Source organism: Odocoileus virginianus, chromosome 6 (genome assembly GCF_023699985.2).
Source record: "Odocoileus virginianus isolate 20LAN1187 ecotype Illinois chromosome 6, Ovbor_1.2, whole genome shotgun sequence".
Lineage (NCBI taxonomy): Eukaryota > Metazoa > Chordata > Mammalia > Artiodactyla > Cervidae > Odocoileus > Odocoileus virginianus.
The window spans coordinates 15,485,531-15,557,619 of record NC_069679.1 but is presented as its reverse complement, the minus strand read 5'-3'; the positions used below and the strand labels follow the sequence as shown (position 1 = coordinate 15,557,619).

Genomic DNA, 72,089 nt, shown 5'->3' with positions numbered 1-72,089 from the left:
ATGATCTGGAAATACTCTTGCTGTTATGAGAAATAAATAAATAAATAAAACTGAATATACCATGTTGTTACAATTTTGTAAACATACATATATAAAGCTAAAATGCTAAGCTGTTAACAAAGCTTCTCTGCATAATTGATTTAAAAGGTGATCTTTATTTTCTTCTTCATATTTTCTGTTTTCCCATTATATGTGATTAACGTCCATCCTTTTGAGATTAGAATTTTTCAAAATAGACTATTTTCCTATAAATATTGTAAAGAAATCCCGGGAGAGGGAGAGAGGCACATAGCAGAGAAATCAGTGGGCAAATACAAGAAAACCCACATTTCCCTACCTCCCCGTGATGCTGAATTTAAAACTGCCAGGCGAGGGATATTTTATCAGGGGCATGAGACAGCATACAGGATAGTATATAATATTTATACATACTGACTGAAATGATCCAGCGAAGAGATAGAAACTGATAATGCAGAGAACGGAAGCAAGCATTACGAAGTCCTTGAGTTGGCAGAGGTGACAGGGTCCAAGTACAAATAGAGGAATTGGCCTTAACATAAGCAGGGAGGGCTCATCCATTAAACAGAAGGAAAGGAACAGGGCACAGCTTCAGAGGCATATGACTGCAGACTCGGAGTGAGAAGATGAAGAAGTCATGCTCTGATTGTTCCTATTTTCTTAGTGATGAAGAGACTGGAGCTTAGAGAAGGGATCTTATTAATTAAGTACTAAGGGGGTGTGAAATAGTCTAATACTGCCTGATTTTCCTTACTCTCACCTCCATCTGCAATGCCATGAAAAATTCCATATTCAGGAAACATTTTCTAGACACTCATAATGGTTCTCTAACCCTTTTTTAAAAAATGAAGAAATGAGGGGGTGGTTAGAACTAGGGCTCCTGGCCATAATGAACTTACATTTTTTGTTGATAAAATGAAAAACAAGTAAGATGATAAGGAAATAATTCAGCCAACCAGAAAATGGTTTTCAATTGAGACTTACTAAATGAAACAGGTGCACAATTTATGATACCAATAATAGTACCCCATGGCACGGGTGTGCTTATGATCTCTATAGTCTTCCTTCTGAGAGCCTTCATGGCCTGAAAGAAGGAAAGTTTATGTAGGTCAAGAATTAAGTCAGAGTGGGTGCAAACTCAAACCAAGGGGCTGAAGTTAAAAGAAGAATGAGGACCACATTTGAAAAAGAAAAATGTGTCCCTAAGTCAGTCTGTGAGGAAAGAGCCAGGTCACATCCCAAGGGCCTCCTCCAGGAACACCCCTTTTGGGAAGGAGTTGTATCCAGAGTGTTAGCAGAATCTGTGCTTGGGTAGCTCAATAATGAAGCCCAGGGACCCCCAGATGACCCCCCAACTCTTCTCACTTTTTTTTCTATTTATTTTTATTAGTTGGAGGCTAATTACTTTACAATATTGTAGTGGTTTTTGCCATACATTGACATGAATCAGCCATGGATTTACATGTGTTCCCCATCCCGATCCCCCCTCCCACCTCCCTCCCCACCCCATCCCTCTGGGTCTTCCCAGTGCACCAGCCCTGAGCACTTGTCTCATGCATCCAACCTGGGCTGGTGATCTGTTTCACCCTTCATAGTATACTTGATAGTATACTTGTTTCAATGCTATTCTCTCAGAGCATCCCACCCTTGTCTTCTCCCACAAAGTCCAAAAGTCTGTTCTGTACATCTGTGTCTCTTTTTCTGTTTTGCATAAAGGGTTATCATTACCATCTTTTTAAATTCCATATATATGTGTTAGTATACTGTATTGGTCTTTATCTTTCTGGCTTACTTCACTCTGTATAAGGGGCTCCAGTTTCATCCATCTCATTAGAATTGATTCAAATGAATTCTTTTTAATGGCTGAGTCATATTCCACGGTGTATATGTACCACAGCTTCCTTATCCATTCGTCTGCTGATGGGCATCTGGGTTGCTTCCATGTCCTGGCTATTATAAACAGTGCTGTGATGAACATTGGGGTGCACGTGTCTCTTTCAGATCTGGTTTCCTCAGTGTGTATGCCCAGAAGTGGGATTGCTGGGTCATATGGCAGTTCTATTTCCAGTTTTTTAAGGAATCTCCACACTGTTCTCCATAGTGGCTGTACTAGTTTGCATTCCCACCAACAGTGTAAGAGGGTTCCCTTTTCTCCACACCCTCTCCAGCATTTATTGTTTGTAGACTTTTGGATAGCAGCCATTTTCTCACTTTTGTTTCCTCTGTCTGGTAGCTTCTCTCTCTAAGCAACATCCTACTGTCTCCCTTCCCCCACCAAACACACACACACACACACACACACACACACACACACACCAGTTTTTATGATCATTGGCAGCTCCTGACTTAGATAACACTTCTTCTGAGAAGGCTTCTGTGGAAGAGATCTTCTCATGTGACTATCTACTTAACCATACCAGATTTAAGCTATGTGAGCTATTTAAGCCTCTCATTTATGTGTTACCAAACCAAACTTGGGTGGGCTCACCCAATGCATAATGAAGCCAATCTACTGACACCAGGTTGCAGTGAAGGAAAGTACAGTGTTTGTTGTAAGGCACCAAGCCAGGAGAAAGTGCAGCTGATGCTCAAAACACCCGAATTTCCCAAAGGCTTTTAGAAGGGTTTTAAAGACAACGTGAGGGACAGGGTCACAGGGTGGGTGATCAGCTCATACACAGTTCTTCTGATTGGTTCATGATGAGGTAACAAGGTGATGTTTTTGGAATCTTTATCATCAGCTTTCTGGTTCCAATCCATCTGGGTTCTACTTGCCTATAGTTAGCACATGGTTAACTTTTTCTACCTTATTATTCTGTGTAACTAGAAATCAACAAATGGATGCTATTTAGTGAACTTCCAAGAAGAGGTTAAATTAATCGGTCTCAGCAGCTCACAATGACAGTCAGAAATCTGTGTCATTGTGTTCTCAGAACACAGAGCAAAGATGGCAGAAAAAGAAAGAAAGAAAAACAAAAACCCAGGAGTCTGCCAAAAACACCCCAGGCTGCAGAAGCCTGGGTACACACACACACACACACACACTCAGAAAGACACTGAGAAACAGGAATTGTGAGTGATCCTCTGGGGTCCTAGGAGGAAACTGCTGATTGTTTCTGGAAAAACATTCCCACCCACCCCTGGGCTCAGAGAATAGAGAAATGGTATCCAGACCTCCTTCTCAGAAGCATCTCCTCCCTGAATCTAGTGCCTGAGGTATTTGAGCAGCAGATAAAAATAGCATTTGCTCAAAACAAAACAAATAATTTTTAATTAGCTTGTTGCCTGACTTTGTCTCCCCACAGATCTCAGACACCAGGGCAACTCCTCTAGTGTGCACACTGGTACCTGTCTCAGATGGGACGTTTCTGACTTCATCCCCCCTCCTCCCACTTCAGGCAGTAAGGAGGCCGGAGGCGGGCCAGGACCAGGATCAAAGACAGCTGTTCCCACAGCTGGTTTTACCACAATGCCCCAGGCCCCTAACACCCACCCACAGGCTCCGACCACCTATGCTGATCCACCCTGCCCAGTGCAGCCAGATGAGCTTTCCACTGTCTCTCTCCCACAGAGAACCTTCTCAGATTCCTCCTGAGACAATGCTTTCCACGAAAACACAGCATGCTTCACCACTTCACAGTCTTGTTCAGGCCATTCCACTTGCCTCGAAGACTCTCTAATCCTCATTTTCAGTACTGAAATCCTACCCTTGATTCACACTTAGCTGTAGCAATCGCCCTCACCCTTGGCAACTATAAAACTTTATAGCAGTAAAAGACAAATATTATATGCTATCATTTGAATGTGGACTCTAAAAAAGTAATACAAATGAACAAATGAATCTAATTATAAAACAGAAACAGACACACAGACACAAAAAACAAATTTATGGCTACTGAAGGGGAACAGGAGGGAGAGAGAAACTAGGAGTTGGGATTAACAGATACACACTACTATATATAAACTAGATCAGCAATAAGGAGTTCCTGTATAACACAGGGAACAAAATTCAATATCTTGTGATAACCTACAGTGGAAAATAATCTGGAAAATATATATATATATATATATAAAACTGAATCACTTGGCTGTATACCTGGAACTAACACAACAGTATAATTCAACTATACTCCCATCAATCAATAATAAAATCTTATACTATATGGGAAAAGAACCTGAAAAAGAATGGATATATGTACATGCATAACTGAATCACTTTGCAATACATCTGAGACTAGCATAAAATTGTAAATCAACTATACTCAATATAAAATAAAAATTAAATTAAAAAAATTTTAAGAACCTTTATAGCAGTCATGTTGCTTTAGATCGCATTTATTTGTGGGTAGGTCACAAACACTGTGTTTGATGCCAAAGATACGATGGTGAAGAAAAATATGTCCAACAACAGATTCCCTAATATCTAATGAGAAAGATAAGATAAATAGATATTTAAACAATATACAAGCAAATTAGGATATATGTTATAGAAGCAATAAACAAGAGACTGAGAAATTGAAGGGTACAATTTAACGGGGTGATCAAAAAATACTTTTCCCTCCTCTGAGAGAAGTGACTGAGGGGGCAGAGAGAGTCAAAATTGTTACACTACATTCAACTCCTTGGAAACAAGAAGAGTCTACCCAACAGAGATGCATAAACACGTTGATCGCATAGCCCAGAAAAGGTGACCATGCACACTTCGCTGATGCTGCTCCACAGGGACTTTAATTGGGATTTGCATGAATATGGGTCTCCCATGGATTCAATGAAGTTTGTGTCTTCACCCACAAATCTTTTCCACATAACATCTATTTCGGCCCTTGCTCAGTTGGCTGACAGACCATATTCTCAAGCTTCCTAGGGGTCCTTTGGTTTGATTGAAAGGATCTATGAGGCTCATCTTAATCTCTAGAAAGAACCGTTCGTGTGACCGAATACTCCCACCATTAATTTTTTCTGATGTTTTAATGAAAAGTTGTACATTCTCACTCAGATTTTTCTCTATGCTGCACTGTCTTAGTATCTTTTCAAATTGAGAATTTTCAGATTTATACAGTACTGGTTCTTTTTTGTTAAACAATTCTTTCCTAAGTTTACCTCTCTCCTCTTGCATTTCATTATAAGCAGCAAGAAGAAACCCAGTGGTATGTTCATGCTTTGCTTAAAAATCTCCTTAACTGTACAAGCAAGTTCAGCCTTCCGCATGACCACAGGAAACAGTTGCACAGTTTCTGCCACTACCTAACAAGGGCTCCCGTTCCTTCAGCTCACAGTAACAGTTCCTTAATTCCTGCTTCAGCTTCCCTAGTAGTGTCCTTAAAGTCCAAACTTCTATTAAAACTAACAATCTGTTCAAAGGAATTTAGATTTTTTTTTCTATCATACTTCTCAAAATTCCTTCAGCCTTTTTACATATTTGTTACAAAAGCACCCACTAGCAGGTGTATTCATTTCCTATGGCTACAAGACAACTCACCACAAAATCGTGGCTTAGCACAGCACACATTTGTATCTCACAGCTTCTGCAGGAAAGTATGCTCTAGAGACTCTCTTTGAAGAAGTAAGCAGTCATGTTAGAGAAATCCATATGTAAAGGAAGATCAAGTGGCAATTCTCTCCCTCCTTATCGACACAGAAAATAGAAAAGTCATGAAGACTGACAAAATTGCTGAGAAGTAACACTGACAATCTAATACCAGAATCTGAGAGCCGTCTCCCCTTAACAGAAAGCAGATAGAGCTGTATTTAGAAACACATTGCCAGGTTTCCCTTCCAACCCGCCAGGTTTTACCTCAGGAAGCCAGAACCATCCAGAAAGTCACTTTATAAACTTAGAGACTGGCTGATGGGAATTCTTCCTCCACATGCACCATGTTTCTACACCCAGAAATGAAAACTAGAGAAAGTCACCTGCAGAAAAGTTGGTAGAAACCACCTAGAGAAAGTCGGTAGGACCACTAGCAGTACTTTGCCTCTTTTAGGTAGATACAGTGCAAGGAAAAGTTTAGATATGTACATGGCTTCTTTGTGCCCTATCAGGTACCCTATGAGGTACCTGGGATAGAGAAGAAGATATTGAAATGGTAACTATCTCTTATGTTTGTTTGATTGTCAAAATTAACATGAATTTTTCATATTTTTATAAGAAGGAAGTTAGTCTGGGGAGCCTCAAAAAGCCCTTCAGTTTGAATTTTTTTGTGATTCTATGATTCCAGATGAAAATTTTAATTAATGTTTGTTTAGAAGTTTAAATCTCAAAATGCTAGTCTTGATCCTGATGCCAAGTCTTGGATGAGGTTCTAGAGTTGCTGACCCCTGGTAATACCGCAGCCAGCCAGAACCCAGTGAAAGCTGAGTGAAGAGCAAAGGTTTGAGAACTAGGAGTGCAAACTTAGATAATCAGCAATCAAGTTATGTTGACTCACAAAAATGAGAACTCACAAAAATGAGTCTCACAAAAATGAGAACCTTCATGGGAACATCACAGATATACATCCCAAAACTGGCCCATTCAAAATTTCAAGTCTTAATGTTCTGTAAAACTGGCTCCTTCCCAAAGTGGGAAACCTGCAGACAAAGTGTCTCCTTTTTTCTCTCTCTCAATATCTTCTTTAGTTCATCTTCCTGCTATTAGTAATTCTGATTCTGTTCATGTTTAGATTTATTGCAGAGCAGTAGCTTTCATTTCTATCTTATTTTTTCACTTAAGTATAAATTTTAATAGGTGATGCTGGAGTGTGTCACCACATTGGTCTAGGGCTCTGGAATCCACATTTTTTAAGCCCCTCTGTTTATTCTAATGTGCAGCCAGACTTGAGAACTATGAGGCTGGAAAGTGAAAATGTTAGTCGCTCAGTGGTGTCCAACTCTTTAAAACCCAATGGATCTGCCCATGCTTCTCTGTCCAGGGGATGCTCCAGACAAGAATACACTCCAAGCAGTGGGTAGCTATTTCCTTCTCCAGGGGATCTTCCCAAACCAGGAATGGAACCTGGGTCTCCTGCATTGCAGGCAGATGCTTTACCAGCTGAGCCACCAGGGGAGCCCTAGAACTATGAGGCTAGAATGTTTTAAAAAGGCTGCTTCTCTGTGTGGCCTCCAGGGGACAGTCTTGCCCATTAACACGATTCTGAAAACAGGGCGACCTTGCTAACACTACATGGGGACTGATGGAGGCCTGAACTTGGAAGAGTAAAGGACACCATTGATAATTAGACACTCGAATACTGTTGAGGTCATTGACAGCAGATTTTCTTTAAAATTCTTTTGAACTTCAGGAAACTTTGTTACCACCTGTTTCCTTCTATATGTGCAATTTTCCCAAGCCCTGTCTTATACCCAATCCAGGCTTGTAAGGAAGTCTGAGGACTTCTCCATTCCATAATCATTTCTATGGATAAGATTTCCTTTATAACAGATTTACCCTTTATAACAAACCACTCTCAAAAAATTGATTTGGCCAGAAGCTATTCCTTTTTCTAAACAGGTCTCTCTATCCTTTATGTGTACCTTTCATTACTCATGTCATTATCACTTCTGGAATGACAATTTCAGCAGCCAGGATCTCAATGGTGAGTTCTGGGGTGGAAATTAACCAGAAATGTGGCTAGTTTAAGGAGCTCAGTATAATAAATATTGCATAATATTTATATACTACAAATATATAATATATATTCAGCTGCATATCTATCTGGTTAAGAAACAGTAGTGAACTCCAGGACAATGATCTTTTGTAAACAAGCCTGTTTAATGGCCTTAAAAATAAAATATCATTACAAAGAAGTTAGAGAAAAATTATACCAATTTAAAAAAATAGATATGAACAAATAATTTTCAACTAAGAAACCAACAGCAAAAATATGAAAAGAATTCAACCTCAGTGATGAGCAAAAGCACATTAAATAATAAAACATTTTTTCTCTATGAATTGTTAATTTTTTTAATATTAGACTCTCTGGTGCTTCTAAGGATGTCACAAAACAAAACCTTGTAGTAATGGTGCCGAAATTTCCATTTGCAAATTCATTCTAAGGGTAATTTGTTAACATATATATAACTAATCCACTCAACAATTCTATATCCAGCAATTTGCCCTTAAAAAGTATTCAGAAAAGTTGAGCACAAATTGACCAAAGCAAGTAGTAAAGAATCAAAATCACACAGGTTATATTCTTTTGCTACCATAAACAAAGTTAGATCCGTCAATTAAAAGTCAATGTTAAAGGCAAAAAGAAATGCACTTCTGAATTAAGTCAGAGAGAGATAGACAAATATCATATGATACTGCTTTTATGTAGAATCTTTAAAAAATTATACAAATGAAATTATTTATAAAACAGAAATAGACTCACAGACCACAAAAACAAACATAGGGTTACCAAAGGGGAAGGAGAGGGGATAAATGAAACGTTTGGTATTAACATGTGCACACTGCTACATATAAAATAGATAAGCAAAAGGACCCACTGCACTGCACAGGGAACTCTATTCTGTAGTCATTTCAATGGGAGAATTTGAAAAACTTATATATAAATGTATAACTGAATCACATCGCTGTGTACCTGAAACTAATACAACATGCTAAATCAACTATATTCCAATATAAAATAAAAATTAAAAAAAGAAAAAAAATGCACTTCTAAATAATTTGTAAACCAGAGACATAGTGGAATTGTTAAAATATTTACAACTGAACTATAATGAAAGGTTTATATTTTAACACTTCAGAGATAAGCCTAAAGCAATACAGAATAATTTTACAGGCTTAAAAATATATTAAAAACAGAAAACTGAACATGATGAGCTACACATTCAATCAAAAAGTCTTAAGAGACAATAGTAAACAACAAAAATAGGATAAATAAAGGTAAGAATGAGAGCTAAAATTAATGAAATACAGAGAAAGAAACAATGAAAAGGATCAATTTAAAATGGTCCTTTGAAAAGAATTACAAAATGGACAAATCCCTAATAAGTTTTCTCAAGGAAATTAAAACAAGACACAAAAATATTGTGTAAAATAAGATTATAGCTACAGGCACAGTAAAAATTTAAATAATTACAAGAAAATGCAAGATGTAGATTCATACAAATAAATTTATAAACTTGGACAAAATATAAAATTTTCTAAAAATTATAATATAGCAAAACTGATAAGAAAATTATAAAGTTTGAATTTACATATAAATTAAAGAAATTTAAAACATTATACATACATATGGTTTTATAGGCAAGTTATATCAAACCCAAGACCAATAATTTCCATATTATACAAACCATATCCAAATACTGAGAATAATAAAAAACAGGAAGCTAGTCAATGCATTATTCTGAGCCTAAGAGAGAACCATAATGACCAAAACAAGAATAGATGACAATCAAAAATTATAGACCAACATTATTTATAAAAAGCAATGACAACTTCTAAATATATTATCCATCTAGTACTGAATATTTAAAATAATACCGATACACCCAAAAATATGTGTATGTGTGTTAGTCACTCAGTCATGTCCAACTCTTTGAGACTCCATGGACCCGACCAGGTTCCTCTGTCCATGGAATTCTCCAGGCAAGAATACTGAAGTGGGCTGCCATTCCCATCTCCAGGAGATCGTCCCAATTCAGGGACTGAACCCAGGTCTCCCGCACTGCAAACAGATTCTTTATTGTCTGGCCACCAGGAAGCCCCAGAAATATAAGGAAGGCTTCATATTTGAACAACACACCATCTAAATATATTAAATATAAAATTCTCTCACTAAATGCTGAAAAGTAACTTGGTCAAATTTAATATTGGTACATATTTTTAATTAATCTCTTAGCTATAAAATCTCTTAGTAAACTAGGAAGTAAAGGGAACTTCCTTAACCTGACAAATGGAGTTTTGTTTGTTTTTAAAGTGAAATGTTAAAAACATTCCCTTAAAAACTTGAAAACACAGGAGTTCCAGTATTATCCTTTTACTCTACATTAAGGGTCTTGGGGATCTTCCCAATCCAGGGATCGAACCCAGGTCTCCCACATTGCAAGTGGATTCTTTACATCTGAGCCACCAGGGAAACCCAAGAACAGTGGAGTGGGTACTGTACACGTTCTCCAGGGGAACTTCCCAGCCCAGTATTTGAACCAGCATCTCCTGCATTGCAGGCAGATTCTTTACCAGTTGAGCTACCAGGGCAGCCTATCTTAACCAGTGCATTAAAATAATAAAAACATCAGGACTAAAAAGGAAAAAACACAATTATCATTAATCATAGATGGTTGATTCCATTTTGCAGGGAGGAAATGTACAAAATAAGCTTAGAATACCTTGTCATCCCAGAAAACTAGGAAGTTATCCATGACTACAGAGTCCATGTTAAAAGACTTGAGAGCAAACCTGAAAAGATTTTCACTGGCTAAAGGTGGAATGATTCTTGAATCAATAATAAAATGAATCCAATGGATTGCAGCACATCAAGTATATTTAAATTCATGGGGTCACAAAAACATCCTCCTCAGTTCCTTTTGGGGATTTGTCCTGATTTGCACAGGGTTTGCCTGGGACTGTTCAGGTTTGACACAAAAAGCCTCATGTCCTGAGAAACATGTTCATCTCAGGCAAAGAGGGATGACTGGTCACATTACAGGGAATCAACTCATTATCCTGAAGACTGATAAATAACCATACACTTGATCTCAGAGAGTAATTGAAATATTGACAAGGAAAATATCTTTATAGAAATATTATAAAGATATATAGCAATAACAATAAACATATATAGAAATATCATAAAGTTAATAAGTGAAGTAGAAATTATATAATTAGAATATCATTTTGCCAACCAAGTCCCAACCAAACAATGCTGTGCTTAGTCATTTAGTCATGTCTGACTCTTTGCAACCCCATGGACTGTAGCCTGCCAGGATCCTCTGTCCATAGGGATTCTCCGGGCAAGAATACTGGAATGGGTTACCATGCCATCCTCCAGGGAATCTTGCCAACCCAGGGATCAAACCCAGGTCTCCCACATTGCAAGGGGATTCTTTATGATCTGAGCTACCAGGGTAGCCCAAGAATACTGGAGTAGGTTGTTGTTTTTCAACAGCCCAGTCATGTCCAATTCTTTGCAACCCCATGGACTGCAGCACACCAGTCCTCTCTGTCCCTCACCCGTCTCCCAGAGTTTCCCCAAGTTCCTGTTCATTGCATCAGTGATGCTGTCCAGCCATTTCATCTTCTGAAGCCCTCTTCTCCTTCTGCCCTCAGTCTTTCCCAGCATCACAGACTTTTCCAGTGAGTCATCTGCTCACATCAGATGACCAAACTACTGGAGCTTCGGCTTCAGCATCAATCCTTCCAGTGAATATTCAGGGTTGATCTCCCTTAAGATTGACTGCTTTGAAGTGGGTAGCCTATCCCTTCTCCGGGGGATAGCTGAAGAACAGATCTTTTCATTGCTTATTAAAGTCACTGACAACACACACACAGTCAAGCTGACATTATCTATCTGCCCAGGAAAGTACACTATACCATGTTTGGCATTTACTTTAAATCAGTCAGAATTGGGGGAGGTACATAGATATGTAGGACGATTGGCAAGCAGATTAGTTAACTGGCCATAAGTCTATAATTGTGGAAACAAGGTAATGAATATATGCTGTTTTATCACACTATTCTCTCTTCTTTTGTAGATGTTTGAATTCTCCATAATAAAATACTTTAAAAAAAAACCTGGTTAACATAAAAACAAGTCATCAGAAATGCATAGACTCATATTTACAATGTTCACTAAATTGTATTTAAATTAGGCAAAACAAATATAATGATACAATGTCAACCAATGATATTTCAACAAATTAAGGTACACTTACACAACAGAGTAGTCCAAAGCTGTAAAAATAGCATTTTAACATATAATTGAATGACATGATGGTATATTCATAAACACAGTGATAAACAAGTGAGAGTTTCCTTTAAAGTAAGCACATTTGCTTACTTTAAGATGCTAAAAGAAATATAATGAAATGTTAACAGTGTACATCTCTGGGGAATGAGATTATAGTTGAATTTTATATCTCTGTTACACTTTTATACTTGTTGGTTCTATGTTGATTGTTTTCCTTATAACAAAAAATATACTATATGTTATATATTTATTAAAGAAAAGTAGCAAGCCTGGAGGAAGACAGGTGGGAGGGTAAGCACAGACAGCAGGTGACACGACTAAGCATGCACAGGCAGAAACCCCATTTCCGGCTCTGCAGCAGGGAGGCCACGGGACCGCCCAGCTCCAGTGACGCTGCCAGGGCCTGGCAGGTGGCAGGCAGAATAAGAGCCACATCACTAGTGGGAAGAACCTCAAGGATGCAGTCTGGACCACCTGCTCTCCTGTGCGCAGTCGTGGCCCTCATCTGCCTCGGTAGGGAGCTCCCCAACCCTGCAGCTGGGGCTTGAGGAAGGAGATTTGGGAAAGAAGTTAGAATAGAATCCTACAATGCTTTTCTCCACTTTATTTCCTGGGTCAAAACTTGGCTACTGTGGCAGGTTTCTTGTGAGCATCACCAACAAATAAGTCATTTTTCCCTTCTTTTCTACAGGTTCCAACAATGTTGAGAGCGCCGATGTACCTACAGTGTATAAAAAAGAGGGGGAATCTGTGACCGTGGAATGCAAGTTCTCAGTCAGCTATACTTACTATATGATGTACTGGTATCGACAGCCTTCCAGCGGAGAGATGATTTACATGGTTAATATTTATTCTCAAAGCAAGCACGCAAGGGAAGGACGATATTCCGTGGAATTTTACAAACCCAACCAAATGCTGAAACTCACCATCTCAGCCTTGACACTGAGTGACTCGGCCACCTATTTCTGTGCTGTCAGAGAGTTCCACGGTGAGGGTAGTGACAGGAAGCGCCTTACAAAAACCCCCAGGGCTCGGCACGAGACAGCCACCTGCTCCAGGAGAAGACAACCCACAGAACAGGAAGAGGGAAGACACAGGCATGATGGGTGGTTCTGCTGGATCTAGAGAGAAGCTAATGAATGTTCTCAAACCAATCTTCCCACATTTGGTATAAAAGAAAGAGTCGTGGTTACAAGACCCCAGCCTCCAGAGCATTTTCATCTCTGTGTCTGGTGTCTAAGTACAGCCCATCAAGGTATGCCGCTGTCATTTCTGCTTGCCCAACATCCACACCCCTTTTCTGGTGACAGCACCTTGATCTTCTCTGGATAAACAAGCTTCCTCTCCTCCTAGGCCTCCCAGGTGGTGTAGTGGTTAAGAATCCGCCTGCCAACGCAGGAGTCACAAGAGATGTGGGTTGGATCCCTGGGCCGGGAAGATCTTCTGGAGCAGCAAGTGGCAACCCACGCCAGTATTCTTGCCTGGAAAATCCCATGGACAGAGGAGCCCTGTGAGCTACAGTCCATGGGGCCACAAAGAGTCAGGCCTGACTGAGCACAAGCAAACACACATGCCTCCTTCTACCCCATGTGTGGGTTTGGATAAAGCTGACCCCATCCTTGGATGCCCTGACCAGTTAGCATAGTTCATCTCGTTGACCACAATGATTGGTTCAAGGATGCACACATGATCCAAGCCCACATCCCAAATTTAAGACGGAACTTTTGGGAATGCTGCTGAAGATTAAGAGGTTAGGATGTTGTTAAAAAGCAATAACAAGCCCCAAGTGGAATCATTTGCCCCATCTCCCACAAAAGCAAATCAAGACTCAATTGTAGTTTCAACCTATTCCAGAAACATGACCTTTAAAACAGTCAGTCTGAAATTTCCTGATTAATACCAGTGAGGCTATCTGTGATAAAAACCCTGCTGTTCCCTTTCCCCATGAGAAAATGGTCCTGGACTGAAACCATCTTTTTTTTTTCCTTTTGCTAATACCTCTTGTCCCTCCTTCCTTCTGCCTATAAAAACCTTTTACTTTGTACAACCCCATGTTTTGCTACATGGGATGCTGCCTGATTCATGAATCATTGAAAAAAACCAATTAGATCTTCAGATTTACCCAGGTAAAATTTTTTTTAAACAATGTAAACCTAGAGCTTCCAGAAACTCTCTTGCCATCAAAAGAGAAGAGCATGATCTTGAAAGAAGTGAAACTGAGCTACTGAAACATTGTTTGAGGCCCTGGACTCTGCTGTGATTAGAGAAGATCTATCTGGAATTTTCAATTGAACAATTCAGCTACCTGAGCTTGTGTTCCACCAGAAGCGGACAAGGATTCAAGTGCAAGTGGTTTAGTTAGGAAGTGATCCCAGGATGCATGGTGTGAGCTCTAGGGAGAGTGACAGGAAGGGAGTGAGCCAGTAAAGAGTGTGTGTTGTCAGGCCATCTGCCATTGGGCACCAGTTGTTTAATCTTGCCAGGGAATCTTCTGGGAACCAGCGCAAAGCACCTATCTCTGCTTATCTCAACTGGGGACAAAGGAGCTAGGATACTGATACCCCAATCCTGTGTGTCTTTGACAGAGAACAGCTCCAGCGGATGAGGGTGTTAACTCCCCAGCACTGAAATCTGCCAAACTCAAGTGTTGGCAGAAGGAAGTGGGCAGTGTGCACTTTGAAATGATAAACATAAGGGAGTGAAGGTGGGATGCCAACAATGTGACACAATTAATCTCTTTTTGATGTAAGCTATTATGAGTTGAGTTTTCCATTGTTAATATTTTCAACCAAAAGAGATAACAAAAAACACTAATAAAGACAGTCATGAGGTAAAATGAACTAAGGAAGCAAAATACTTCAAAATAACTTTTTAGAACTGTTGATGTGCTACAGTTCAGAAAGGATCCTGTCAAGGAGAGGAAATTCCCCCTCTACCCTCCTTGAGTTCCTGTGGTTGGACTTGTAATAAAATTGACACAAGAAAGACTAACAGGGAAAAAAAGAAATATATTTTAATTTGTGCACACAGAGTTCTCTTGGAAAGGGTACCTAAGAAGTGGCCAAAGCAGGCATCTTTTATACTTTTCATTAGTAATTGTCAAATGCTCAATTAGTGAAAAATCTAAACAGAGTCTGGGCTTGGGGTAGTGAGGTAAAGTAGTAACAAAGTTTGTTTATACAGATTTTTCTTCCAGATTCCCTATCTCTGGTGATAAGATGCAGGAAGGACACTTTTCACATAGAGGTTTATTTCCTACTTTCAGGGGGACAGAGGAGGGTCAGAATTTCCTTATTGCCTCAGCTATTTCTCAAACAGCTTCAATTCAAAAGAATCCGGATGCTACTACAGCATACTTTAGGGCAGCAGCCCTGAGCCCCAGCTCTTCAGTTCTTCAAACTGTTCCAATTAGATGGGTTGAACATCAACTCACATCACCCAGGGTGCTAAGGAAGAGGGACAGACACACAACACCTGTACCTGCATCACTACACTGTACACTTAACTGTTCTCTCACCTCCAGACCTTTCTAGCGCAGGGTCACCTTGCTGAGTGCTGTTCCACTCATCTCCCCACAGTGTCCCTCCCAAGAATCTTGCCGGCTCAAAAAGTTTGGATCCCCTGAAAGACTGTGTTATCCCCAGCTCCCAAATTCTGCTCCTGCTGTTTGCTTTTCCAGCAATACATTTCCTCCCCATTTCTACCTTTTGAGAGTCACCATCTTTCAAAACCGACTTCACATCTCTTCTTTGACATTCTTGAAAATGCTCCAGAAGGAGCAGGCCTGGATCCCATATTTTAGTTTCAAATACCATTTCTAATAAAAGGAACCAGAGATCCTTGGGAAAATGTCTGATTCTGAGGCTGGAACAGGGAATATGCGGGATAATCCTGGAGTATGTCATCATGCTTAACATATACACAAATCACAAAAACCAGTGCTAAGGCGATGTCAAAGGGACATAGGAACCAACTGAAGAATCTCCCTGTGGCCAAAGCTGGAACACTTCGAGCAATAAAATAAATTAAGCAGTATTAAGTAGCAACCTAAAGTAGAAAATAAATATCTAGAGTCATTGATATGCATAAACTATTTCAAAAGTAAATGAGGGAAAATAGACAAATATCCCAAGCTGAAGAATTTCAAATGGTTTATGTAGACACTCCATACTCCATAAAGTGGAGCATAACTCCCCACTCCCTAAGTGTGAGATGCACGTAGTGACTTCCTTCAAGAGGACAGTTAGAAAAGGCAGGAAAAGAGTAACTGGGTAGAAGAGAAAACTTAACAAACACTATCTCAGCCACGTAGTCATGTTCAACATCAACAGAAATAAGTCGTGATGATAACAGGTCCCCTTGATATGAAATGATAAGAAGTGGCACTTTACCTCTGTGGTCTTCCTTCCCAAAACCCATAACCCCAGTCTAATCATGAGGAAATTATCAAAGAACTCCTAAGTGAGGTAATTCTATGAAATACCTGGTTAATACTCCTCAAAACTCCTGTTGTTGCTGTTCAGTCCCTAAGTCATGTCCGCTCTTTGTAACCCCATGGACTGCAGCACGCCAGGCTTCCTTGTCCTCCACTAAAAACTCAAAACTACCCAGGTCATCAAAAATGAGAAAAGTCTGAGAAATTGTCACAACCAAGAGGAACCTGAGGAGACATGATGACTAAATGTAATGTGGCAGCCTCAATGGCATTTTGCAAACAGAAAAAAGACATGAGGTAAAATCTAAGTGAATCCAATAAAGTATGAACTTAACAACAATGTCTGTATTGGTTTATTATTTCCAGTACAGTTACCATTGGAAGATGTTAGTGAGAAGGGAAACTGGGGGTGGACTGTGTGGAAACTATGTGTACTATCTCTACAACTTTTCTGTAAATCTAAACTACTCTAAAATTTAAAGTTCACTTTAAAAACCTATAAAATTGTAGGTTTCATTTGACCTGATCTTTGTGGAGGGAAAATTATAATTTTATGTATAGCTGCATCATTATACATACATCAAAAAGTGTTGAACTGTCCTGTTGAGTACATATCCACCACCTACTTGTGGCTGTTGAACACTTGGATTGTAGCTAGTTCAAACTGAGATGTGCTCTAAATGTGAACTATACACCAGGCTTCAAAGATTTAGTATGAAAAGAAAAATCAGTGATTTTTTTTACATTGACTCCCTATTGAAATGATATTTTGGATTTACTGGGTTAAATAAAATATATTATCAAAATTAATTTTATTTCTTTATGCTCTCTTTTAATATGGCTACTAAAACATTTTAAGTTATGCATGGCTCACATTGTATTTCTGCTGATAGTAGTGGTCTAAAAGGATAGACATGAAATGTTAACAACAGTTACTCCTGGTAATAGGATTAAAAATAACTTTCTTAGCTTTCCTTTTTTCTAAATTTTTCTTCAATAAATATGCATTCTTTGTATAATAAAAAAATAGTGATAAAATGAAAAGATATGAAGAACTACTACACTGAAATGTCACACTAAATGATGAAAGCACCAACTAGAAATGTCAAACCAGAGTCCTTCCATTAATTAATTATTCATTCATTCATTTAAATGTACATATATTAAGTATATATGTGCAAGGCACTGGGACAATTGGTATAGAAGCACAGAAAAGATGAGCTATAATTATTTCCTTCAAGGAGTTCACAGTCTACTTGGGAAGTTAGGCTCATAAATATTTAAAATATTAGAACATAATGTGGTCAGTGATACACCTATGATGATTCTTGTAGAGTTAACTCTCCTCTCCTTCCTGCTTTAAATGCCGCTATTTTTTCTGGTTCCAACCTTAGTCTACTTCTCTGCCCACCCCATGATTTTAACTAATACTTATATACTCATGACTAATATACCTCTGACCTTGATGAGGCCATAGGTATAAGCTGGAAAAAAAAAAAATGACTAGTGTAGCAGAATTGGGATCCATAAAAATCTGAGCCACTTGCTAAGGCCATTTACCTGTACCTTCAAGAAATGCTCAAGCCCAATCTGTGTACACCACTCTCACTCTTATGCATGCCCAACTTTATAGTTTTATAGGTCAAACTCTATAGTTTTGTGTGTCTTGTGGAATAAAGAGGCAATCAATTCTCTGTGGAATAGAGTCAGGGTTGGAAAGTTGATATATTTCTAAGGTGAAACATTGAAAATATATTGCTGGTCCTCCCATATTTAAAAACTTATAAGATAAAATTAAATTAAATTACATTTGAAAGCATCAGGTAGTCTTTGCCAATAGGTATAGAGAGAGAAAAAATAATTTTTCAGTGTTGTTGTTCAGTTGCTAAGTCATGTCCTACTCATTGCAAACCCATGGACTGCAGCATGCCTGGCTTCCCTGTCCTTCACTATCTCCTGGAGTTTGCTCAAACTCATGTCCATTGAGTCAGTGATGCTATCTAACCATCTCATCTTCTGCCGTGCCCTTCTCTTCCTGCCCTCAATCTTTCCCAGCATTGGTATTTTCCAATGAGTCGACTCTTTGCATCAGGTGGCCAAACTATTGGAGCTTCAGCTTCAGAATCAGTCTTTCCAATGAACATTCAGGATTTATTTCCTTTAGGATTGACTGGCTGAATCTCCTTGCTGTCCAAATCAGATACCAAGGGATTTGCTGATTTATTCCACCAATGAAACCTTATTTGGAACAGCAGCTGCAATTGTATTCACTATCTGATAAAGTTTACAGTAATCCTTTGTCATTCTTCAAGAGCCATCTATCTTCTGCTCAGGCCAATTAGTTGAGTTGAGTGGAAATTGTCAACTCTGTATCTTTTAAGTCCTTTATGGAAGCACTAATTTTTGTAGTTTCTCCAGGAAAGCAGGATTACTTTGGATTTACTAGCTGGGAATTCAGAGGCAGTTCTAATATCTTCTAGTTGTCCTCACTTATCAGGTAACCAAAATAGTGACTCTAACATTTGCTGAGTGTGTCTTTTTCAATCAGACATTCTAGAACTTGGGAAATAACCATGGGGTGAGTTCCAAGCCCAGCTGCCTAGACAGTGAGATGGACCTGAACCAAAACACCATAACCATTCAGCCTCAATAAAATCCTACTCTGACAAGCAGACAAGAGTGGCAGATTGGGTTTTCAAGATTTAGTGTCATTTCAGAGCCAGTGTTTAGATATCCCCCAAAGTCTGGTTATTTCGCTGCTCCAAAGCACTATAACCTTGGCAAATGGTTGCAAGTCTTTGATGGGAAAGGAAAGAGAAAAAACTTGCAGTATAAACTTCTGGTCATGTAAATATAAATTAGAAAAACTGTAATTCTTTCTACATGTATGATATCTCATTATTTTTTACCTGTCAAATCTTGAATCTAGTTACAGGTATAGAAGCAATGAAAGGTGCTGAAGGTGGATCTTCAGGAGTTTCAGCATTTCCCCACAGGAGAGGAAGATCATCATAGGTTCTCCAAGCAAAAGGGTACCTTACTCCTCGCACAGGGGAGTAAAGTCTGCTTCCTCTAGCAAAGGAGACTGAGGGCCTCCCAGGGCCTTGGATTGATCAGAATCTGCCCACATGTTTCCATCTCAATACTCGGGGTCCTATCTCTACACCAATCAAGGCCCTAATTTTAACTACAGTAAGTACCCTACATTCGAACCTTCAAGTTGTAAACTTTCAAAGATACGAACATGCCTTCGCATATCCAGTCGTATAAGTTAGTTCCTGCCTGGCATACATTGTCATGTGCCTACATTCTCTGCAAGTGCTTTTGCGTACTTTAAGGGTAAAGCATCCGCCTGCAATGCGGGAGACCCAGGTTCAGTCCTTGAGATGGCAAGATCCCCTGGAGAAAGAAATGGCAACCCACTGAGAGACTTCACTTTCCTTTCCTTTTCACTGTATAGCGTACTGTATTTCAAGCCCAGGATATAGGAAGCAAGCGTAAAAGCAGAGGTGAGGTAACTGGTACTACTGTACTTTTCAAAGTCCCCTACTGTTAGATTAAAAATGTTATTTTTGTGATTTTTATGTATTATTTGTGTGCAAGGTGTTATAAACCTGTAACAATACAGTGTTACAGTCAATTATGACAGTTGAGTACCTAGGCTAACTTTGCTGGACTTATGAGTTAATTAGACTTACGAACATACTCTCAGAATGGAGCATGTTCGTACGTAGGGGGGTTACTGTATAATAGACTTTGAGTTAACTTGGTATTGTAATCCACCTGCTCATGACATTAGTCTTTGAGTTTGGTTTTCAGAAATGTCAGATACTGCAACAACAAGAAATAAGGATTTTTTTCACAGCTGTCACAGAAACTTTCTAGTTCTTTGCCTAAACCTTATGCTGAAATGTGTTGATATTACCCCAAATTCATTGTTTTCTTTCTCAAATTTCTCTATGTCACCCAGAAGCAATTCACATTCCTTACACTCTTTATTTCCGCTAAATTGTTCAATGATAAAAGCTACCTGGTAATTCAGCACTTCCTTCTGTAAGCACTTGATGGCAGGGACTATTAGCATCCCACTTACCAGTGGCAGTGGGATCACTACACCTAGCAAAATCAGGGAATTGATACCATCTCCCCATCCAGAAGGTTCTGTTTAACTGAATCAGTTCCAGACCAATAACTGTACTATTTAGGGTCAGCCAGGTTAGCAGAACCACTGTGAATGATACAGAATATAGGAGTAAGAATTCATTATAGTAATTAGACCTTACAAACACAGGAGGAGCTGGAGAAGGGAAGGTCTGGAAAAAGGGAGTCAGAGGATCGAAAGGGGGTCATTAAGTTACCTGCATGAAGCAGTAGCACAAAGGCACGGGCTGGGGCTTGAAGGAAAATCTAAGTACCTAAGCACTTTCAAAAGAAATCAGTCCTGAATATTCATTGGGAGGACTGATGCTGACACCGAAACTCCAACACTTTGGCCACCTAATGCGAAGAACCGACTTGTTGGAAAAGACCCCGATGCTGGGAAAGACTGAAGACAGGAGGAGAAGGAGACAACCGAGGATGAGATGGTTGGATGGCATCACTGACACTATGGACATGAGTTTGAGCAAACTCCGGGAGTTGGTGATGGACAGGGAGGCCTGGCATGCTGCAGTTCATGGGGTCACAAAGAGTCGGACACGACTGAGCAACTGAACTGACTGAGGCACTTTCAGCCACCAAAATGGGACTGTGAAGAGGAACTCATTGAGAAGTGTACAGCAAGCTGCTATCTCTTGGGTGGATCCACAGCCAGGCATCTGGTGATGTGCCTGGGGTAACTGTTGGTAGGCAGAGCCAAGAGCCAGAAAGATTAGCTGGCATAGAATGGAGGAGAAGAAGGACAAAGTGGGACTCCGCCTAGCACCCTGGCATCTATCACTGCACCTGACCACAGTGACCTTCTAAGAGTGTAATAGAAAAGAACAAACCTGACTCCATACTGGATCTGTTTTTCACTTGATCTTTGGTATTCTATTGTTTTTGCCACAAGTTAAAAATGTTGCCTATAACTTAAAATATACAGGATGGCCCATTCTCAAGGCTCTGACTTTAAAGTGTAACACTTTTCCACTCAAAGAAGATAAAAATCTGTAGAACTCAGAATAACTTCTGTCTTGTTGAAGGCTTATAGGAACATTGTGATTAGACATCTGTGGACAGTTAAAAGAACAAAGGACTCTACCACGAAGAAGCTTGCAGCAACCAACCACACCACCACCACTACCACCCCTCTTAGTATAAATGAAGCCCAAACTCTAACATGGGGAAGATGTTTCTTTGGAACACAAGTCCACCATCTTTGCAGTCTGCTGGCTTTCTGAATCAAGTCACTATTACTTGCCCCAACAGCTTATCTCTTGATTTACTGGCCTGTCATGTGATAAGCAGTATGAGCTTGGACTCAGTAACAGGAGGAGTTGTCACCGCTTCCCTTCTGCCTTCCAAACCTCATGCAACTTCGTCACACGCCCATTTCTAGTACAGAACTTCACACAGAAGAGGATTCTGGAAACACAGTTGTCAGAGTAGCTGTCCAGTACAAACCTGCACTCCTTATCTCAGATATCAGAAGACAGTCAGTATGGGCAGAAAGAAACGTAGAGAAGCCCCTGGGAGCTCTTTGGTGACCTTGTGACTGTGGATCACCTGTGATTTGGGGAATTCCTGAAGATGGCAGTCCAGGCCCACAGAGAACTTTCCTCTCAGAGATGCAAATGTCAGTGTGGATATACTGGGAGTCCTTCTGGAGACAGTGAGACTGAAAGAAACACTATAGGGTATGATGAACAAAAGGCTCGTTTCCTGTATGTGGCCTGGTCTTCCCGAAAGGGGGTGAACAGAAAAGGAGAGTGAACACAATTCCAGGGCCGTACAAATTCTAAAGTGCAGAGAACTTTATTCTGAACTATTTACACAAACAGTTCTTGCCTTTTATCAATTCGGGCAGGATCTCTGCAAATGAGAGAGAGACAGAGATGGAGTAGAAGATTCCTAATGCAGCTCAGTGAAAATGCTGTCCTCCTTTTGCACATCCTGGTTGCCCTGCTCAAAGTTCCAGCTGCCCCCATTTACAGAACAGTCACACTGCGATCCCCCCCATCACCTGCCTCCTGTGCCTACATTCTGTCCCAGGACCCCACCTCGTTACCTGCTGTGGACACTGGCCACAGTGGTAGAATCAGAGAACAGACACACACAAAATATGCAAAAGGAAACAGAGTTTCCAACATCAGGGCAATGTCCCCCAACTAGAGTACATAATGTTCTTTAAACATGTAGAAAAATAAACTCCATGTGCTTATTATTGCTCTTATACTAACTACAAAAATGCAAGTTAAACATGCAGAAAACTTTAAAACCAGTAAAACTTTAATGATTTTAATTTATGATGTTTTGCTAAACTAAATCATCAATTAGGAGCTGTATATATATATATATATAAATACCTGGACGAGAGCATGGCACCCCACTCCAGTACTCTTGCCTGGAGAATCCCATGGACAGAGGAGCCTGGCGGGTTACAGTCCATGGGGTCGCACAGAGTCAGACATGACTGCAGCGACATATAAATTCCTGGAGGAGGGCATGGCAACCCGATGCAATAGCCTTTCTTAGAAAACCCCAAGGACAGAGGAGCCTGTCAGGTTACAGTCCATAGGGTCTCAAAGAGTCGGACACGACAAGTGACTTAGCATGCGCGCTCGCACACACACACACACACACACACACACACACACACATATGCATGTTGGATTTTACTTATCAGTTTGATTCTTCTGATTTTCATCACTGTTAGTTTTCCTTTGTTCAAAAATAAATTCATGGACTCCCTGGTGGTCCAGTGGTTAAGAATCTGCCTTGCAATCCAGGGGATATCAATTCTATCTCTGGTCTGGGCAGATGCCACATGCCATGGGGCAACTAAGCCCATGTGCCACAACTACTGAGGCCACGCACTGAAACTACTGAAGCCCACAGGCCCAAAAGTCTGGGCTCTGCAACAAGAGAAGCTATCACAGCAAGCAGCCCACACACCACAACTAGAGAGTAGCCCTCATGCAGCAACACGACCCAGAGCAGCCTAAATAAATACATCAATATACATTATTCACTTGATGGGTTGATGAATTACTATGCACCAACAGTACAATTCATGGCAAATAGATGGGGAAAGACTGGAAACAGTGGCTGACTTTATTTTGGGGGGCTCTAAAATCACTGCAGATGGTGACTACACCCATGAAATTAAAAGACACTTACTCTTTGGAAGGAAGGTTATGATCAACCTAGACAGCATATTAAAAAGCAGAGACATTACTTTGCCAACAAAGGTCCGTCTAGTCAAGGCTATGATTTTTCCAGTGGTCATGTATGGATATGAGAGTTGGACTATAAAGAAAGCTGAGCGCTGAAGATTGATGCTTTTGAACTGTGGTGTTGGAGAAGACTCTTGAGAGTTCCTTGGATGCAAGGAGATGCAACTAGTCCATCCTAAAGAAAGTCAGTCCTGGGTGTTCACTGGAAGGACTGATGCTGAAGCTGAAACTCCAATACTTTGGCCACCTCATGCGAAGAGCTGACTCATCTGAAAAGACCCTGATGCTGGGAAAGCTTGAGGGCAGGAGAAGAGGATGACAGAGGATGAGATGGTTGGATGGCATCACCGACTCAATGGACATGAGTTTGGGTAAACTCCAGGAGTTGGTGATGGACAGGGAGGCCTGGTGTGCTGCAGTTCATGGGGTTGCAAAGAGTTGAACATGACTGAGAGACTTCACTTTCACTTTTCACTTTCATGCATTGGAGAAGGAAATGGCAACCCACTCCAGGGTTCTTGCCTGGAGAATCCCAGGGACGGCGGAGCCTGGTGGGCTGCCGTCTATGGGGTTGCACAGTCGGACACTGTTGACTGAAGCAACTCAGCAGCAGCAGCAGCAGCATACCTATTACTAAGCAACTGTAGCTAAATTGTTCATACAAAAGATGAACTGTGGGAGGGGGGATCGTGATGGGGAATACATGTAAAACCATGGCTGATTCTTGTCAATGTATGACAAAAACCACTACAATATTGTAAAGTAATTAGCCTCCAACTAATAAAAAAAAAAAGATGAACTGTATACAATATAGTCATGCAAATGGTGAATATGGAACCTGAGTTTTACATGCTTATAGCATTCAACTTGTGATAATTCCATTTACATAATTGTTTTCTATTCAAATTACCTGATCTCACTTGCCCTTCATTTAGTGCTAACATTACTGAAAAAGCAAAAGAGGGCATTGGAGTCTTGCAGTAGTATTGCTTATACGATCACCATAAGATAAGGCCCAATATGATTCAGTTACATTTTATAAGAAATATGTATTTTTTACAATCTTGCATATAATTCAAGGTTGATTTTCCCACAAGAAAAAAAATGGGGAATTAATTTATAAAACTAATATATCTACAACTCTGTAACATACTTCTGTTTTGATGATGCTCTTTATTTCCTTAGTACTATCTATAATATTTAGTAATTGCTCTTCTTTAAATTAATGATAAAGTGTATTAAGGCATTGTTGGGCTTTCTTCATGGCACCAAATTACAGCTAACATCTGTCTAAAACATACAAATTTTCAACATGAGTTTTCATACCAACACGAGTTTTTGTACCAACTCTTAGTAAATGCTAATATAAAAAGACATAAAACAATTTAAAAACTTTAGTGACTGTTAAAAATAGTAACATTAAAGAAACCAATATCTCTTCCAGCTATTTTAATAAAGCAAAAAGAACATAACATACTATTAATAACAGTGAATGTCTGGTTACTTCCTTCATGAGCTAAAGTGGCGCCACCATGTGGCAGGAGTGAAAAAAAGCCTAATTGTTTTAGTTCAACTGAAAGTTACGCAAATCTTAATTTATGTTTAGTAAGAACTACAATATTACAAGTTTTGCTCATAATATATATGGTTAATTAATTTTTATATCACGCCACTTAAATTTCACATAGTTTATGAAGCCCAGCTGAATGTTTTAGACTATCATTCTGTTGAAACACATTTTTAATTCTCATAAAAACATGAAGACCCATAAAAATTCCAGAGATATATATATTTCAAATGTGATAAATACAAAACATAAATAAATGTTTAAAAGCAATTTTTAAATAATCCCTATTACTGTTACAATTTCCATAGAGATCTTGGAAATGTCTTAAAATCAATGAAAATTTTGTCTCTGTAAAAAGAACATTATTCAAAAACAGGACAATAACTTAATCAAATGTGGAATACTATTTTTGTCACTACCATTTAAAATTGATAGGTTCTTTTCTTCCTAAATTTTTCAATCAGAAATTTAATTAGTCTAAATTTTTGCTATATTTAAGATATAATTTATTGCTTTGTTCACTTCTTTGTTAAACCAGCATAATGTAACCTGATTGTTAAAATTAGTTGCTCCTGGTTAGTCACTCAGTCATGTCCGACTCTTTGTGACCCCATGGACTGTAGCCCACCAGGCCCCTCTGTCTATGAGATTTTTCAGGTGATAATACTAGAGCGGGTTGCCATTTCCTTCTCCAGGGGATCTTTCTGACTCAGGAATCGAACTGGGGTGTCCTGGATTGCAGGCAGATTCTTTACCAGCTGAGCTACCAGGGAAGCTCTCCCAAAATTAGTTGTTAACCATATTATAACTTTTTAAATTCCCTAGGAAATTATCTAGTACTCAATATCACAGCTCATGGGAATAGGGTGACTACTGTTTTCCTTCAGCTATTTTGTATTTTACAAATTTTCCATATAAGAAATATACTAATTTTATGATAAAAATTGAAACTTCTGCAAGAATAAATGTTCATGTTAGAAAAGAAATAACAAAATTAGTTATTTAGAGTATAACATACAATAAACAAAAATTGACATACTATTTTACCCTGGTAGTGAGAAGAATAGGAGAGGCTGAGGTATCTTTCCTACCACAACACAAAAGACTGTGTTTATAAATATTAATATTGGAAATGAACATATTCTGTGATTCAGCAACTACTGGGTCCCAGCTTAGTATTACCCTTATTGTAAAAGAAAGCATGTACAAGACTGCAGCAATGTAGGGTCATAAGAAGCTGCAAATAACATAATCATATGACAACAAAGATATAATAAATTATGTTGTCTAATTTATTGTGTTGTCTAATTTACTCCATACAGTTAAAAATAATAAAGTGAATCTGTACAAAATAGCAGCTTCATTACCACTGAGTGGGAACAGCAAGTTGTAGAACAACGTATAGAGATTGATGCCATTTATGTTAGTAAAAATACTTGTACAATATAAACCCTGAATATCTCACAGTAAAAGGACAAAGTGCAAAGACAAAGTAAAAGTACAAAGACAAATTCCCTATTAATAGCAAAATTGGGAATGGAAATTACACTTGAGGGAGGGAGACAGTCAATGACAATTTGGACTTTCATTGCAATGCTTTAATTTTTATAACAAGAATGTTTGAGGAGATTCCCTGATGGTCCAATGGTGAAGACTCTGTGCTCCCAATGTAGGGGCCTGGATTAGATTCCTAATTGGGGAACAGATATCACATGCTGGGGGCTTCCCTCGTAGCTTAGTCGGTAAAGAATCTGCCTGCAATGCAGGAGACATGGGTTCAATTCCTGGATCAGGAAGATCCCCTGGAGAAGGAAATGGCAACCCACTCCAGTATTCTTGCCTGGAGAATCCCATGAACAGAGGAACCTTGCTGGCTACAGTCTATGGGGTCGCAAGAGTCGGACACGACTGAGTGACTTTCACTACTTCATTATTACTCACTATTACATGCTGCAACTAAAACCTGGCACAGTCAAATAAATAAAATAATTTTAAAAAAAGAATATTTGAGTATATTACTTGAATCATCAAATTTAAATTTTTAGAGTTTTCTTCTCTATCCCCATAGATGTACATTTCTATACATAGCAAATGACAAAATCTGCCTTTATTAGTGATTTTTAATGTCACTGACACTCTGCTAAACATTTTACATGCTTTACATTTAAACTTATCATTAACCTTATGATGCCAATTTTATTAATCCCCATTAAACATGATAAATATGATAAAACCAAGCCTCAAAGGGAATAGGTAAATTGTCCAAATTCACCAAATCCATAAGTGTTATAATCAGAATTTGAACTCAGGTAGCTGGCTCAGAGCTATAGTCTTAATGAAATTACTGTTTTGCACATTTCCTTGTAGAAGTGAATATACACAAATACATGTGCGCATGCACACACACACCTCTGCTATCCAGCCTCTTCTATATCTTCTATAATTATCTCTCTCTTGAAATGCACAGGTCGTTAGTATTTTCTTTCTATAACTTTCCACAGAAATGTCCTTGCTCAAGTGCTGAGTTGAGGTGATACCTTACAATATTGGTTGTTTCATATTTTGTGTTCCCGGTTACACTTCTCCCGTTAAAGTTCACAAGGTGACACCTGAATTTATTTCTTCCCTATCTGTTCCATTTGCTGTCTTCATTAGGATGAGCATATTCTACTCAGTCTTTTCCCAGTTTATTAAAATATTTTCCCTTCGCTTAAAAAGCTACAGAAAACATGTGTTCTCCAAGTGTCTTTGGGTAGCAGTAGGGTTTGCTGATGGCTAGAGGAAGCTCAAAGTTGAGTCACTGGTCATCTATCTATAGAGCCGAGGAAGCGCATGTTCTTCATGCGCTTCATGAACCAGAGGTGATCAGCACATCAGTGGCAAACTTAAAATATCTAAACTGGGATGAGATTCAGACTTAAAACCAAATGCCAGTGTATTTGCTCTTTTAGTCCCTGTCCAAGGCACTTCTTCCCTTGCTTATTATGATACTTTGGAAGCCAAATTATTGATAATAAACTTGTTTGCTGTGAATATGGGAAGCTAAACAGCTTGGGAGGGGGTTATTATATTTCTCCTTGTTGTTGTTGTTGTTTAGTCATTAAGTGGTGTCTGACTCTTAGCAACCCCGTGGGCTGTAGCCTGCCAGGTTCCTCTGTACGCGGGATTTCCCAGAGAAGAATACTGGAGTGGGTTGTCATTTCCCTCTTCAAAGGATCTTCCCAACCCAGGTATCAAACCCATGTGTCCGGCATTGGCAGGTGGATCCTTTACTGCGGAACCACCAGGGAAGCCCTGTATTTCCCTTAAGCTCTAACAAAACACCAGGAAGAATGTACCTCCCAACAAAAACACCTGGTAACTGGATTTTATATGCATTCATAGTTTTAACATCTCTTCCTCTGGATAGTGCCAGCTACTGTCCTCCTGCAGATTATTATTTCCTTAGGGACATAATGCTAGAGTCAGTTTGGAACCTAAATCATTTTTTCTGTGGCACTGGGAAGCATTGTGTCTCCTCCCTTTATACAGTAATTTAATTAGACAAATTTTCACAGTCTCTCACTATCAGCCTACAGTCCATCTACCTTCTCAAGCCTGTGAGAAGTCTTATCACACTAAGAAAAATGGTACCATATGTTATATCCAGAGTTCCTGCAGCACGTTAGCAGTGAGGATACACCTGTCAAAGCTGCTAGTAAAACCAACCCTAATCCAAGCCCCAAGTCAAGTCTTCTTCCCAATGTAGAAATATTCCTCCTATACCCAAATTGTGCCCACTCACTCTGAAACAGGAGAGAAAAGAAATCTCTTATGTAAAGGCAGTAAGCAAAACTATCAGGGATACATACAAATTCATAAACTTGAGTATATAAAGTGAAGAGATTTCTAAATATCCAAAATGCTTTTAAGGATTGATAACACATTCATAAAAAAGATCAATAATAAATATATTCATATGAGTTATATACATCAAATTTTAATGCACTTAATGTATAAAGAGTTCATATAAATGACTAAGAAGAACACTGGTTTGATGGATATATAAGCAAAAATGAGATAAAAAATAATACATAAATTGCTAATGAATATTTGAAAAACCCTAACATACTTAAAATTTTTAAATGCAGATGAAAACAACTATTACTCATATAAAAGCTTATCGATTTTAAAAAAGCAATCACAACTCAATGCTGATGAAATTCAGCACATTAAGAGCACTTACATTTATTGCTGCTATGACTACAAACTGAATCAATGTAACAGTAGCTTATTACAGTATTAGGTATTAAGACCTTTTAAAATGGTCATCCCTCTTATCTGAATAATTGGTAATCTATCTTTAAAAGAGTTATCTGAGCAGACTTTTTATAAGCTACAATATCCATTTAATGTTACTCGTGGTCCAAATAATTGGACATAATCTAAAAATCCAACATCAGATGAATGTTTAAGCAAATTAAGAAACATCTGCCAATAAAATACTATGCCTCCATCAAAAATTAGATTTTTAAGAGTTTTCAATCACACAGGGAAAAACGTATCACTCTAATATAAATGAAAAGCAGAAAATTGAAAATATAATGTGGTTTCAACAATGTAAGAAAATAAACTGACGAATAAAGACTAAAGGGAAAGATAACAAAATTAGAGTTACTGTCTCTGGTAGTGAGATTATGGATGATGTCCCTTTTCTTCTTCCTTATAATTATATATAATTCACAATTTTCCCTTCAGTGAACACATATAGTGATAAAAATCATCTAATAAAAGCATCTTCTAAATACTAGGTTATATGTCTTTAAAATATTTGTCGTTTCCCTTAAAGTGAGTTGCCTAACCTCTAGATCTAGATGTCTCTAGAACTCACATTCCTATATTCCAACCCAAATTTCTAAAATTTACTCCCTCTATGTAAATTAGAATGATCTTTTTTTTTCCTGAATTTAACTATTTCAAACTTCAAGTAAAGCTCTCTATGGTTTTTGTACAACAATACAAGCAATAAACATACTCTGATGAACCATTTTTATTCACAACTAAAAATAAGGCTTTCTTTCTAAACAAAGGGCAAGGGGAAAAGGATGTCTAACAGTGGCAGTCAGTGAGCAATCTAATCTGACCAAAGAATCACTATTTGGCCACTGTTCTCAAAGTACTGAGCTAAATGCATCATTCTGAATGCTTCTCTATACCAAGCACTCTACTAGGTCGTGAGGATTTGGGGAGTTCAAAATGAGCCAGACTTAGAGTCATAAACACTCATCCTGGGTTCCTGACTCTGAAAAGAAAAGACCAATAAAAAAGGGTTGCTTTACCAATAATTTCAGAACAAAATGGAATAATTGCAGACATTTCTAGAAGCAAACATCCACTGGAAAAAATTTACTGGTAGTAAACACTGTATACACCTTAAAAGCAGGGGGGAAAAAAAACAAATCATCCTAAAAACTGTAAAAAAAAAAAAAAAAAGAAAAAAAAAAAACCTCCTGCTCTGATAGTCCAGGAACCACTGTCCTTTCCCTAAGCAAGAGGGAGAAAGAGATGAAGACCAGACTGGCGAGCAGCAAACTTGGGTTCTGATCATGGCCCGGCGAGCTAATGATGAGATCTCAATACTTCTGGTCTCAGTTTCCCACACATGAAATGGGGGGTTGGACTAAAAGACTAAGTTTGCCCAGCTCTAACATCCTCTGCGCCTGGGAGGAGTTCCCTCCTGGCAGGCCCCTGGAGATACTCGGAAATGTTTGTTTTAGGAAACCCAGGGATCTCAGCAATGAACGAGAATATAGCTCCTCCAAGTACCATTTCAGAAAATCTGCAAGCATTTGGGGTCTTTAACATAATTAGTTGGCCCCTGAGCTCTTTTAACTTTAATATTTACACTAGGACAATCGGAAAGTGCTCATTAGTGTTTGAGCCAAAGCAATTCTAGTCTCTTTATTCATTCCAATGAGCTTCTTCTCCATTATCAAGAGAGGTAAAGGCCCAGAGGTTATCTGCCTAGCCAAAGCGGTTCTCATGTGGAAATAAATTTGAAAAGCATTTATGTGGACACTGTGAGAAATTTGTTCTTACAGCTAATGTCCAGAGGGCAAGGTCCAAATAAATAACTTCCGACAAGCCCTGCCCTGGCTCAGCCCAGAGCTGCCCACAGCTCCCAGAGGCGCCCAGTCAACTCATTCTCCAAATGCCAGAAAAAGAGAATGGGGAGTGATGGGAGGAGAGCTGGGGTGAACAACAGCAGCAAAGATCTCTCTCAAATTCTACCTCCTCAAAAGTTCGTATCAGGACCTCCCTGACTGTCCAGTGGTTACAGCTTCACCTTCCAACGTGGAGGGTGTAGGTTTGATCCCTGATTGGGAAGCTAAAATCCCACATGCCACGCAGCCAAAAAAATCAGAAAGTAAAACAGAAGCATTATTGTAACCAATTCAATAAAGGCTTTAAAAACAGTCCACATTAAAAAAAAAAAAATCTTAGAAAAGTCCAAGTCTTCCTTAAGACTGCACTTTCTTAGCTACTTTCTCTCTAATTGTGATGAGAGTCCCCAAAAGGAACACTCTCTCATGCAAGCTTGTGATATTTTCTAGTTCATTCCCAGTAAAGTTTGTCAAGGTTCCACATAGAATTCACCCAGGCTCGTGTGAGCTCTCACCTCCCTGCATCTGCTGTGATCTTAAGGAGGGCTGGGGGCACGCTGAGCTGCTGAGCTTGACATAAGTGCTGTCACCAAAAGGGGCATCTTCATGTATTGGGGGGAGGGAGGTTTCATCTCTCCTGCACGCTCTATCTGAGGCCTCGGGCACCTTCTGAAATATATGCCAGGGAACAAGCTGGTAAAGTCCAGCAAAGGTTTCTGAGGGTTCATTCATTCTTACACAGAAGGGAATTCTGCTGTGTGCTCTGAGCTCGCCACCGAGCTGTCCCCAGAGCCCGCAGTGGAGTGCTCACCAGCACCCTGAGATGAGGGGGGTGTTGCTCCTCTGAAATCCCAGGAAACAGCCAGACAGACAGCATGGCTGATCCACTTTGACATTTTCACTAACATCAAAAACCTAGCATGAGTTGCATTTGCAATTTTCCAGAATTCCTCATTTTAGGTCAAGACTGGCCTTACCTATAGATTAGTCACTTACATGGTAGGATTTGACACACACAGAAAACTTCTCCACTAAAAGGATAATATCCCCACCAACCTTCTGTGATTCTGCAATCTATCCATTAGTCACTCTCTGGAGTTCAGCTACTGACAGTGCAGGTTAAAATACAAATTTGTCACTTGGAGAAAAAGCATATGAAGGCATCCTCGACTATTAATGCCCCAGCACTGCTGGAATGCCAGACTAAGACATGTGTGTTAAAATCAACATACCAATAAATTAAGACTGACTTTATGTCACGTATGTTTAATTTATGAAAATGGTAGCACTATTTTTGGATCAATAAACGCATGACAGATCCTTGATATTCTATTAATAAAAACTAGTCTGAGGCTATAGTTTAACCTTTGAGATTAGTGTCAGGAGAGAGGGTTATCTCCCCTGCTGCCCTTGTTAGAAGCAGCACATTAGCACAGATTCCACATGGATCAGATTCAGTTTGTAATTAAGTATAAGCGGTGTGTGTGGTCCGAGAGAGTAGAAAACTCTGGCTTTGACTCTGTCTCTGTTACAAGATGCATGACCTTGATAAAACCATGGTAAGTAATGTGAGCCTCAGTTTCCTCTGCATAAAATTGAGATATGGAAAAGAAAGCTTTCTGTAAAATTCTGATTCAGTGATTCTCTATTAAAGAATCTTTCTCTTTCTGCCACTCATACTCACAAGGAGAAGAAGAGGCTGATGGTGCTGGCCCAGTACCCTCAACAGACCTGCACCTGAGCCACTGCGAGCCCTGAATCCGGGGCAGGCGTGTCACTTCTGTGTCTAATTGCTACTTGCCTGTCTGCAGGTGCTTGTTCACAGTGCCAATGATGTGATTGCTTCCTGGATAGAAAGGAATAAATCTCTGATGCTTTTGCACTGGTCCTTATGTCTGTCTGCTTTGTGTAGAACTATCTTGTTGATTCAGACTGGATGTTTCAATAAGGCAGAGTTACTTTCCATTCAATTGCCTGAAGATGGTGCCTAATAGAGAACCACACTCAAATGGATGGGGGCTAAATCATCAATATCATGATTGCGATGCCATGGTACTAAAGGAGAATTCTCACAAAAGAGACACATCCCTCTCTCACTGAATCACTAACTCCCATGTCCTATAAAAACAAAACCAAACTGCAGACATCACCACAAGAGACCCTGAGCACAGGGCACTGGTGACTAAATGCCACTTGTCAGTCGGGATGATACCAGTGAACTTTGCAACCAGGAATTTCCAATCCTGTGATTGTGGGGAAATTTCCAGCTCCAAAGGCCCCTGTGATTGTAGGGATTCCTACGACAGTAAGAACCAGCTCTGAGAAGCCCACTCCAGACTGGCCTGGAACAAGTGAGACCACCCAGCCCATGGGGGAAAGTAAGGGGAAGAAGGGCCTGGTAGGGGTCCCTCTGCGGTGGATTCGCCTCAGGTCCAGCCTGGCAGAGTCAAGGGCAGCTGTAGGTCTAGGTATCTGGTTCTCCCCCCATCCTCCTCCTCCAGAGTTTGGTGGTCCCTAGGACAGAGACCAGGTAAGGAATGACTGTGTTACTGACTGGTTCTGACCTCAGGACACTCACAGGGACAGCTGGCTTCTAAGGACTGGAATAGTGACCCTGTTATTCCTGCACTCCATCCTGCCCAGGCTGCAGCCCCAGGCCCCAGGTCCCAGCACCTATGGAATGTGAAGCTGACGACAGCTGGTGGAGGTCCTGAGGTCTTGGGAGCAGGGCTCTAGGGCCAGGGGACAGCGGAGGCATCATCCACCTCCAAACAGTTCCTCAGCTGTTCAGAAAAGACAGAGGTGTGTAGAGGGGGAGGGAAGCTCAGCCCACCCTTTCCTCTTCTGTGTGTGGTTATTTATTTAACCTCTGAGGGCTTCCTCGCCTATAAAATGGGACTATGATGCATGCCTCAGCAAACTGTGAAATCCAAGTGAGTGGGCTCTCAAGTAGATGCTCGTTGACCACGAAGTTCCCTTCGCATTGGCTGATTTGCGAGATTGGGGTTCAACTCACTGAATCCCAGAGAAGGTGTGATGGGGGTGAAGGGAGGAGGATGTTGTGGTTCCCACAGCTCCGCATCAGGCTTCAGAGGGCATGACACCTCATGATCGCATAAAACTCAGCCAAACTTTCTTGTCTGTGACATTTTCAGAAATGAAAAGAGGAGCCAAGGTACAGAGACTCTGATCTTTATCTCCACTGTAAGTTCCAAGACCAGGAGCTGATGGAGTTAGGAGGGTTGTTTTTGCAGACAGTGTGGATAACACCAAGGTGGCCTGGCCAAGAGCAGCTGGGTCCAGGTCTCAGTACCTACGGAAACATGTACATTACCTGGCACCTGCCTCTTCCTAGAAACCTCTATCTCCAGAATATAAAACCCCAACCAACAGAACTGGCGAAGAAATGAGGCCCAGAAGGTATCTCCTGCAACCCTTTATTTCATGTGGTTTATTGAGAGAAAAGCAGAGATGACACCAAAAGAAATAAAGAGAAGGTGATGGGTTAAAGTGATCAAAGCATTGTGCGTTTACTTACAACTCAACTAAACAAATTCTAGTTCCTACACAAATATTCGGAGGACTAAATGAGCAATACAATACTTTTTTGAGCTCTTTGTGATCAAATGCTTTGCCGTTAGAAGTTATATTCCTGGGGAGTTGATATCAGAGATGCTTGTTCCTTGTCAGTAAACTTAAGAATATGCCAAAGCTGTGTACATTTAAATCACACAAAACATTCCCCCAAGCTGTCTAGTCTCTTGACAGCCCCCTTTCACTGAGCTCCATGGTCATGGAATATAAATATCTTTATCTTAACAGCACAGGCTTTTGAAAATTTGACATAATAGGATTTCTTCCTCACAAGGCATATCAAACATCATTGCAAACTAAGTCTATTCTACTTTTAATCAAGACTGAATCAAAGGGTCTTTTCTTCAATCTTTTAGACTTTCTATTTACACTTGATCTCTCTGACCATCCTGCCAAACGGAAGCCCTGAGAACTGGTCCAGTCACTCCAAGACGCAGCATCTCTCTCTGAAGTGTTCTTGGAGGAAAGGTGCGAGGACCATGTGGACAGGTAAAGCAATTAAAAATTAACAGATACTTGACAAGTGAAGGGACTGAAATGGAGACAAAAGTGACAGTAATGCTATTAATAGTTTGTTCTATGAAGCTCTAGTGCAATGTCAAGCTAGTGTGAAAGTTTAGCCATTTTTGTGGTTTTCTCTCTCGATCCCCAGTGCTAGAACAGTATGTTTCTTGAATGAGTAAATGAATGACACATTAATTCATGAATGAACAGTAATATTGAGAAAGGGAAGAAATCTATTATAGTCAACAAATGGGCCCTGGAAGACACCCCCTTTGTCTCCTGACCCAGGAAGCATAGCCCACAGTTGAAGCAGAGTCCTTAGGCCATGGGCCCCGGGGGTGGCCACACACCTTAGAAGGCATTTCAGCATCAACAGCAATTCTTTGGGCAGCTTGAATCATTTACTTCCATAATACGCTACTCAGCTGTTGTGATCTCTGGGGATGCTCTCTTCTTAGAATCTCTGCTTCCTGTGTTAGCTGTTCTTCTCATTTGGAGAATTAACCCTCATTGTCTCCACTGTCGGGCTCATCCTGACTTCCTTCTCTAGATAACAAGATCCTCAAAGGTTGAGACTGTGTTGTATGCTGCTTTTTGTGTCTAGGTCACTGTATATTCCGCAGCTGAGTACATAGAAAACAACGACTCAGTGAATGAAACTGATGAACACGTACCAAGGCTTGAAGAGAAGGACCTGAGCTGCTGGGTTGGATGACAAAAGCCACGTCACTCCTTGTGCTTCAGGCCCCAGCACAGAGGCACAGAGGCGCGCCTCCCTCCAGTGTCGGAGCCCACCGCGGTACACAGGCACCCGCAGCCCCATCCCAAACCCCGCAGCCGCTGCGCTGTCTGCTCTTCTTTCGCGGCTCTCGTTTGTTTTAAGGACAAGCTGGCGTGTGTTGCATTGGGTCTTCCATCCTGGGGAGTGTTTCACAGCTTTGCACACATCCCCAGACCCCAGGCTAATGAATAAGGGTTGAAAATACACTCAGATGTCATCATGGGCAACGAAACAAATGTCAAACACCGTCTGCAGGTCCTGACTTGAGGCAGCGGAACCCCAGGCTGGAGCGAGCTTCCACTTACAAGGACTCTGTATGGAAATAGGTGGGCGGTTGGCTGAAGAGATCAACGGAATTTCCCTCCTGCTCTGTGCCTTCTCTGTTCCCACCTCTGGGGATTCTTGAAGATATGGTGGGAAATGTCAGCATCAGATGCAGGACTCTATCTGTCCCCAGGTCACAGGATTCACCTGGGATTTTGGCAAGACATGCCAGGTCTCCACGGTTTACTTTTAGAGTCTGGAAGGTGGACAGACAATCCACAATTTGTAAGAAAGTGGACAGACAATCTCTCTGCAGAAGAGAAAGGGCCCTCTCGGGCTCCAAGATGCAGTCCCAGCGTGGCTCAGGCATGTGTTAAGAGGTAAGTCCTGACCCTCCGTTGCAACAAGGACTCTGAGGAAAGCCATGACTGTGTGTTTTCTGGAACTGTCTTCCTCCTGCTTCACAGGAGGCTTCAGCCCTGTTAGGAAAAAGACAACGCAGAGGAGGAAAGTGGCCACGAGATGGCAGCAGAAGGTAAGAAAAGGGAGTTGCAAGCATCACAGGGAGAGGCTTGCTGCCCCTCCATTTTGCTTTACATCTTTAATGAGATATGTGAAGAAAATGAGTCCCTTACATGCCACACACAGATGCTACAACATATGGAGAGATGCCGCACAGCAATATTTCTCTGGTTATTAAACAGGAGGCACCTAACCAGTCATTCACTGCATCATCATGCCGAGCTGTCCTTTGTGTCCTGGATACTGCTGTTGACAAGGTAATAACAGGAGAAAGCAGTTGAGAAGACTGATGTGCAGACCTGGGCCTCTGGGCTTGCAGCTTCGCCAAGCCAGGATGCTGGCTGGATTGCCAGGAAGCAGGAGCTGCCCAGCCCAGCGGGGCCACCTTGCCAAGGGGCACAAGCCATGTGGCTTCTGCTGCAACTCAGCCCAGGCAGGGCGCGGACTGCTCTCTGGTCTCCCTGGCAGCCCCCGAGGGCTCGCTTGTTAAGAACCCGATTACCACCAGACAGCTCTGGAAGCTGACCTTCCAACCACAAACCCCAAGTGGGAACGGGAGCTCTAGACATTTTAAAGAACAAGACACGCTTGCTTTTCTGGCAGCACTGAAGGCATCCAGGGTAATGAAAATGCATTCAGGGACTTCCATGGTGGTCCCAACGCTAAACCTCCGCACTCCCAGTGCGAGGGGCCCAGGTTCGATCCCTGGGCAGGGAACTAGATCCCACATGCCACAGCTAAGACCCGGAGCAGTCCAACAAATTTTAAAAAAGAAAAACGCATTCAACTGCACACCGATGGGGAATCCATTTCCCATGCCTCCCCAAGCAAAGATCGGGAATCTGGTCCTGGTAACCAGGAACGTTTTCCCTTGGCGGGCATGTCTCACATATTCTCCTGGGAGACTGCTATCAGGGCTGGGGGCAGGCAGGTATTGCTGTATTTTTTTTACTATATGCCAATCCCATACCCACTTCCATGCCCTGTGTCCAACCACACCCGCTGATCATTCCACACTAATTTCCCCACTCTCTCAAACCCAGGGGCTCCTGGAAGCCTCAGTGGTGACTGAGGAACTGAGAACAGGTGAGTCAGCCCAAGCAAGCAGCCCACTCCACGGCGCAGAAAGAGACTTGTCATCCACCCTAAAGTCCAAACTCCCAGGACTTCTCAGAGTCACTCACGAAACCCATCAACAGTCCTGAAATGAAGGTAAATAATACAGTCATTTTTGATACAGAGAAACTGAAATGCACAGCTGACGTATGGCTTTGGCTCTCCTAGTTCCCATCCCTTTCCTATAGGTCTGAGCCTCTGAAGCTCCAGTGGGAATGTAATAATAGTAAGGTTCACACCGCCGCGATTCCCCTCCATCTTTCAGAAAGAGATTCTATGTGCTAGAAATCCTCACAGGTCTGTGTGACCTTCCACAAGTCGCTTAACCTCTCTGTGCCTCAATTTGCTCATCTGTAATTTGAAGGGCTAGCACTGGATGGGGACTAGGGCCTCTTCCGGCTCTTCGATCCTGGGGCTTTAATTTCTCCAGTCTCCGCCAGCCATCTCCAACAATAGCCAGACTCCACAGGAGGGAGCAGAATTTCCTCCTCGGGCTGATAAGAAATGTGGTCATGGCTGGAGTCTTGTCGACCTCCTTTGTCCTCAGAACAAAGGAGACCGGGAGGTTTCAGATGTTACTGACACTAACAGCAGTGGGGCCTGGAGGCGACCACACTCCTAGGGAAGGACCACACAGAGTTGTCCCCGTGGGCGGTGCAGATCCAGAGTCAAGACCCCAGGATGTTTTAATAACTATTTCTCAGTGGGAAAAAAAAAAAAAAAAGACTCGTTTTATTCTGCACAAGGGTCTAGGGACAAATCCAAGTCTCCCAGGAGGAAACTCCTCTCGCCTATAATGGGGGATTGGCTCGGCTCAGCTGCACTGACAAAGACTGAATACAGCATGCAGTGGTGCGGGCGGCTCCCTGTAGTTCCATGTGAACATGACTCACAGCGGTTATGAATATCAAACCTCCTTTGATGTGTTCCCGGACATGAGGAGCAGCCACAGGGGGGAGGAGGTGGACCCTGGATGCCGGCTCTGCGGGGCAGTGTGCAGAGGGCCTGGACACATCTGGCAGCATCCTGAAGCTCCAGGAGAACTTGGGGCGGGTAAACTCCCTGACAGCAGCATTCCCTTCCATCCATCCCTCTCCCTCTCTCTGCCTCTCTTTTTCTTCCTGTCTCCAGCTACAGAAGAATGAGATCCTCCAAGAATTATGACCTGTTTTTATACCTTCACCCTTCCCGGGGGGGATAACAATTCACTTCCCTGAATAAAACTGGTTTTATTGAGCACAGAATGAAGGCACCCCCTCACTCAGCATCTGTGCCAATTGCTTTAAAGCCATAGTCCTGGCCCCAGTCAGCCAAGCAGAAGGATTTTCCTCCGTTAAGGCCCTTTCTAGACACTCAGCCTTTCCAGTGCTGCATGGTACCTTGTTCTCCTAGTAGGTTCCCAGTGATAACTGAACACCAAGCTTCCCAGTCTCTCTCGTTCTTGTAGCTCCCAAGACTGGGTCAATTACGACCATCCAGAGCAGGAGACCGAGCCCTGCCAACTACAAGGTGAGCGCCCAGACTGTATCAAGAAGAGAGGATCAGCCACCTCGTGTCTGTTTCAGCTGAAAGCTTTTTCACATGTGGACGGTTCTCCCATTTCTAGACAGGGTTCAAGAACAGGTTTGGTCCCTGGAAATTTGAACAAAGACTTTACAGTTATAGGAGGTGGCAAAGGGTAAACAGGAAGGGAATATGTTCATCTCCATGCCTGCATGCTTTTGGTTTTCTGAAATGAGGCTGATTTATTTCGCAGCTAAGTTGGACTTTGACTGAAAAATTCTCATGTGCCCAGAGATCTCATGCATATATACACATGGAAATAATAAAATAACTACTCTTTACTGAGCACTGACCTCGTGCCATGCACAATGCCCAGGGCTGCACAGGCACCAACTCTCCAAATCTTCACAGATGCTCTGCCTGGGAGCAAGGAGTGGGAAGTAGGTATTAGTATCCTTGGTTTACAGATGAGTGGCCCAAGCCTCTGAAAGGCTAGGAATTCTTCCCAAGATTGAAAACTTAAAGTAAAAGGGCTTGGATTCCAAAGCATCGTCTCTTAACCACTGTGCTATGGCGCAATATGCTTATCACCAAGGGCCCTGCATTATGAAGGAGGGCAAGGAAGGCACAGTTCTTGACTTCAGAAAGCTTCCGTTTAACTACATGGCAGCACACACAGAGCTACACACATATGCACAGTGTTACTGTGACTCATGTTGTCTTCTAAGAGCCCTGTAGCTAAAATATTCATGTTCCATCTTCATTATCTTGCTCTCAGACTCCTGCCCTGGATTCACAGATTGAACTTTGTTCCTGTAGTAAAGACTGGAGTCTTCTACAGTAGGGTTGTGGATGCTTGGATTTTAGAGGCAACAGTGTGAGCAAGTCAACCACCAAGATGCATTATGCTACCGTTACTCAGCTCCTGAGCTGTAACTGTTTGTCTGGTATTGCTTTTTCCATCTGATCAGGAAGTTTCTCTAACCCATTTCTCTCTTCAGGGGAGTAGGGGAAGACAGCAACAAGGGTAGGGGCAGGGAAGATTTCAGGCTTGAAGATTCAGGAAGCCAAGTCATAGATCAACTAGAAGAAATGAAGCAGGGGGAGATTCAGGGTACAGTGAAATTCCATTGCTTCCATGACCTTGAAAGGTAAGCGATGATATATCTAGAGGACACCGCGTGCTAAGATGTGCTAACATAAAAGGAAGGGAACCTTGCACTAGTTGTAGACTTTGCCAAGCACACACTGGCTGCCAAGACTACTTCAGCCTTGACTCTTAGATCCGTGATCTGGGACATGGGACAGTGTTCTACTGTGCTGGACATCTTCCAGTGACATTGACCCAATAGAGGGCTGGGAGGAAGATTTCTTGCTTCTAAGAGAGAGAAATTTCCCTCCAAAGTAGAGTTACTGAACTGCCCATATGTAGGATGTGGGGAGACTGAGAATACTTGAGTCCCAGGAGACATGCTGAGGACAGATGTGTCTTCCTACGGGCTAGATCCTTTTGTAAATCTAATGTTTGGAGAATTTGCCTCTGATTTCATTTCAGGAGATTTGTGCTTGTTCCCTGACTGCCCATCAACCTGAAAAATAACAACTCTTGATCAAAGCTTTCTGAGAACCTACACCAAAGAGGATTGAGAGGACTGGAGTTGCATCTCTGGGCGATCACTGTCCCTCCAGTATCACTGCACTTTCTACACCCCAAGGCAGCCTGGTCATCTTGTCCCCCAAAATTCAAATTGGAAGACTAACATGGTTTTGATTCTAGTTCTCTCTACACATACAACTCCAGGTGCCTGGTCATTAATCAATCTTAATTCTCACTTTAATTTCTCAACTGTGGCTTCCAATTCCTGCTTTTCAAACCTCATCCAAAGGAGTCATTCCTCGTCCCCTGATGAATGGGCAGGCACCTCAGAAACTCGCTCTCGGAATCCGTGGTTCCCGCATGCCTACATTTGACCACTGGAGGGCAGTGCTGGACCAGCCAAATCTCTAGGTGCGCTGCTCCATCTTCGTCCCCACCTGGGCCGTCATTGTAGAATATAGTCTCTGGTTGGAAGCCAAAACCAAAGACCACTGGAGCACCTGAGAGCACAGCACGGTGAAGCCTATTACAGCAGCTCCTCCAAACCTGGGTCATAGAAATAAAAGGCAGTTCACCAGAAAGCAGATTTGGCTCCAATCCCCTGGGAAAGATTGAGATGACAATTTGCCTCATCGTGTCATTAATCAGGAACCATCTGTCTCTCTGAATGGGGATGCAGAGTCCTACCTATCTCTACCCACTCAGGTGTAAGCTCCTTGAGGGTAATGTCTTAATAAGCTCTATATTCCCGGCAGTAAACACAGTGTTTGACAATAAATGTTTGTTCAATGAATGGGTAGAAGAAGCATGCATACATATATACGCATAAATTGGAATTGGCCATTTTCAGATATGTTGCTGTTTTCCAGCTCTTATAACACCTAAACTTTAAGGCATCAATTAGTTGCTGTGCATTTTTAGTCCTGAAGACAGCCAAGGATAATTAGGTTATTAATTAAAGCAGTGGTTGTCATTGTACAAACGCTATTTCAAACACCACTTCAAGAGTTTCAGATCTCTTACTTTCAGAAGTCCTTCGTTATATCACCCATGTGTCCTCAGATCTCATCAGCCTGTGGATTACAAAATACTGACATCGTTTCATGAATATTCAGTTTATAACTAGCGGGCTCTATCATGGTCATGTGGAGCATCCATTCTGTCCCCAGGGGACTTATGATCATTTCATCCCACCATGGGTCCCCATGGGGCTCCACAACTTCACTGAACCAGAACGTTCCTTCAGGCCCCCTTGTGTCATCCCACAAGACCCTTCTCCAGGCTGCTGTCCCCTCTGCCTACTGCCAATGGATTCCACCTGGCGATGGACACAGCCTGCTCTCTTAATCATTCAAAGCACAGCTAAATGCTAGAAGAGAGAAGGAAATGCACATTTTAAGACCCCAAACCCAACCTCTTCCTGTCTCCCTGCAGACTTCCACATAGCAGGGACCAGTCAGTGCCTCAAGTAAAAATCTACAGGCCTCCCACATCCTCATGTGTAAACTCCAAAACCAGCTCTTTTGCTGCCCTGGGATGACCGACAGTGAGACACACTACTCCTTCCAGGGAAGCTCTTCACCAACCCTCCACCATCTCAGATAGAGGCTGGTCTTCATGGCCCAAAAAGGCAAAATTGGTGTTATTAGGTCTTAAAATATAATGTATGAGACACCAATAGCTTTGACTATATTCATATTTGGAGGAAAATATGCCCTCCATTTCTAACTTGAAAGATACAAATTAATTTTTCTTAACAGAATACTTTTTTAATTGATTTATTTTTAATTGAAGGATAATTGCTTTAGAGAATTTTGTTGGTTTCTGCCAAACAACAGAATATTTTCTGTCTTAGTGTACATCTGAATTAAGTTGTATGCGGACTTCATAATTTTCCCCAACAATGAGTGGATATTTGTTTTAGATGTGAATAAACTCATTCTCAGCCTTACTCTAGTTTTCTCAACAACAGTGCTCTAAGTTCATCTAGTGTCTCTAGTCTACCAACAGAACCCTCTCAGCTTCAACAATCTTCAAGGATCAGTTCTACTGAAAGAAAAGAAAAGATAGAAAGGAAGGAAGGAAGGAAGAAGGAACACATCACTATAAAGCAATTATCCTCGGGTTTTAAAAAAAATGCAAAATGAAAGAAAGAAGGGAAAAAGGGAATGAAGGAATAAAGAAAAGAAATACCCCTTTATAAAAACACCTAACTTAAATTTCTCCCTATAGTTCAAATTTAGGTCTTCAGGGTCTTCATTCTTCTCACAAAAATGTTGTAAATCAAAGCAAACTCTCCTTAGAGCAACTGGAAAAAAAAAATTCTTTCTAAAATAACATTTTCCTGTACCTGTTCATGGGAGTTGAGTTCATCATATGTCAAGCATGTCCCAGCCTGTTATTTTTCAAGATGTCTTCAGTATGATCAAGGGACAGGCCTCTAGGGCATCATCTCTGTTCTATACCTGGAAAAAACAATGTACAGAAATTTCCATAAGAGAGGAGATTGACAGTCAATACATAAGACTCAAGAGGCAAGGAAAGCCCGTAGGGTTAATGCACTGCATTCAAATACAGACCTGCCTCGGGGCTCTGAATATCCAGGTCCAGATCTTCGATGGGTGGATAATGCCTGAGGCTTGATACCAGGTCTGATGTCCACGTTTGACATCTATGGCAGACCTTACACCCTCCTGCCTTGTGTTTTGAAAAACTCGAAATCTCTCCTGAGTCCTCACCTACTGACACTGTGACCCACGTGAGAAGTGTCTGAGATTATTTTCCTTGAAACTATAATTCCTTCCGACAACTCCAACACCAGGCAACCCTGATTACTAACTGGTGGATTTAATTTTTCACACTGTGGCAGCAGTGTAGGAAATCTTAGTCAGTCCCTCCAAACCACACACACTGGGTTACTCCCTGAAGAAGACAGTGACACTACAGACACTTGTTGAACACAGAGGACCTCAAAAAGGACCATGAACCCCAAGTATTGCCAGTGTCAGAGTCAAATCCTTCAGTACATTCACCAAAAGTGATCCAGCTGGAAGTGTTCTTTCAGGTTCCCATTAGAGACTAGCAGATTGCCTAGCTGGCAGACATTGTTGCATAACAGCTGTACTTTGGACAGAGCACACTGATGGACCTTGGAAAATCAGTTGGAAAATCTACCTTTTCCTCAAGCATATGGACCTTCCTGAAACCTGTAAGAGAATGGGGTAGGGTAGGGTGTGTTTTCAATAGGAGACACATAAAGACCCTCTTAGCACTCGTTTCTAATGTCAGAACATGATAAATGTTGGTCAGAGTACAATGCACAGTTGTCCAGAGGAGGGAGAGATTAGTTTGGTTAAGGAGGATGGGGAAAGGCTCCCTGGTGGAAGTTATAGTTGAACTGACTTAAAGGATGAAGGGTCTTGACCAATGGAGGGACTGGAGAAAGACATGACAAGAAGAGGGTTAGCAGCTTAGGCAATTCAGGAAGGTGGATGGGACTGCGTTTGGAGAAGAGCATCCACTCTTCAGGAATAAGTCAGCACTGGTAGCCAGGTCAGAGCAGTGACTGCTGTGGTGAGATGTGGCCTGATGGGATAAGGTCTTGCAAACCAGGATAAAGGATTTGGATTTTTGTCCTGTAAGAAGTCATAAGAAATCAGAGATACAAAAGAGGCAATGTGCTTGAAAAGTGTTTTAGAAAGATCACTGTGGATGAGAGGATTGGTTCGGAGACCCAAAGCAGTGAGCTCAGATATAAAGTTTGTGTGAAAGCTGAGATGGACAACGGAAAGATCAGGAATAAGCACCTGGAAAGAGAAAGCAGATTCAAGAGACATCAAAAGCAGATGAATGATAAGTGGGAGTCAAGGGAGAGAGAGAGGGCCTCTTAATGCCATCCTGCTTGTACGCTGGAAGATTCTCTAGCTTGTATGTTTCAAGACTTTGTCGTCAGAAATTAATTCTATCTGTTTTTACTATATTAAGACTTAAAGTGTTGATCTTCCTAAGAATATTTTTATTATGTTTCTATGGTCCAAACGACTAATCTCCAATGACAGAATTTCAGAATTTGAAGGTAGGGAGTTTCTGGGCCCTCAAAACTCATTCCATAATTGGCTGCCCACCCTTATTTATGAATTCAGCATGTGAAGGAGCATCCAGCTACTGGACTGAAATCACTTGATTACCGTTATCTTTTCTTCTCTCTATTCAGTTTGGTGTAAGGAGACCTAGATCCAGAGAAAGTCTATCATAAGTTCTTGGCTTCCCCGGCCAGTCAATCAAAGCCCTCTTCCTAGTAAAATGGTTAGGCTATTACATACCTCCCACCACCAAGGGCAATCTTCCCCAGGAGTCTTCGATGAGTCAGTCTAGGGCCATCATACTACACACATGAATCTTCTCAACTAGCTTCACTGTCCCAAATATCATCAGCACTGCTGTGAGGATGCCTGGTCACCCTGTCACACCACCTGTTTTGCTGCAGGCACACCCACAGCCACACCACCAGCCTTCCACCTCTGCGTGTCTGTGTGCATGGCACTTCTGTGTAACCAGCCATCCTGGGATGACTCTCCCCTTATTTCGTTGTGCATTCTCCTATAATCCCTTTAAAATTCTTCAAAAGAGTATCTTGCAGAAAGAGGAATAGTCTTAGGAAAGAGAGAGGGAAAGAGATGAGGGAAGACAGAAGCAGAGGTATGAGTCAAGGCTTTGAGGAAAGCAATAAAAGAGAAAGACTCCAGTGACCTCCATTAGCCCTGGCTCTCAAAATAAGATTGGCCCTAAAGATAGCTTATTATTTATCCCAAATTAAAATTTCCTAGCTCTGAAGTCACTGGAGACACAGTGAAAAGAAAACCATCACACAAAAGATGCCATTATCCTCACAGCAGGAACAATTGCAACCAATCTGATTCTACTCCAAGAATAGAAAGATAACAGTGCAAAGACAGGAACCTCAAAACTGTGAACTGTCAACAAACAGAACTGTTTCTTGAAGGAAGAATGGTTATAAAGGAAGGTAGGCAGAAAAGGAACCCTCTGGCTCTAAGATGGGGCAGGAATTGCCAGGGAAAGCTCTAGTTTGTGTTCCTCCAGGGTGAACCTACAACCAGCTGTGTTGACTGGGAACAAACCCTGCCCGGATCTGTGCAGACCCCGGAAGCCCCTCAACCTACCCCTGCCCAGCTTCGTGTATATTTCTGAAGTTAAACATCACCACCAGACTTTAAACTTCACGGTGGCAGAAATTTCAACTGGTTTTCGTTTCCACCGCATCCTCAGCACTCAGCAGAAAGCTTGTATACAGCTGGCATTCAATATATCTTTACTGAACAGATGGTTGCCTGATGAATGGATTCCTTTAAAATGAGCAAAGTACTTCTTCCCTTTCTGGCTTCTGAAGAGCAAGTCCCAGAACCAGAACCAGTCAGGAGGGTAGTGCTAGCCATTGTTCCTTCAGGAAAAGGACTGTTCCTACCTTTCCGCCTCCTTAGGTTCCTGAAGCTCAGAAACAAGGACCCCAGGGATCACGACCCATCAAATGTATTTCAACAAAAGTTTCTCTCCCTGGTTGTTTCCTTTCAGAGACTGAGCCCCCCGGGGGCTGATAAGGAAATGGCGCCATATGCGAAAACGCAGGCCCCTAGTGGCGGAGGGGCACCGAGCTCCTCCAAAGGGGCCCGTTGGATGTCGCCTTTAAACAAATCTGAGTGTCTTTCGATAGCGCACGCACCAACCACCCCCTGAAGACCTCTTTCCTTTATGGCTGCAGCAACGAAGCAGCCACATGGTTGTTACAGATAAGGTGGCCTGACTGCCTGGTGCATGCAAAGTAGGCTTCACGGTAAACAGCGCCGGGAGGAACTGCAGCGCTGCCACGTAGCAGCTGCTCTGCGTCGGGCCGCCCTGCCTCTCTAACTGGCTCCCAGGTAAACGGCTGCAATTCTCATTTGCTGTCCTTTTTCTCTTTGCCAGATGGTTCCTGTGGGGCCTGAAATTACACAACTTCCAACAGACCTGCCATGATTGGGAGGCATGTGATGTGCCAATGCCTATGTAATATTCCTGGTGGGAAATATAACTCTGATGCCTGCAGAGACTAACAAAGGCTCACTCATGCCTACCATGCCTTTCAAGGCACCCTGGTATTGGAGCCTTACCAGTTGTTTGTAGACAGAGAGCTATCCTCCAGGACCTTAACCATTAGGCACGAGGAACCAAGAGACAAAGCCATTTACTGCCAGCTCTACAGATACCATGAGACACCCTTAACATCACACAGGACAAAGGCTGAATACCTCAAGCAAGCTCAACACAGAAAATTCAGAGGGCATCCACCAAGACAGAGGATGTTCAGGGTCATCTTAAACTCCCTCCACTCGTTCATCGATTCATTCATTCAAAACCAAAGGACCCTCATGGTTTAGAAATCAATATCCTAAGTGCTATGGGAATACAAAGATACAAAACAAGCACTTCTCAAATAATAAAATGTATTCAGCAGTTAACACCTCCTCACATTTATCTTGCTAAACCAGAAGTGAAAATTAAATCCTGTTGAATTACTTGCATCTTTGACCTGACACATAAAAGCACAGTCCCCGATACCCAGAGCGACAAACGAATTGGACACAATAAAAAAAAATCAAACCCAACAATTAACATCTTAATCACAGACCCTTGGAAACCTAACATTTCTAACAGCCTGAAAGATTTTAAGCATCTACATATACATATGTAAAATATTAGTACATTAAATAAATAATCGATAGATAATAGATAGAAAGATACATGTGAAGAGTCAGTAGCATAGTAGCAATGATTGAGCTCACCTTCAGACTTGGAAGCCAGACTTGCTGAATTTTGGATCCCAATCTTCCACTTAGTGAGTCACTAGCTATAAGACCTTGGGCAAGTTACTTTATGCCTTGCTTCTCTCAGTTATAAAATAATTATAATAATACTTACCTTAGAGGACTGTTGCAAGAGTTAAGTGAATTATTACATGTAATGCACTTAGAGTGTCACTTGGCACAGAAGAAACACAGGAAGTTTTAGCTGCTATTGCTGTGGATGGTGATGAGATCATGATGGTGATTATCACTACATATCTGCATCCCTGTATTGGGCTGGCCTAGGCCCTTAGCAACTTGATAAAGAATAAGTCAATCTCTTGGACAATTAAGCATTTTTTTAATATTAGCATCCCATCTAATAAAAGCTAAATATGAGTGGGAATTCACAGAAATACAATTCAAAAGACTTTCAGGACCTTTTTTACTGGATGCTGATCAATTATTACAGGCTTCCTATATAGAAAAAAGTAAAATCAGCAGAAAGTAAGACATTATGAGATATTCAAATGAAACAGTAGCCTGACCCATTAAATGGATAGTGGAATAATTTATATATGTAGAGCCAGAAAAAAAGTTAAAGTTGCTTATGAACATAATCATAAATAAGGAATTAGTTCTTTCAACATCATAAGGAATACTACATGACCTGAAAATGTTCCTATGTCCAAAGAAATTATAAATTAAGTCAAAGTACACCTGACTCTATGGCATCCTAAAATAACTGTCAAGTGAAGATCATACCATGATTCCAGAAGTGCATAATCTCTACAAAGACACACTCACATTGGCCTCTGTTTATTCATGGAACCACCCATGAAAACTCCTGGGTGTGAACTGCTGAGCTGAGAACTTGAAATAAACAGGCTTGTCTTCTCTATTTTCTTTTCTGAAGATGCAGGATCTCCTGCGGCTGCAGATCTTGCTTTTATTCATCAGTGGAAACACTAATCCCCTGCTGTTTTGCTGGCTTTCTCATTTGCAGCCAGCATATGGGCTCATCAGCACCAGTGCCCCCAAGAGCAGTCCTTCAAGTGCACAGAATCACACAAAACAAGAGGCTTTTCTTGGGATAAAAGAACTAGAGAAGGACCCTTTGCAAAATTTGGCTTTGGAAATCTGATTTCAAAGTCTTAACCCTGATGGGACAGGCCCAGACTGACACAGTGGTGAGCGAGTGAGTCACTTTCTTTCCGGGTTTTCTCTTCCCCAGGGGTACCTTGGGGTTATTTTTAACACAGCCCCCGAATTGCTGAATGCTTACGCAGAAAATTCTGGTTTCCTAAAGGACACTGACAACTCTAGGAACCCTCCTGTATTTTCAACCAATAAAAATCAATTCAGTCAACTCTCCCTAGAGCAACCAAAATTCAAAGGCCATGAAATAATGAAATAGATTCTTTGTGACTCTGTCACAAAGATCTCTGATTATACCACGCTAACAGTCTCAGTAAGAGAAATAACTGTTCTTCCTTTTCCACTACCATCAGAGGGAGAGGAAGTTTGGATACAGTAGAAGAAAGTTATTAGAGAATGAGGCATTGACTGGAGAACACTGCCCAAGGGTGGGTTTCCTGGTCACTTCCTGTAAGGACCAAATGAAAACTGTGATGGAGCTCATGGTATACTTGAGCGCATCTGTCCCAACCGCCTCATCATCTCACTGGAAGCCCTCTAATCTCCCTGGAAGAAAAGGTGAACAAGAAGGTAAAGCCATTTAATAAATGCTCATCAAGTATCCATAAGTCTCAGACTATAGAATTGGAGAGGTTCATTTTTTTAATTCAACAATATATGCTGAGTGTCTACTCAATATGCCAGACACCATCTCAAGAGCCAAGGATACCAAGGCAGGTAACACAAGCTTTCTACCATTCTGGAGTTCACGCTGTAGTGGGGCTTATAACCTAACAGAGGAACGGAGTCAGACACATGTGAAAACAAGACAAGTGCCTGGTTGTGATGATTATGGGAGAGTTCCAGAAGGAAGGCACAGACTGGAATTAAGACCTCTAGATTTCAGGATGCGCTGGGTGATGAGAGCCTGGAAAATATCTTAAAGGAGCTGAGCTGAGACTAAATACAGAAAAGTTTTTTTATTTACATCACAAGGTCTCAAGTCAGCGACAGAAGCAGGATTACAACTGTAACACGTCCCCACTTGCCTCCATGCTGTTTTGCTTCACAGCTGCTTCATTCAGTGCCGTGCAGCTGGGTAACTGAGTCGCAGATGGAATACTGGCAGCCAAAATCTTTTTAGAGACAAATGACACTGTGATTTTCCTTGACACCCATTGAAATTCCGCACTAATTTCCAAAAATATCTAATGTTTGCTTTAAAACAACCAGTGGGGCCCAGACATTTCAGGAAAAACAAATCAGAGAAACAGAGTAATTCCAGCCATCTGAGCGTTCTGAGCCCAGATCAATCAGATGGGCAAAAGCCACTTACTTACTGAAGGCCGTCCTGGGATACCAGGCAGCTGAGATCAAACCAAGAGAGACAGAAATGCAGCTTCCACTCCCTTCATTCACCTCCATTTCTGTTCTTCAGTTGCTTGTCCAACCACCAATGCCAGAGCAGAGAAACAGCAGCTAGAAACAGGCCAAACAGCAGTTAACTGCCATACCTAGATGAAGACGAATCATGGGCAAACATCAGAGTCTGACTTCACTGTTAAAAGTGCTTAACGTGAGATGTTTGAGACTAATGAGCAAGAGAAAGGAAAGGGATTTCCTTCACTAAACTTATCTCCTTTTTATCCCAAAGAACTCAAAGCAGGTGAGAGTAGATGAGCTCTCAAATCAAAGGTAAAGTAGGTCTTAAAGCTTCCAATTATAGAGAAAATCAAAGTTCTGGCACTCTTCCACTGATATTCAAGTCACCCAGTGGATATTTGATACTGAAGACTCAGAGGGGCAGAGACCATCAGAGAGAATGGTGCTAGTAGCCAGTATGGGTTGATTTGATCTGACCCTGGGGTCTTTTTGCTTCTTCAGTCCACCTATTGTTTCTTCATCCCAATTGGACAAAGAAAACTGGGACTCTAGCTCATATGTGGCTTCCATCCTTAGCTGCAAGAGATGATCCTTTGCCTACAGACACAGAAGTTATTGATTCTGCTCCTTCAATTCTGTGTGTGTTAGTTGCTCAGTCATGTCTAATTCTTTGTGACTTCATGGACTGTAGTCCACCAGGCTCCTCTGTCCATGGCATTTTCCAGGCAAGAATACTGGAGTGGGTTGCCATTCTTTTCTCCAGGGGGTCTTCCCAACCCAGGGATTGAACCTGGGCCTCCTGCATCACAGACAGATTCTTTACCATCTGAGCCACCTGGGAAACCTTCAGCTCTGATGCACTGCAACTCTGATGTGGCTCTATTCATTTCATCCATCTAACCTGCTCAACTTACCTGATCACAGTCCTAAGGACATAGTTCAGCTTCCCTGCTTCTCCCACAGGAATATTCTGTCAGGCTTGGAATGAGAAGCTCTGTATCTCTCCTGGTGACTATGGCTCAGGAAGGGAAATCTGACTACGTCACTAACCCAACCATGACAAAGCAGAAGAGATGAGGCAAAGAAACCAACATCTGTGGTGGCCTACCACTGTGTGCTGGGCATGGGGATGAGTGTCACATGTGTGTTCTCTCATTCCAACCTACAACATCCCTACAAGGTAGTCACTCTACTTGCAGATGATGAAATCAAGATTCAGATATGTAGCTTGCCCAGCTACTGGCAAGTTGCAAAGCAAGACTCAAAACTTAGAGCTCTAAGACCTGCCGAGCTGGTGTTCTTTTTATGGGTAGTGACATCACCTAAGCACCAATGGTGATGTCAGAATGTTAGCCACAAGCAATTCCAAGCAGACTCTTGGATAGGAGCTATCCTGCTGCTGCAGAATACCTCACTACTCCCCTCACCTACAACATGGGCAGACCTGGCTTCCCCAGCTTTGGGCTTGGGTTGTTGGCAAATCCTCCCCTAATCTCAGACATCACTTAGATGAGCAGCCCACCAGTCTCCTTGAGAGTCAGGAGGACCCACAGAGATCTCCTGATTGGATCAGCAGGTATGTTAAGTTTCTCATATTGATAAGCTCTCTGCTAGACACTGAGAATGCAAATACAAAGATGCTATCTTTGTCCTAAAGAATCTTAAAGTCCAATGCAGAAAACCAACAAATTATCAAATAGTTATAATAAAGGTGATAAGTGCCATGACCCAACAAGTTCAAGTAGCCCTGGGGGACACCTCCCCTGGGTGAGGTGGGAGTGGAGAAGGAAGGTACAGTTTTTTCAGGAAGAAAGAGCATCCACTGCAAAAACTGGGCATGTGAGGACTAAAATACATTTTCAAACCTGCAAGTCCTTTTTGTGCAGCGGAAGTACTAAGTTCAAGCGGACGAGTGGCCCAAAGTGAGACTGGAGAGGGAAGAAGAACAGGAGATCATGTGGCCATGACATAGGGCCTTCACATTCCCCTAAAAGCCAAGGGGAGTAAATAGGAGTTTCAGCAGAGGTGTGACCTGGTCCCCTTTGGTCTGAACAAAAAATTTGTGTGAGGCCTGCATGGAGAAGGGATGAAACAGGGAAGGATTCTGGAAGCAGGAAGGCCTTTTGGATAGTAGTGTAATTGCTGTCAACCGGGGAAGAAAGCTTTGCCTGGGGCAGAGGTGGCTATGAGCAGAGGGGAAATTGGGAGCTGTACAGATTGTGAGTGGAGGCGGGACAACAACTGGCAGACCGGCTAGCTCCTGCCCGCACCGCCCTTTCTGCCTCCAGCTCCTGGAAATGCTCTCCTGACAGAGCCTCCTCCCAACTCTCCGGGCTCAGTTCACAGTTACCCCTTCTGAGTATCCCAAGCAGAAGCAGCTCTTTTTCTGTGCTCCTGGAGTGCTTTGGATCCACCTTTAAAAAAAAAAATAGCATTTCACACTCTTTTGCAATTGCTCTGTGTCTGTCTCCCCAAAAAGCTGAGCACTGTCAAGGCAGAACTTTACATCCTTATGTCAGAAGTTTGCTCTTACATCTCCCAAGTAGTACCTGACCTGTGATATCATTAGCCCATGTTTGTTGAATAAACAGCCTAACCTGTGGCCTTGCAAGCCTGTCACTCTCTCTCTGAGGAAGTGGCTAACCCCCAGCCACCCTTACAACGGACAAAACGACCCATGGCTAGACAGCAGCTGATCTGGGCAGGGACAGGCAGGCGACCAGCACACCTCAAAGTCATCCCTATAAAGCCATGCTGTGGACCTGTGCCCTCTTCCACCTGGCCATCTGCTGGGCAGGTAAGGACAAGCTGATGGGCCTTTTATTCTTCAGGAAAGTCAGGAACAGTTTGCTGGGGTCAAAGGGAGAGCGTTGCTGAGCCTGACTCTGACACTCCTCCCCGTGGGACGGAGGGACTTCTCTGAGGCCTCTCTAAGTCAGGGCTTTCCCTTTCAGGGGTCTCTTTGGATGTAATTTTGGAATCAGAGACCAAAACTCTGACTGTCCTCCTTGGGGAGCCTGCCACCTTCCGTTGCAACGTAACTGGAGGGAACTGGAAGAACTATCAGATGAGTTGGTATAAGAGGAATGAGAATAACGTCTTAACTTTAGTATACAGACTAAGCAATAATTCTAATGAAAATGTAAGGGGTAATTTCAAAGGGAAAATTGATACTTCAAAAAATCAATACGTATTCAACATTCAAAAAGCAACAATAAAAGATGTTGGAACTTACTACTGTGGATCCGACATCCACAGTGCTACAGTCCTGATTCCGATCGCCTCAAATCTCCCCGAGTCAAACCAAGGCAGCAGATCCAACGACAGACCATCTTTGGCTAAAATGAGCACCACCCCTGAGGTGAGACCACTTTGTAACCTCAACAGGAACATCTGATAAGAGAGTCAGGAGTTGAGCTGGGGCCTTATCTTTGTAGTTGATGGAGAGGAACTTTCTTTATCAGCCAAAGTGGGCAGAAAGGTCTGTTAGGGTTTGTACAGGGAGACCAAGGGGACCCTGCTTCTCTCTCACAGACTCCTGAGAAAAGGCTGGGGGTAAAAAAAACAGCTTTCAATACTGAGAAATTCCTCTCATTGTGGAGAGGCTGAGATGAACATATTTCTTCTCTAGGGAGTGCTTGCTGTAGCTCATCCCAGAGTCTTTATCATGAAAGCCTTTGTGTGCATAAACCAGATAAAGCAATGATGGTTTTCCATTACCATCCTAATCAAAATTTCCAAAGCTATTAGAGATAGCTTTAACTCCTAGTCTGTGATGAAGGATGACTACAGTCATTTCTGAGAGCTCCCTAACTATTTCAGGTAGTGAATGTTTTATATCTTCCCTTAGCGACAGAGGAGCCCAGGGGACCCATGGGGAATGCAGGGAGGGATAACACATGGCCTTCTGTTATGTGGGTTGCCAAGAGAGACTTTGGAGACAAATATTTGTGGCAATGCGAGATTTCTGAAGTGGTCATAAATCAACTGAATTTAAAAAAAAATAGATCCCTGAGTCACAAGTTGAAATGGAGGAGACTGAAGTATCTGGAACTAGAGGAAGTCAAGGCCTGGAGGCATCACGGAGCAAACTGATGGGCAGGAGGGCTTAAAGACACAAAGATTTCATAATCATCAAGGGAGTGCTTTCATCCTATTGGCCTTAATAGCCATCTCTTTGTTTTTCTGCTCAAGTATCTATCTGTCTGGAATCCTCTGTATACATAATGTTAAAAGTCAGGCAATAGGATACAGAGTAGATGTGAAGGTGAAAACTACAACTTTCCTCACGCCTTCTTCCCAATATTCTTTCCAGTGTTACCTTCATCACACATTTAGTTACAGGGCACTTACTGTGTTTATAATATTGGTATAGGTCATGAGAATAGAAAGAGTTCTGTGTTAACTTCTACTTTAAGTTGTATTCTCATCAGTGGATTTATAACATTTTAAAAGACATCATTATAAATTAAAACTAGAGAGATGAATAAATGATTAAAAAAATCCTAGCAAGTACAATCTAACAGTTAATGCTGCGACTTCACATGCAGTGTTCCAGGAGTTCATGAAAGGACAATCAGTATGAGACAAGTTTCCTAGGACAGCTAAGGTTTGAACGAGTTGGAACTTGGATAAGTGGGAAGGAGGAAGAAGGATATTTCAAGGCGAGTGCACTGGGTATCTACCTTTATATAATGAATTACCACAACACTTGGAAAGGTTCAAAGCATTTATTATCTCACAAGAATCCAGGTGTGTCTTAGCTGGGTCCTGCAGGGTCTCTCATCAGGCTGCGGTCATCTCAAGCATCAGCTGGAAGAGAATCCACTTTCAGGTTCACTCATGTGGATGTTGGCAGAACTTGAGTCCTCATGTAGACTCCTCCACAGGTTCCATCATAGCATGGTACTTACTTCCCTACAGCAAAGGAGAGAGAGCATCCAAGATGGAAGGCACAGTCTTTTGGAAACAATCTTAGCAGCAGCATTCCATTGCATCTGCCAAATATCATTTAGTAGAAATGAGTCAGTAAGTGCAGCCCATACTCGAAGGAAGGAGATTATGTGAGAGCATGAATGAATACCAGGAGGTAGGGCTCATTGAGGGCTGCATCAGAGGCTTCCTCCCACCAGGGATTAATGCCATAGAGCTGGGAAAGAGAGAGCGAAAGCTCTGCTTGAGACCAACTTGTTTAAACCCTCCTGGCTACACGACCAAAGAGATTTGATTTTATCTTATAAGCCAGATTTTCTCAAACTTTATTGTGTAGGCAAAGCACTAAGAGAGATTGTTTCCAATCCAATTCTGACCCCAATCTACAAAGATTCTAATTCAGCGTATCTGGGGGCAGGCCTAGGAACATGTATTTATAACAAAGACCCTGTGCAATTATGATGCAGGTGGTCCAAGGACATGTCTGAGAAATTCTGATATAAGCAGAAAAAGAACTGTTGGATATGTCCAAGTTCTTCTGCCCCGATGACAGAGAAATGGGCATTAGATATGATCAAAGAATCTCTTGAACAACAGTTTTTAATTCCAACTGCATATTTGACTTACTTGGGAAACTCTTTGAATATACCAATGTCTGGAATATATCTGGAGATTTTGATTGCATTGGTGTGAGCATAGAGCTCTAGCTCCCAGGTACTTCAGCCTCCCCTCCCTGTCCTCTTCTCTTCCCCTCTCTGGTCTAAGACCTCCTGTTTTAATTTGGTCTCTGGACCAACATCATCAGCATCACCTAGAGGTTTGTCAGAATGTAGAATCTCAGGTCCACCCTAGGTCTACTGAATCAGAATTTTCATTTTATTAAGATTCCCTAGACGAATTATAGGCATATTAAGGTTTGAGAACCACTGGTCTAAGGAACCCGTCATTATTGAAAAATTTCATGGAGACATATAAATCAATTTTTCACTAATGTCACCCAAGAATCTATTTTTGTAAAAAGCTCCTGAAGGGACTCTGATGTGCAGCCAGGTGTGAGACTCACAATAAGCAATCAGTCATCCTCAAATCAGGTTACAGATTATTTGTGTAACTAATATAATAAATGGTCTCATTGAGGTGCTATTGTGTCCTTGTATGGTCCTTGGAAGAAGGCATTACATAAATTCTAGGTATGACCATTTCTCATTTATCCACAAGCAGATAAGGAAATGAATTAATATTTATTGAGTCAGTGTACTCTTTAACACACCATGTTACCTTCCTGGATTATCTACTGCAACCGAGGACCTTGTGTTACACACCTTCAACTCAAAATCAAATCAGAAAAAAAATAAATTTAAAAAAACACATGAATCATTAGTGTCTGATTAAGTCTGATGGGGAAGAAAAGGGATGGAAGATAAGACCACGTGTCTCCAGTTGTCCGTTCCTCCTGCAGGATGGACAAAAACGTGAAGTTCTGGCCCATATTGGGATGAGATAACTCAGAACCTGAAACGGGAATGGGGTGAGCATGAAAAACAGCCTGGAGCCAAGGAAAAGGGACATTTGAGGGGAAAGCAAGCAGACTGCCCAGTAACAATCTGAGAGAGTCTGGGCACGAAACAATGAAAAAAGAAATCAGACAAGAATTAAAAGTAAAGGCCTGGAGAAATCCCTGAACATACCAGGAGGCAGATAAGAAAGCCTTTTACGTAATACTTGAAGCCTCAGACGTGGGTGGAGATAGGGCCACCAAAAGCTCTAATATAGTATGAGCATGGACTAAGTGTTTCTGCAGAAATCCAAGAGCCAAATGAGTGATATGAATGTCAGCAAATATTTTTGTATTGTCCTAGTTCTTCCCTACTGCATTGGTAGAGGTGATTGAGGGTTGAATAAATTTATTTTATTGTTATCCCTATTATCCTGCTTTCTTTGATTGTTATCCAGCATGAAAATGGCTCTCTTGAAAGAGTTCAGAACAGTAAAGAGAAATCCCAGAGTGTCTGAAAAAATCTCTGAGGTCAACTGTCAGGGGGTGACAATAAGCATGCCACTTCTACCAGGTTCCCAAGCAAAAGAGTCCCTGGGCATCCTGTGTGGCTAGAAATGAAGGCTATGATGGCTCAAAAGGTGCATGAAGTTACCATGTAAGAAAGAGAAAAAAAAGAAGGTACCTTATGTCCAAGAACAGTGGCATCCATTGGCTGCACTTACAAACAAGTCATTCAATATCCTGAAACCATAGTATGGAGTAAGAGGCAAGAGGGGAAAAAAAGAAAATCAGAGTACACTTCTTCCTCTGCATCAAACCAAGGAAGAGAATGTCATTTCTATCATGAGGTGTCACAACCTTAGAGAAATGACTCATTACAGAATCCTGAAAGTGCCCAGGGAAAATATAGGAAGGGGCCGAGTGAGGAAATGGACTCAAGGAAATCCAAGATGTGACCTTCATCCTAAACAATTAAGAGTTTAAACAGAAAATTAGAATCGTTGAATTTGAAAGCCAGAAGGGATCTTAAAGGTCAAGTAGGAATCTCTCCATTCAATTTACATGTTCATTAAATATTGATTGAGTAAATGATCTTTCAGTCTCAAATATTTTCAATGATAGTCCTTACATTAAAAAATCACTTCTTATTGCAGATCAAAGTCTGCCTCCCTGTAACTTTATTATGTTGGTGTTTGTTACACATTGTGAAGCATAGCACACTAAGTTCAACCCTCATATTTTCAACTATTTGAAGACAGCTATCACATCCAACCTCCAAATCCTCGTTTCTTAATACCAAATACTCTCAACCATTCCTCATTACTGTCTCATACATTCTGAACTCTTTCAAGAAAAGAATCCAAGTTCAATATAGTTTTCTGTTCCATACAGTTCTCAATACAATGACTACCATATAGTGAGTAGTTAATAAATACGAGTTGACTGTGAATACATGAAGTATGTATTCACCTGTTATGTATTAATTCTATGTATACTGATTGTTTAGCATATCCATGTAGATGCTTCAAAATTACCTCAGCAGAACTCCAAGACTTAGGTCAAGAACTTGTCTTTAAATATGATCCTTTCCCAAGGTTTCCTATGTTACATATCATCTCAAATCCATACACTTCTTTTCATCCTCCACCACTAACACCTGGATCCAAACTACCATTTTCTCTTGAAATGTTTCATCAGCCTTTTGAACAAGCTACCTGGTCTCTGGGACCTTTCAATATATCCTCCCTACAGCCAATGTGATCCATTCAAAATACGATCACAGTCATGTCAGATCCCTGATTTAAAATCCTCTAAATTACTTCCCATTGCTTATAAGCAAAAGACCAAAATCCTTAAAGAGACCTCTAAGATTCTGCACAATTTGACCTCTTCTAATCTCCACTTCCAGTACCTCTCACCTTCTCTCCTTCCATTTTTCATGCTCCTGTCAAAGAGGTCTTCCTCCAGTTGCTTAAATGCACCAGGTATCCTTCCACTCCAGGACATTTGCACATAGTGTTTCCTCCTTATGGAATACTTCTTCTGTTTCCTCATCACTTATTTAACTCCTATTCATCTTTTGGATTGAAGTTTACACATCAGTTCTTCATATGTGTCGAGATGTCCCAGCAAGTTCAGATTTGGGGTTTTAAGTATGCATTCATATTTCTGTCTGCAATATATTTCACTAATTGAGTTAATGTTTAGTTTCTCATTAGTTTGAAAGCTCTGAGACACCAAGGAATCTATCTGCTCTTGCTTATCTTAAACCTGACAAATTGCAAAAATAAATTTCTATGAATAATTGGATGACTCTCCTAGATTCCACAATTTCCCAAAATTTGATGATCATCACTGACTCTGGGCTGCAGGTAGGTCCTAAGCCTTGCTATATTCTCACTTCAGGGTGATCTTGAAGTCTCCAGAGTCACCCTGTGCTACAGACCAAGTGTTCTCAGAAACCAGTGATTTCCATCCTTTCTCTAGTTGTCTGACGTACTCAAGAGCCTATTTCAGGGCACACTGGACAACTGAGATGGTCAGAGGATCTATCCTCTGTAGATTTGAGCCAGTTCCTACACAGGGACCTGGGACAGGTAAGCAAAACCTGTCCAGAGAAACTGGCCAGCTATGAGAAATCAGAAGGGCCAATATGATTATGAAGATGATTATCTTCTCAGTGACTCCTGGCTGGGCTTCTAATGAGCCTTTTTGGTGTTTTGGATTTCGGATGGGTATTTTCAGTAGCTATATTATTAAAATACACAAGACTATAATTACAGGGATGGATACCCTCATCCCTCAAACATGTACTGAGCACGCACAATATTCCTGGTGCCGTGCCACATGCTGAGCATTAGAAACCACTAAGGCTCAATTCCTGTCCTCAAGGTGCTCTTCCTAGTGGGAGAAACAGACAAGAAATTAAAGACATTAACAGAGGAAGGAGCACACAGCTGTGAGAACATAGAGAGGGAAGTGATGGCCTAGAGTTGGGAACGGGTTCTCATAGGAAGTGAGGTGAGCTCCTAACAGAGGAAACACTACTTCTTTGAAGCAATATATGCTTGGAAGATGACCAAGATGACCTGAAGATGATCCAGGAAGAAAGATGAAAATCCTTGATAGCTAAGTATATATATATATATGCATGCACGTGCACGCGCGCACACACACACGTACCTTTGGCTTATGATATCTACAGTTTAAACAAACAAACATACTGAAAACAGATGGAAATTTACTGAACTTAGGCTGGACACAATCAGTCTCTTTTTGTGGGAAAGCTAATGTCTATCAGAGCTTTCACAGGGGCTCTTTAACCACAGATGCAGCAAATTCCCTGCCAAGCAAAGCTTAGAGATTTCCAAAGTACCACTGCTGTGCACACCACAAAACAGACCAGCTAAATGGGAATGGTATGGGTTGAGGAGATAAAGATTTAAGAAAAGCAAAGAGGAAAGGGGGAGGGAAAGAACATTATTTCCTTGGATAATGGTCACCCTTCCAACTTTTTGTTCTTATTGAAGAGCCTTCCCAAACCTCAGCGATTTCCCAGAATTTGGTGATATGGGGCACACCCATCCTGCTAATGGGAACTATGAGGAAATGTGGAGAGACTATTAGGAAAGTAATGCAGAAGCTTGATATTACTTCTGGATTTACATGGATGTAGTAAATAAAATTGTCGTTAGTTCAGTTATTTAAACTTTGAACCAGTTTTTGTAAATTAATGAAATGCTAAGAATAATAAATATGTGCACTTTTGCTTGCATATCCATCTGATTTTATTTAATTTATAATAATTTAATGCAAAACTATCAATTATCTTTATTCACCTTAACAATGTAATTTAAATGTCAAAAAAGAGAAAGTAACTGAGACACCAGGGAAGCCCAACGCACTCTACAGGGAGGCAAATAGTGCCAGCAGGACCAGTTATGAACATTCGCTTCTGTGTGTCCTTTGACTTCCTTCATTCAGTTTGAAATATTGAGATTTCCTCTTAGATATGTCAGCATCTGTAGTATACACTAAGTCTACAAATCTCTACCTAAGCTGATGGAGTCGTCTCATTTTATAGAGTTGTTTCTCGCCAGAGCAAAAGTCTAACTTTTCTCCAGTGAAGTATAAAAAATTCAGCTACAAACTGAGCCACTGTGTTTTCTGCTTCTTCTCCAGGATGGTCTCTTCTGGGAACTCTGGAAAGAAACTCATATTTATAGCAACCTTCCATATTTCCCTCTTTGTATTTGTCAACTCTGCTACAGTAACAAACAGCACCAATATGTCAATAGCTTAGACATTTTTTTCTGTTATTCTTACTTTTACAACAAGTTGGTGGCTTCAAGATGCCTGCTAAGCTCTGCTCCCTGCATCTTCTCATTCCAGAATCCAAACTGAAAGATAACTCACTATTTGGGACACACTGTTCTCATGACAGAGGAAGAAGAACAAAAGAGCTGCTGGCAGAAACTCAGAGTGCTCCTCAGAGCATTTGCCAGGACATGACATACATTATGTCCACCCATGTCCATGTCCACCATGTTCAAAGCCTTTGGGCCACACTCAAAGTCAGCTGGGCAGGAAGTCATACCCCTCCCTCAGAAGGCACCATAGGAAATGAAGCAACTGGCAGGAATTGATCATCTTTTTCCAATAAAAGGGAGGATCAAATACTTGTGAATTTAAGTGAATACAATAATAATGATACAACCTACCACACCCTTTGACTCCATCCATGTCATTTGTATCCAACATGGAAACATTTTCCCACATCAATTAAAAAGGATTTTGACATATATATACCTATGGCTGATTCATGTTGATGTTTGGCAGTAACCAATAAAATTCTGTAAAGCAATTATCCTTCAATTAAAAAATAAATAATTAAAAAAATGAATTTGATATTTTTTTCTTCTTAGAAAAACTCAGAGACCACACTTGCCAAATTGTTCTTCAGAATGTCACTATCCCTCAAGATATTAATGGTTATTAAGCAATTAAAAAGAATCCCATAGTCAAATAAGTTTGGCAAATGCTCTACCTTAATAGATCTCTATTAGCATTCACAATTATTTCTTAGCATATTATGTGCTTTGAGAACTCCTACTGTAAAGACGCCTACGTAGCCAGAACCAGATTCAGAGAATGCTTTCTATAATGGCACAACCATTAATATTTCGTGAGATTCTAGTGGGCTTCCTGATAGCTCATTTGGTAAAGAATCTGCCTGCAATGCAGGAGACCCCGGTTCATTTCCTGGATCAGGAACATCACCTGGAGAAGGGATAGGCTACACACTCCAGTATTCTTGGGCTTCTGTTGTGGCTCAGATAGTAAAGAATCCGCCTGCAATGCAGGAGACCTGGGTTCGATCCCTGGGTTGGGAAGACCACCTGGAGAAGGGAAAGGCTAGTGGCTAACACTGCTCTCAAAGATTATGAGAGAATCACCCAGTGGATTCTTACTGTTTTCTTATTCCTGGGCATCCAGATTGAAGGACTAGTGATGATGAAAGGGGTTTTGCCTGAAGCCAGTGGCTCTGTACAGGGCTCCAAAAGGAGGCCTGCATTCTTGCTAAAATCTGACTCCATGTTAGGAATATGAAGATGCTATTCAGATACTATTTTTTTGCCTGCCTAAGCACACACACCTTCAGTTCAGTTCAGTTCAGTCACTCAGTCGTGTCCAACTCTGCAACCCCATGAATTGCAGCACGCCAGGCCTCCCTGTCCATCACAAATTCCTGGAGTTTACTTAAGCTCAAGCCTATCGAGTCAGTGATGCCATCCAGCCATATCCTACTCTGTTGTCCCCTTCTCCTCCTACTCCCAATCCCTCCCAGCATCAGGGTCTTTTCCAATGAGTCAACTCTTCACATGAGGTAGCCAAAGTATTGGAGTTTCAGCTTCAGCATCAGTCCTTCCAATGAATACCCAGGACTGATCTCCTTCAGGATGGACTGGTTGGATCTCCTTGCAGTCCAAAGGACTCTCAAGAGTCTTCTCCAACACCACAGTTCTAAAGCACCAATTTTTCAGCACTCAGCTTTCTTCACAGTCCAACTCTCACATCCATACATCACCACTGGAAAAACCATAGCCTTGACCAGATGGATCTTTGCTGGCAAAGTAATGTCTCTGCTTTTTTTTTTTAATTTCTTTTTTTTTCCATTTATTTTTATTAGTTGGAGGCTAATTACTTTACAATATTGTAGTGGTTTTTGTTATACATTGACATGAATCAGCCATGAATTTACATATGTTCCCCATCCCGATCCCCCCTACCACCTCCCTCTCCACCCGATTCCTCTGGGTCTTCCCAGTGCACCAGCCCTGAGCACTTGTCTCATGCATCCAGCCTGGGCTGGTGATCTGTTTCACCCTAGATAATATACATGGTTTGATGCTGTTCTCTCAAAACATCCCACCCTCGCCTTCTCCCACAGAGTCCAAAAGTCCGTTCTGTACATCTGTGTCTCTTTTTCTATTTTACATATAAGGTTATCGTTATCATCTTTCTAAATTCCATATATATGTGTTAGTATATTGTATTGGTCTTTATCTTTCTGGCTTACTTCATTCTGTATAATGGGCTCCAGTTTCATCCATCTCATTAGAACTGATTCAAATGAATTCTTTTTAATGGCTGAGTAATATTCCATGGTGTATATGTACCACAGCTTCCTCATCCATTCGTCTGCTGATGGGCATCTAGGTTGCTACCATGTCCTGGCTATTATAAATAGTGCAGCAATGAACATTGGGGTACATGTGTCTCTTTCAGATCTGGTTTCCTCGGTGTGTATGCCCAGAAGTGGGATTGCTGGGTCATATGGCAGTTCTATTTCCAGCTTTTTAAGAAATCTCCACACTGTTTTCCATAGTGGCTGTACTAGTTTGCATTCCCACCAACAGTGTAAGAGGGTTCCCTTTTCTCCACACCCTCTCCAGCATTTATTGTTTGTAGTCTTTTGGATAGCAGCCATCCTGACTGGCATGTAATGGTACCTCATTGTGGTTTTGATTTGCATTTCTCTGATAATGAGTGATGCTGAACATCTTTTCATGTGTTTGTTAGCCATATGCATGTCTTCTTTGGAGAAATGTCTGTTTAGTTCTTTGGCCCATTTTTTGATTGGGTCATTTATTTTTCTGGAATTGAGCTGCAGGAGTTGCTTGTATATTTTTGAAATTAACCCTTTGTCTGTTGCTTCATTTGCTATTAATTTCTCCCAATCTGAGGGCTGTCTTTTCACCTTGCTTATAGTTTCCTTTGTTGTGCAAAAGCTTTTAAGTTTCATTAGGTCCCATTTGTTTATTTTTGCTTTTATTTCCAATATTCTGGGAGGTGGGTCATAGAGGATCCTGCTGTGATTTATGTCAGAGAGTGTTTTGCCTATGTTTTCCTCTAGGAGTTTTATAGTTTCTGGTCTTACATTTAGATCTTTAATCCATTTTGAGTTTATTTTTGTGTATGATGTTAGAAAGTGTTTTAGTTTCATTCTTTTACAAGTGGTTGACCAGTTTTCCCAGCACCACTTGTTAAAGAGGTTATCTTTTTTCCATTGTATATCCTTGTCTCCTTTGTCAAAGATAAGGTGTCCATAGGTTCATGGATTTTTCTCTGGGCTTTCTATTCTGTTCCAATGATCTATATTTCTGTCTTTGTGCCAGTACCATACTGTCTTGATGACTGTGGCTTTCTAGTATAGTCTGAAGTCAGGCAGATTGATTCCTCCAGTTCCATTCTTCTTTCTCAAGATTGCTTTGGCTATTCGAGGTTTTTTGTATTTCCATACAAATTGTGAAATTATTTGTTCTAGTTCTGTGAAAAATACCGTTGGTAGTTTGATAGGGATTGCATTGAATCTATAGATTGCTTTGGGTAGTATAGCCATTTTGACAATATTGATTCTTCCAATCCATGAACACGGTATATTTCTCCATCTGTTTGTGTCCTCTTTGATTTCTTTCATCAGTGTTTTATAGTTTTCTATGTATAGGTCTTTTGTTTCTTTAGGTAGATATACTCCTAAGTATTTTATTCTTTTTGTTGCAATGGTGAATGGTATTGTTTCCTTAATTTCTCTTTCTGTTTTCTCATTGTTAGTGTATAGGAATGCAAGAGATTTCTGTGTGTTAATTTTATATCCTGCAACTTTACTATATTCATTGATTAGCTCTAGTAATTTTCTGGTAGAGTCTTTAGGGTTTTCTATGTAGAGGATTATGTCATCTGCGAACAGCGAGAGTTTCACTTCTTCTTTTCATATCTGGATTCCTTTTACTTCTTTTTCTGCTCTGATTGCTATGGCCAAAACTTCCAAAATTATGTTGAATAGTAGTGGTGAGAGTGGGCACCCTTGTCTTGTTCCTGACTTTGGGGGAAATGCTTTCAATTTTTCACCATTGAGGGTAAATGCTTGCTGTGGGTTTGTCATATAACTTTTATTATGTTGAGGTATGTTCCTTCTATTCCTGCTTTCTGGAGAGTTTTAATCATAAATGGATGCTGAATTTTGTCAGGTTTTTTCTGCATCTATTGAGATAATCATATGGTTTTTATCTTTCAATATGTTAATGTGGTGTATTACATTGATTGATTTGTGGGTATTAAAGAATCCTTGCATTCCTGGGATAAAGCCCACTTGGTCATGATGTATGATTTTTTTAATATGTTGTTGGATTCTGTTTGCTAGAATTTTGTTAAGGATTTTTGCATCTATGTTCATCAGTGATATTTGCCTGTAGTTTTCTTTTTTTGTGGCATCTTTGTCTGGTTTTGGAATTAGGGTGATGGTGGCCTCATAGAATGAGTTTGGATGTTTCCCTTTTTCTGCAATTTTCTGGAAGAGTTTGAGTAAGATAGGTGTTAGCTCTTCTCTAAATTTTTGGTAGAATTCAGCTGTGAAGCCATCTGGTCCTGGGCTTTTGTTTCCTGGAAGATTTCTGATTACAGTTTCGATTTCCTTGCTTGTGATGGGTCTGTTAAGATCTTCTATTTCTTCCTGATTCAGTTTTGGAAAGTTATACTTTTCTAATAATTTTCCATTTCTTCCAAGTTGTCCATTTTATTGGCATATAGCTGCTGGTAGTAGTCTCTTATGATCCTTTGTATTTCAGTGTTGTCTGTTGTGATCTCTCCATTTTCATTTCTAATTTTGTTGATTTGGTTCTTCTCCCTTTGTTTCTTAATGAGTCTTGCTAACGGTTTGTCAATTTTATTTTTTCAAAAAACCAGCTTTTAGCTTTGTTGATTTTTGCTATGGTCTCTTTTGTTTCTTTTGCATTTATTTCTGCCCTAATTTTTAAGATTTCTTTCCTTCTACTAACCCTGGGGTTCTTCATTTCTTCCTTCTCTAGTTGCTTTAGGTGTAGAGTTAGGTTATTTATTTGACTTTCTTCTTGTTTCTTGAGGTAAGCCTGTAATGCTATGAACCTTCCCCTTAGCACTGCTTTTACAGTGTCCCATAGGTTTTGGGTTGTTGTGTTTTCATTTTCATTCATTTCTATGCATATTTTGATTTCCTTTTTGATTTCTTCTATGATTTGTTGGTTATTCAAAAGCATGTTATTTAGCCTCCATATGTTTGAATTTTTAATTATTTTTTTCCCTTAATTGAGATCTAATCTTACTGCACTGTGGTCAGAAAAGATGACTGAAATGATTTCAATTTTGTCTCTGTTTTTTATTATGCTATCTAGGTTGGTCATAACTTTCCTTCCAAGGAGTAAGTGTCTTCATTTCATGGCTGCAGTCACCATCTACACATACCTTGGACCGGCTTTAATTCTTCCTTTATGCATCAAATATATCTTGAGTCCTTTCTGTGCCAAATGCCACACCAGACGTGTTTGAGTACATGTTTGAACTAAACAGGGGCCTTGCCCTCCTTAAGATAAGAGGAGACAGACATAAAGCAGAGAAAGGAATAAATAGCCAACAACTATACAACCTCTCACCTGTGTACTTTACCACTGGCCATTTTTTTCTTTTTTCTTTTTATTGGAATATAATTGTTTTACAATGTTGTGTTTGTTTCCACTGTACAAAGAAGTGAATCAACCACACATATATCCCCTCTCTCTTGGACCTCCCTCCCACCACCAGCCCCATCCCTCATCTAGGTAATCACAGAGCACTAAACTGAGCTCCCTGCCTTATGGAGTAGCTTTCCACTAGCTATTTTACACACGGTAGTGTATATATGTCAGTGCTACTCTCTCAGTTCATCCCACCCTCCCCTTCCCTCCCCATACCCATAAGTCCATTCTCTCTGTCTGCGTCTCTATTCTTGAGCTGCAGAACTTTCCAGGCTTAGCTTCTGAGATGTTGTACTTTGCTGATTTTCCTCTATATCACTGGCCTCTCCTTCTCAGTCCCCTTGTAGACTCTTCTACCTAGCTTCTGAATACAGAGCACTAAGGGACCTTGTCCAGGTCCCTCTTCCTTTCTGTATCTTCCCCTAGGTGATCTCATTCATGCTCACAGAGTTGACCATGCTCACAGACGTGGTCAAGACCCCCAAATTAATATCTCCAATGCAAAACTCCCCTTTGAGGATAAGATCTTCCCCCAGTTGAACCACCCTAGCACTTACACCTCTCTCTTGCTCTCTTTTTTAAATTTATTTTTTTTCTCTGCACTTAACTCTCTTGAGTCATTTCATGTTTCCTCTCTTTTTCCATGATTGTTTAGAAACTTCCTTTATGCTCCTCCTAATTTATAAACCCCTTGAGGGTAGGAATTCTGTTTCATCTCCAGTTCCTACGGGGTGTTGCATAGTAAGTGTTTAATATATGATTATTGAATTTAATATGTGAGCTGAATTTCTGCTTTAGGGATCTCTGACACACAGCCAGTAATGAAAGGGAATATTTTATTTAAAGAAATAATGCCTCATCCTTCTGTATTTCCAAATGAACAACCTCAGATGAGAGAACACAGCTACATACTTTGACATGAGGTGAATACTTAAATTTAAAAATGCCAAATGGAGCCAATATCATCCCTTGTGGTCACTGGAGCTGCCTCAAAGGTTTTATATTAATAAATTGCCTACCTGCCACAGCCCATCTGGCAAGGCTGGTTTGTCAGTGCCCATTTGTATCTGCTCCCTCCTTTGAAAAGAAAAGATAAAAGCAAATGACAAGGGTTTGCTTAAAACTCTCCCACCCAACTAGAGCAAGGGTTCAACCACATAATGCTGATTCCTTGATTTAGATTCAGAACCAAAGAGGAGGACAAAAGAGGAAGACCCCCCTGGATTCCAGGAAGATGCTTCAACAGCTGCTATAATAGCTTGTGGCAACTGTACCTCTGCTCCTTCATCTGAATTTTGATCCTGTTCTTTTCCAAGCTCTTCCCAAGGCCTCTTCCACCCATCAAAATCAGCTCATCTCATATACCTTTAGAAGAAAAGAGGACTGATGGAAGCTAAGGATTGTCTAGAGAAAATCCAAGAGCCTGTTTGTACTTGATGATCTGCTAAAGTGGGTTGGGGGTCATGAAGACCATACAGAGAGGCCCTGGTTATAATGTAGACATGACCCCATGACCCCTTGGTGTGTGTACACAGAAGCTGCTTTAACTAATTTTGGTTGCCCTGAAAAAAATCTGTCCTTGGCCTCCACATGCTTGAAGCTTAGGGTTTAGTCTTTCAAAATGAGAGGAAAATCGTCTGGATTACCTCTCTTCCATAAAAATAAATATTTTTCACCTACTGTGGCATTTTAAACTCTATTTTCTTTTCCTGCTAGTTTCCTTTCCCTATCACACTTCCCTGAAAAACACAGAGTGTGCTGTAATATTTATTAACAAAGGGTTCTCTGGGCCGACAGCGGTTTTAGGAATTCTACCAGGCATTTAGTATGCAGTCCAGCTGAGTCCCCAGCCACGTTGTAAGTCAACACAAACACGGCAGATTGTGAGTGGAGGCAACAGTTCTCCTCCTAGCACACCACAGTCTCTGGGTCACCAATCTGGAACTTGAACTGGCATATCGGAAAATAAGGTCCTCTGACAGAGATAGATGATTATCTGTCAGTTGAGTCTTGCAAAAAATCCCCTTTCCCTGGGCTCTTCAGCCCATCTTCTTGGCACGTGCCCTTCCCTCTGCATCTTTTGTTTTCCTGCATCCCTGATTTTTCACTGCAGCCTGGACACTGAGGTCGGTTTAGATTGATGTGTGTGCTCTGTCACAGACCGTGATTTCACTCACAGTGTTGCTTCCATTTGATGGATGCTGAGGTTCTTCCTCACGCAGGACTGTTTCACTACCCATGGTTCTTCCTTCACTCTCTTTGGTAACATCCCAGTTCACAGTCACTTCTCAGTCACGCATGTGTGCAAACTCTCAGACTCCTCGGCAATTAAAGCCCTGCCAACTTGGGTAGCTTGTATTTCTACTCAGCATTCTCTTCATTCACTCATACCAAGTGTTCATTATGCAGCTCAGTGTTAACAGCCCTTTAACTTGTCACTTCCATGATTAATATAACAGCACCTGCATTCTAAACTAGACTTGAACACAGCAATATTGTGGTCATCATAAAACAACCACTTGTAACTATTGTGTCTCCAGCCATGGTGAATATGATATATGAATAACATTGTATTTACCCCAGTCCTTGGTCTTATACCCATGCCCACTTTCTACCAGAGACTCATCACAAACCCCACATAACCAAGGAGAATGTCAGAGTTACAGAGGGCATGGCAATGGGGCCGCAGCAAATGTAGGGTGGGTGCCGTTCCTGGGACATGACAAGGGTTATGGTAACCCAAGCTGCTATCAGACTAACATCCACTCACACACTGGCTTTCCCACTTCACTGGTTTCAGAGTCTCTTTTTCCAGCCCCCAGAAGTACATCCTGGCCACTTTTTTTTAATCTACCCAGCTGCCTTCCCCAAAGCACCCTAGAGTGTGTCCATGTTTTCCTTCCATTTTTTCCTCAGCTCTGTATCTTTAGAGTTGACCACATGTTTTAGCATTCTTTCAGTCTCATTCCTTTTCCCCATCCAACCTGTGATAAAACTAAGCAAAGGAGGGGGGATCGGGATGGGGAATACATGTAAATCCATGGCTGATTCATGTCAATGTATGACAAAAACCACTACAATATTGTAAAGTAATTAGCCTGCAACTAATAAAAATAAATGAGAAAAAAAAAAACTAAGCAAAAAAATGTGTTAGTTCAGAGCCCAAGAATTAGGAGATACCCTGGAGCTGTGTTTCGGCTGGAAGGCCAATCAGAAAAAAGTATGGATGACCCAAGTATTTGCTGGTGGCTGTGGGAGCCACAGCTGTTCTGGCAGCTGGACCACCACATCCTTCTCCCAAGGAAGAGAAAGTGAGGCCTCTCCATCTTGGCATTTCGCCTCCTCTGGCAGCACAGTCCCAACCAGAGAAAAGGGGCATCTCAGTGTCTCTTGCTTGAGGTGGAGTGGGAAGAGTTCACCCTCAGCTATTTCCTCTCCCTTTGATTGGAGGATAAAGGGCTTGGTTTGCTTCCCTGTGGAAGGTAAGGCAGGGGATTTCCCTGGGGTTCTGGGAGAGCCCAATACTGTCACTGCCCTCTGCCTTGGGCACCTTGGCAGGTTAGAGGATGTAAGATGTATAATAGCTTAATTTTACATGATGCCCAAGTTACAGAATTGGAGCTCCTTAAAGGCATGGAAACACAGACATTCTACAGTCTCATAAACTCCCATCTCCAAAGGAGAAAAAAAAAATTTATCTGCTCCCTCTCTCTGACCTGTTCTCCAGTTCTACTGCCAAATAAGAACCTTGAGAAAAATATTTTTTTCCCCTTTAGGGGAGGAGAGTCGGGGTGTTTTTTCTTATGTGCAGAGAAATATTACAGAGGGGGAGGCTTTACAGGCTTCTATTCCAAGCCTGTAAAACAAATAACCTCTGGGCCCAATCCAGGTTTTTCCAGCTTTTTCCTCTCTATTGGATATTGTTGGATGAAAGTACAAAATTACCATTGTTTGGGGTTTGCTATTTTATAAATAGACTTCGATCGACAAAGGTATAGGATTAGCCTCTTATCAGCATGAACAGCTCTGTTCTGGCCTCTCCATGTTCCACCTGAGGACCACCAGACCCCCACGGTGATTCCAGCAGGCAGGGGAAAAGAAAGAGGAGTTCCAGAGACAGCAATAAATTTACATTCTACCCACAGCTCTCACTGTGACAGCAATCTTCACTGTGAAATCAGCAGTTTCAGGAGGGCAGAAGGTAATTCACCCCCTTCAAAACCACGTGGCCACTTCAGGGCACTGCACACATTTTCACTCTTTATGGCAGGTCTCCTTGGTTGACTGGGCTCTGCTGTGAGCCTGGGAATTATAGGACAGAATCAAGGAAGGAAAGAGGGAGGGAGGGTGGGAGCAAGAAAGAGAAGGAAAAGAGAACATGATGAAACACATCAAGAACCCACTACCCTGTGGGTCTGGTGCTGCAGGCTGCATCCCACCCCACACACACAGTGATGTGCTGTCCAACCTAAGAAATCACAGCCAGCACGCTCTCCTGGCTGAATTCATCCTCTCAGGAGGAGGTCGAGTAGGGTATAATTTAGATCTTGACGGTCAGGGCAAAATGAAGAGGAGGAACCAAGAATCACAGGCTTTGCCCATTTTAATCAGCAGAGAAGGACCCAGAAGGACAAGGACAAAAGCACTTAACAACTGTTTACTAAACACCTACTTAGTGCCCAGCACTGCTGTGGGCATTCAGGGCAACCGGGAGATAGCTGAAGTTGACCTCAACAGGCCCTCCTGCCCTCTGATCCATAGGAGGTGGGCAGTGAGCCATCACCAGAGAGGAGAGCTATTGAGGGCCCTCTCTTGGTCCTGGAGAAAAGGATGAGACTGACAGACTGTCCCAGTCATAGGTGACATCTGGCCACAGGTTTTGGCTTGTTCCCGAGGCCAACACTATAAGCCTTCACTGCACTATAAGATATATTCTTTGT

General features: G+C 41.4%; 2 long non-coding RNA genes and 1 other non-coding gene across 4 annotated transcripts; all 3 read right to left on the bottom strand.

Annotated features, from left to right (window-relative positions):
• Positions 1-34,798: 34,798 nt before the first annotated feature.
• Positions 34,799-51,982, bottom strand: LOC110144966 (uncharacterized). Of its 2 annotated transcripts, none has more exons than XR_011488196.1 (3): positions 51,585-51,982; positions 43,665-43,779; positions 34,799-37,055 (listed from the first exon to the last, which is right to left on the bottom strand). It is a non-coding gene; the product is annotated as an uncharacterized lncRNA (long non-coding RNA). The 2 variants fall into 2 exon arrangements; XR_002316022.2 differs by lacking the exon at positions 34,799-37,055 and adding an exon at positions 37,843-41,860.
• On the bottom strand, positions 51,440-51,511 carry TRNAH-GUG (transfer RNA histidin (anticodon GUG)). Its single transcript has one exon. It is a non-coding gene; the product is annotated as a tRNA-His (tRNA).
• A 3,404-nt stretch (positions 51,983-55,386) lies between the features above and the next one.
• Positions 55,387-70,257, bottom strand: LOC139035591 (uncharacterized). The gene is made up of 2 exons (XR_011488197.1): positions 68,169-70,257; positions 55,387-55,587 (listed from the first exon to the last, which is right to left on the bottom strand). It is a non-coding gene; the product is annotated as an uncharacterized lncRNA (long non-coding RNA).
• Between the last annotated feature and the right edge of the window lie 1,832 nt (positions 70,258-72,089).